Here is a 72,089-nt window from a genome sequence, read left to right as displayed (position 1 = left end):
TGCTTGGCCCTTTCCTAGTTTGTCTCCATAGCCTTGCCGCTGGTCTTGTCGCAGGCCACCCCCAAGATGTCTATCTTCAGCTTTTCCCTGAGCATATCCTTGGTCTTTTCCCTGGTCTTTTCCATGTCCATATCCCTCGTCTTTTCCCTGGTTGTATCTTTCACCTTTTCCTTGACCGGGTCCCTGTTCTACTCCATAGCATGTTTCTTCAACCCCTTGTTTCCCATGTTCCTGGGCATGACCTTGTCCTGCTCCATAATCTTTTTCCTTGCCAGGAGTGATTCCTTGCCCTTGTTGTTGGCCATGACCCTTCTCTTGTCCTTTGTCTTGTTCTTGGTCTTGATTTCGTCCGGAGAGGTCTGTTTGAACTCTGCAGGTTCCTTCACTTTCTTTTCTCTAGTGAGAAGAGATAGAAAATATTATGGAAAGATGGTCAGTTTATGGTTAACAAACTTCTGTTAAGTGTAAAGCACAGTCATTTAACAAATAGAAGCATCCACAATACACATGCACAATGCACACAGTCCTCATGTTTATTGGGTGATCAGTGAAGCAATGACATGCATGATAAAAAACCTTCAAAGAACAAGCATACATGTCTCTTTTAAACCACCACAATTTCTGTATATTTCAGCAGTTCCAGTGAAGGATTCTCAGAGCCTTATTCAAAATGATATTTTCCCACTGTGAGGCTCTGTCTCCTGTGGCAAAAATTCCATTTGTAAAGTCTCTTGGTATGATCCGGCATCCTCATATGGCATCTTGTGATGGCACAGTAATGCAACCACTCCTACTTATCGTAATGCAATATTGGCCCTTGATTTGGGAACGGTAACAGCATGTAAAAGAATGCAAGTTTCATACAAATACACGTAGCGTATGAGCACGTAAATGACATGAAAAATGTTTTCCATTTTTTAAAATTTTGGATTATCATGAACAGTTTAGACCATTTTTAGTACAGCAACTATTTTCAAAGATTTGTATCACCAAACATTTTGCCATTGATTACGCAATTGATGTCATCGTCAATGAGATCAGAAGTCACATATGGCAATATAGATCTCGGCAGATCATCAATTAATGCTGTGTCCTCAATTCTGCTCTGGTTTTACTCACAAGGGTGCAGGAGGGAGAAGCCATATTTTGTCATTCGTTCTAACAACACAATAAATAATAAAAATTAACTGGAAATGGTTACATCTACTTTATGTTATTTCCTAATTTTCATTCATTCAGAAGCTAAGCATAATAGAGTTTCCTGTTTATGCATTTTCATTGGAAGAATATTATGAATGTTACTTAAAAGTACTAAAAAGGCAAAGTGTGACAGATATTAAACCCCCCCCCCCTAAAAACATTGTTTAGGACTTTATTGTTAACATTGGCATAAACATGTAATATTTGATAATTCACTAAGATTTCCAGGAGTACATATGTGAGGCATGGCTGTCTGAGGTTGAACCCAGAACCACCAGAGTGACTACAAGGGCTAGTTGGCTGGCCTCCTGACCAGAGCGTTGGTTGTCCCAGGTGCAGGACTTCCATCGCAGCCCACAGCCTCATCAAAAGCACCACTGCATGACACTTCTTTAAGACAGTCCTTCAAATTGCAAGTTCTTTTTCAACAGCTCCTTCAGAACCAGCCAGTGCATAATGTATTACCAACGCAGGACTTTGCATCACAGGCCACAAGGGCCTCCAGCACACCATAATGTGTAAATGTACCACATTTCATGGAAAATGTGACTGGACGTTTGGCTGCTTTGCATGAGTTCAAAGTCTATGGAAAAATGCGTTGGTGTCCAAACACTTGTTGGGACCCCCTTTTACACCCTTTTATCTTTGCTTTTCCATGACCAGTCACCTCAAGACCTTCCATCGTCCTTCAATGTAGAAAACACAATAGTTTTTTGGAGTCAATTGGACACATATTTATGAATATTGAAAAATCTAAGGAAATCCCATTTCTGGTAACCTTAACCATAACGACAGAGTGGCTACTATTACACTGTATATATATATAATTAAAAAAAATCTTGGGACTGTACAGACACCTCACCAACATCTAGTTTAGGAGACAGAAAAGCAGCTTGCAGCCCTCCTGCTGTCTATGCCAAGGCAAAGGAGAGGTGTGGTGCAGCAGCCAGGGCAGCTGACTATGGAGCGCAGGGCTCACGGTTCGATCCCAGGTGGCAGCTCAGCACTATGTGACTCTGGGCAATAGCTCACTTTATCTCCCCGATGGCCTCCAGCACCTTGAGATCCTATGGGGTAAGTTGTTCATGCTTTACAAATACCGGATTTAAGGCAGGCTCTGCAGCACTTCACCATTTGATTGGGTGTGTCTGTGCTTCTTGGAACATCCTCATCCCCTCTGGGGCTAAGCTATATAATTCTTCTAAGCAGCAGAGTGAGAATTGCAAATATACAGGTGGCAACTAGTAAAGCAAAATGTGAGAGGCAATTTTGGATATACAATATTGCGTAGATGTTTATTGCTATTGTTTATATTGATCTGTTTGTACATATTTGTATGGTTGGCATCTCTTGTATGTAAGGTTGGCATCTCTGCCATCTACTCCTCCTCTCATATCCAGTGGACTTCCCTGGCATATTTTGCCCATTCATTGCACAAGATAGGCATCCCTGACATCTGGTGGCCGCCTTATCAACTGGTGGTCTAACTTTGCATCTGGTGAGTGTTTTGGCATGAAGAGGACATCCCTAATAACTAGTGGCCACCAGTGGCTTATATTGAGTACCAGTGGCATCTGGCTGATATTTCTTATATCAAGCGGGTACTCTTATTCTCTGATGGCATCCTTGACTTTAATTGGACATTCTTGACATTCTTAAGTCACCGTTTACATGTAATAGCTGCTTGTAGCCTCCAAATATCACATCTCTACTAATGGCATCTGGTGGGTATTTTTAGCATTGGGTGTGTGTTAGACCATGCGTCATTGGCATGGTTTTCCCTAATTGTTACCTTATGACTTTTTGTTTTAGTTGACTTCGTTTTTTCTGGCATTAGGATCCTGTGCACTTTACCACTGATGACCAGTGCTAAAGTGCTTGAACTCTTTCCCTAAACATGGTTACATCGGCTTATCAACAATTGGCATCTCAAAGTTACTGGGAAGTGCCTAGTAAAGTGCACTACATTTACCTAGGGCCTGTAAATTAAATGCTACTAGTGAGTCTGCAGCACTAGTTGTGCCACCCACTTAATTAGCCCTTTAAACATGTCTCAGGCCTACCACTGCAGAGCCTGTATGTCCAGTTTCAAAATGCCATGTGCACCTGGAAAGTTAAACCTCTTGCCAGGCCCAAACCTTCCATTTTAATACTTATACGTCACCACTACGGTTAGCTCTAGGCAGCCCAATGGCAGGGTGTAGTGTATTTAAAAAGTAGGACATGTACTTTTGAGTTTTACATGTCCTGGTAGTGAAACACCCTTAAAATCCTTTTTCACCGCTGCAAGGCCTATCTCTCACATAGGATAACATTGGGATTTGCTATTCCATTGTATAAGTCTAATCTCCAATTCAGGAAGAAATAATTCTCCTAAGTTTCACAATCACAATTTAAAATCACAACTTATGGTGAAGCAGGATTTTAATTAGCAATTCTGAAAATGACACTTTTAGAATGTTACCATGTTTTTTTGCTTTATCCATTTGATGCCTGCTGCCTGTCTATGATCACATGTATGGGGTGGGTGACAGCTGGGCTTTGTGTATTCCACATAGACAGCCACACACAATGGTAGCTTAAGTTTGACTTGATGGGCTATCCCAGCAGGGGGGAGTAAGGAGCTGGACCCAGACTCATTTATACCGGAAAAGGCTATGTCCTGTCCCCACAGAAAGGGCTGCACACCTCTCTGTAGTGAGTCTGGAGCCAGGGCAGAGAGGCAGGGCATATGTGCACTTCAAGGCATCTCTTTGAAGTTTACCAACTTCAGAGGCACCACTGGGTTTAGGAAACTGGACCTCAGACACTACCACTTCTGTATACATCTGGATATGTGGAAACTCTGCCATGAAGAAAGACTGCTGTGCTGCCGAAAGGAATTCCACACTGCTAGACTGCTACTCTGAAGGAGATGGGGACTTGCTGTGCTGGCCTGCTGCCCCTTACGTCGGAAGGAAGAACTGATACTGGAACCATCTTCAACCAAGGACCCCAGAGTAACTCAAAGGGCTAGTCTGCTGACCTCCAGATCTGAGAGTCAGGCACATCGCAGGCTCCCCACAGCCCCTGGACCTGTCTTCAATGAGCTCCTTACTCCCAAGAGGTGCCTCCAGGTCCTGAGCCCTTGGTGTGGCTCTCGATTCCTTTGAATCAAGCTTTTGAGATCCTCACAACAGTAAGCGGGCCTGTTCGCATTGGAACCATGCCTCTCGCACAAAAAATCAGTGCGAGCTGCTGCAAGTTAATGTCTTCGCACAGCAAGCATTGTCCGTGGCCCTGGATCACTACGGCGAGGCTCCAGCGGACCCTTCCGTGATACCTGGCTGGCTCTTGGATTTCCAATGACCATTGCCAGCAAAGCTCTCCTTGCTCCCAGCAAGCTTCTTTCCCACCAATGGCACTCTTGGCACAAAACTTGAGAAGGTAAACCTTCAGTGGGAGTGATCTGTGACTGTATCGTACCCGCGCTCCATCGCAGTTGGCCTGAGCTTTTGGATTTGACCCGATCCAGCCCAACCAGATATCCCCAGTTGGGTCTGTATGCTTTTTAACACTATTTTACAGTTAATTATTTAAAAATTCATAACTCCAGTTCCACCTGTTGTATTTTTTTTGTTTTTCTAACCTGGTATGGAATGCTTTTGTGTGATGTTTTAACAGTTTTACTGTTCGAAGTGTTGCACAAATACTTTACACATTGCTCTAAAGTTACGCCTGACTGATCTGTGCCGAGCTACCAGAGGGAGAGCACAGGTTCATTTAGGGACTGCTTGTCCCTTTCCCTCAGTGAGGTTGTGATTACTGTTTGACCAGGGATTGTACCCCAGCCAACTAGGAACCCAATTTCTAACAATTGACAGCCTTGACATCCATCCGGCAGTGACACCTAAAATACTCGAGTTATTCACATTTCATAAATATCCCTGGTACGTGGCACTGTTGCTGGCTCCTGGAGGATATGCTTGTCATTTTGTGGCTATCCCTTGCTGTGGAAACTATGCCTGGCTTCTGATGGACAACCATATGAGAAGGAAAATCCTGCCTTGTAGTGGGCATACCTGGCATAGAACAGAGATCTCTAATATATAGTAGGCCCTTCTGGTACCCACACCTTAAATCTATTGGACATCCCTGGTGACATCTTGTGGTAATACCTAACATCAAATGGGCATATGACGGGCATCCTTTGCTTCTTGAGGGGCATCCCTGGCATGTAGTGGCCCACCCGGCATGATCTGGTAACCCATGGGCAGAAGCGGCTGGATCTGTCTATTTGAAGCAGTGTTAAATGTGAATATTTGATGAGAAAAATAAGCTGATATGTTGACATTGCAGACCAAACTAATTAATGTACATACAATGAAGAGCTGGTGTTTGTTGACAATGGGGATATTATAAAAGAATGTCAAGCTTTTTATTGGGTAGAAAAAGCGATAGATGGGGTAACATATATGAGAAATTGTACTTGAAGGCCAGAGTATGCTCAGACAATAGTGGCTATTTGATGAATAATAAGGTACTTTACTAAAAATTACAAGTTGATTTTGGAATATGAAATGCATTATTTGGAGAAAATTGTTATCTGATGAAGGAGATTGTATTTATTTACTGAACAAATAAAACCTGGTATTTAAGGGCAAAATATCTGTATTGTAAGAAATAAACTGAAATGAGTGCATTTGTACAATTCTACAATACATGTAATGCTTATATTTGAGAGATTATTCAAGCTGAGCTAAGTGCACAGGCACAGCAACACAACTGAATTTGACTTTCCATGACATTGTGGAGAGCTCTGTGGGTGTTATCAAGAGGACTGAATGCTTGGAAGTCAACTGCTTTATATGCCGGCTGCCCGCAGGCCAAGTCTCACCAGTCTTCAATAGATGTGTAAGGGAGAACTTTGGTATCAGGGACACAGAGATTCAACAGAATTAACAACCTCCCAATTGAAAAGAGAGGTAACTTCACTTGTGTTTAGGTCAGATTGAAGCAATGCTTATCTGAATATATGAATGTTGTATTTGTTTTATGGACTTTTGATCAATATGACCAATGTAAATGGTAATTTACAGATTTAATAAAAATAGGTTGACATTTACATATGAAGACATAGCAAACAAATTATCAAGAAAGACTTGATGGATTTGGTTTGGATAGCTTTTACAGTATTGAACATTGCAAGCACTTTACATAATTATATTTACCAGAAACCACAGTGGCAAACACTTTTGTAAACATTTTATAGAATCTTTTCTGAAATTTACATACATTGACTACTAAAAGATGCTAAGAGATTAATGGATATTTTTCTGATACAAATTCAAAGGATGACTTTATAATTCCTCCCCCCCAAGGAAATTACCTAGGCAAGGCATGTTATGTAATGAATTTACTTTTTTAAAGTAAAGAGAGCTCCAACTGATATTATTTTATTTTATTTTATTATTTTAGGCGTTTTATATAGCGCTGGCACAACCCAGGGCTACCAGAGCGCTTTACATCAAAACATAGGCAAAAGAGTCCAATTTAGTATCAAGAGATGAGGGCTTTCATTAGGTCAGAGTGCAGGACTTTGGTTGAGAAGAAGAGGTCACATATCATCACTACGGATATATGAGGCGTAAACCTGCAATGGTGTGACCAAGGGGACATATCCGCATTCCCAAATTAAAAACAAACAAAAGCCTAGTAGATTAAAGATTCTCAGCTGCTTCTCCCAAATCTGTGTTAATATTCTTTAATCTAAATGAATAAGATTTCAGAAGGGAATTGTAAAATCCATGGTCACTGATCAGTGGAGAAAAAATTGAGTCTTTCTTCTGGGAGTGGTGATCTTCCAGTGTTCCATTAGGGTGACCACCCCACTTCAGGTCATTACAGACACTGAGGCCTAGTCACAAACTGCATTTTATAGTATGTGTGGTAGCAATACAGTGGTACTGCGCGTGTGCTACAAAAAGCTATTAACTTACATACGCTTCCTAGGATACTAGACTTGCGCTTCTACCTCTCTGATCTTTGCTCAGTGGCAGAGATATCTGAATACATAAGCATATGATTTAGAAATGAATGTGGGAGTGACAAGCAGGAGTGGCTGTAACATGGGGAATATTTGCTCCTCAATGGAGCGATTTAGGCAGATAGATGCTAATACAAACACACCCACAATAGTGTGAGACAATTACCGTTCACAAACTTCACTTCTAAACTTACTAAACCACAAAAGGCCACAAAACAGATTAAATGTATGGAAGCCCACCCTTGGAGTAAGTGTGGTACCCCAAATGACCAATCACTGCTACTGCAACACACCCCTATGAAACTAATGGGGGCTGTGACTTAAAATAACAATCCATGGAAAATGATGTAAAATAAATGATTTTGACATTTGAATTAAAAATATTTAGTGTTAAAAAATATACAAAATAGACAATTGAATATTTTTTTTTAAATATACCTTATTTAAAAAACGTTCAATATTATTTGTAAGCTTTTATTAAAATTAAAAAATAATTTACATTCGTTAAAAATATTTTTTAATGAATTTCTTAAATATTAATAAAAATATTAAAGCTACTTAAGGTAGGATTTATTATTTTGGTTATCTTTAGAAAGTAAATAATGTACTTACAATATTTAATAAAAGTTTCTTTTGATGAGCTATGTCTTGTAACTTTGTATTTTTTTTCGTTATAAATAATTGTTATAATTATTTTACATTTATAGTTTGCATTAACATTGTATTTGATCTTTTTTTAATTAATATACTCTAATTATTTTAGCTATCTTTCCTTAGGGATATCTTCGCACAGGTGGCAGAGAGCTCCATTTATGTAGGAGAATTTACTAATAGGCACTTTACTCTTGTAAAATCAGCATTAGATGGCTCCACTCCCTGATTTCAGACGGATGGAGACGCTCAAGTATACACTTAAGTGAAAGTCTGCAGTCGGAAGTTGTGTCAATAGCTACTCTTCTTTTGATTTATTTTGCACACTGTATGAGGAAGGTAAATGGCACCCTTTGAATCTGTAGGAGTTTTCATGATAGAAAACTAACATCTGCCAACAAATTTGCACCATCTTAAAAGTATAGAGTACAATGTCTTACCTGCTTCTGCTTTTGTACTGCAAATCAAAAAGACAATGATGGATTGAATTAATAATTGAATAGATGTATTTTAACAAAATGCCATTTGTGCAACATGTTTGCAAAATGCAGGGTTTCTTCTACTAATGGACAGTGTGACCTCTGCTCGGACATGATAGAAAAGTGTTTCTAAAGAAATATTCATTTTTGTTATTGAAGAAAGGATTTTTTTATCAAGGAAAAGAAATATACTTTGGGAGTATGGATTCATCAAAGTGTGGAAAGTAAAAAAAACATAGAGTGTACTTAATAGCTTTGTTTTTACTCCTGGCATAAATATATGACTTTGTGAAAGTTGGCTTCTTTACTTGTCCTTGTCCACTGGCGCTGCCTGTGGAACACACACACCTCCTCCCCTAGTTATCAACAACTGCAGAAGCATTTTCAGAAGTGGCAGAACATACTATTTTGTAAGTGACCTCTCCACATGCAAAACTGCTGCAACCTGGCCTTTGTTAATCGGGATTGAATTTTCCCTACAATTTTCCATTATTCTATGAATAAAAGTGACTTTCTATTGAAATTGTTTTTGTTATCAGGTCATATACATTGCTCACCATTGCTAATGAGGCGCATGAGTCTGGGAGAATCATTTGTTTTGACCAAGGACATCAAACATAAAGCTTGATCCATGTCAGATTTGTGAGCTGCTACCCACCGACTGCCTATATATGTTAATTATATTTTATGCGAATGTTTCTTATATGTTTAGCCTGTAATTCTGATTCTGGATGCCAAACACTGCTGGTTTACACCTTCATATGATTCGGCAACCTTTGGAAAACCAAAAAGAAGATTACAAGAGACTGTAGTAGAGGGAATGATGGTTGTGCTTTGTAAACACCCTTAAGTAAATACATCTGTGAGACACAGCTGGATTACGAAAATGATGTGCAATCGGAATGTATAATGTGTAAATATTTTATTTCACCCTATGCGCCAGAAGAAATATGCGTTAGAGCCAATTACCTAATTTTTTAGTTGCTGACTTGATACTGTCTCATATATGCAGTTTTATTTAATAATTTTAATTTTGTAGATTCAGTTTGAGTTTATGTTGTGAGCGACAAGGACAAACATCTTTCCCTCTGTCCACTATGGAAGTTAAAACACATTCTGGAGTTATTTCTAAATCAAGACGTTTAGAAATGCTCGATTCATGACAATATATGAACTGTTCACCGACACCTATATTGTAAAGCACTCTTCATTCTATGAAACTTATCAACAAGTGATTAATAGCAAATGTATATTTCAAGTAAATTGCTAGTTTTTGAGCTTTTTGAAAAAATAAAATGCCAATTGATTTTTTTTATTATCACTAACCCTACTGGCTAGAAAGAGTCTCACCAGTGGGGCCAACCCACTTCCCTGTCAATGTGTGGACTATTTCAACAACTTTGACACTTATGACATCAAAATGGGTCAAATTGATTGTATTGAACTCCTATTGGCCTTTTGCTCAGTTTGGCTCGAAGATCAATGATCGAATCTTTGATTGTGCTGCAATTTTGATTAATCTGCCTGTAAGCCTGCAACGATTCAAGAGTAAAATTAAAGTCCAGACAACTTGCTTCACATGAAGAACAGAAAATTGAGCTTGTGTATTCAAGCGCTCATATGATGAAGGGGCTCACCAGTATAAATGAACATTCATGTTGTTACTGCTTGAGCACAGTTCCACCTAACCCTTCATTACTACCCTGTTTCTATGATTGTATTGCAGAATAATAACATTTATTTACATTATTGCTGTATTACCATAGTACAATGGTTATTAATTCAGTTTGAGATTATTTTGAACACTTTGTTATATTTTTAATGTATCTATTTTGCATTGGTTTATTGTGGTGTGTCACTGATTTGGGCTGATGTGATTTATTTAAATTGCCAATAAACCTTTAACAACTTCAAAGAAAATAAAGGTTGAGATTGTCATGACAAGCAGAAATTAAGAGCAACAAGCACTTACAGTGGTCCATGACTTTCAAGGTTGTGGTTCGATGTCACCAAAGAAAAAACAAGGGTCTGTGAAGGAAAAAAAGTCCATCAGAGAAAACAAAACAATGAACAGGAAACCTACTCTTTGAACTGTAGCGATCTATTAATCAGCAATAACATAACCCTGATGCAGCACAAGGGCTGTGGGCTTATTTGTATCCTAATTCCTGACAGGAGCTGTGAACATACACTCATACTGCCGCAAATAATTATGCATCTGGTAAGAATTAAATGATGCCAACCTAGTTGCCTTTGTTTGTTTTTACAGCCGAAAACACAATAGTGGAATGTCTCTTTCCTGTTTAATGCTTAAGTAGCATGTATTTACTAAGTGTATTTATTGATATTTGCAAAAAAATGCAGAGACATTTCAGTTTAGGTGCCAAATTAGAGGCTCAGAAATCAGAAAACCTTAATTATATTCCAGCAAATCATCTTAATCGGATTGTGTGAACCTGGACGGTTGCTGTATCTCACATTTTGTCTACCTTTGTCTGGGTACAAGCGCCTTATACTTTTCCTAGGCGCCATACAACGGATGTGGGTTGGTGATGTCACTAGGACCCACACTCTTGAGCATGGAGATGTTAGCTAATGAGATTGAAAATAGGGAAAGACAATTTCGCAAAGTGTGGAGACCAGTACTTGGGTTTTGGACAGGCCGGCATTTGTGGAACATGCCAGAGGAGATGAAAAGCCCTTAGAATTAGATTGAGAGATGCCAAGGTGTAACAAGACGGGCCGCTAGGAGGGCAGGGGGAGCTTTGGACAGAAATTTAGGTTCTATTCCTGAGGTCTAACATTGGATAAAAGAAATTACAATATTGTTAAAGTTAATAACTGTGGCAGCAATCTGACTGCTCCAGTTTTGAAATCTCTTTACCAGACAAATGGCAAAAAAAAATGTGCGAGCAGTTCCAAGCGCTTGCTTCCTTCTGGGCCAACGAAATTTCTTTTATTGAAACAAATGGAGTTGTCTAGTTTCTCCAGCGACGTTCATTTTCTTTTAGTAAACACACAAAGTTCTAACTTAAAAAATCAACTTCAAAAATTCAGCTTACACAGATAAATATATCGAAAACATGCTAACAAGTACTACTGATGCCTAAATTATGCATGTACCTACATATGTGCAATTGCATCAAGACTTTGAAACATGCAACACCATCAGAGAGTTTCCACTGACAAAAACCACAGAGCTCATCTCTTACCTGAATGGACGGTCAGTCAAGAATCTGAAAGCTTTGCTGAGAGTTTGGTATTTATATACAGCGTTGGCGGTGGCTGTGCGCCCCTTGGGAAAGACCCCGCCCTATCAAAGGCAGTTTGAGTCATTAAATGCAGTCAGGTGGTGGCACAGCACATCAAGATGAGCCAGATATAAACAGTTAGATTAGTGCAATGGAGAATAATTGTGATTACTTTTAATTAAAATAATTATGTTAATTTTTCCGGATCTGGGGGTTGGACCATGCACAGAGAGCAGATCCTAGTGCAGGAGCTCCCTGCCACCCATGCAATAAACCAGAGGAAGGCATCACCAGCTGCAGACTTTCTAGGTCGTGACCTTCCCTCGTCTGCGTCAATGCTCTTTTCATGAAAAATGCTGTGTTAATCGTCAGTGCTCTCCACAGTATTATTAAGGCAGAAAATTAATGCCACTCCCTCAGGGTAAACATCCACCCACTGGTATTTTTAAAAAGATCTGAGCAATTGTTCAAAGAGGAGAATGCACCATCTAATCGCTGCCTCATTCCAACTTTCTGTATTTAGTCATCTACACATTCCTGCTCATTGACTCAAAATGTTGATTGTTTATTAACCCAACACCCATTATAAACAATAGCACATATATAGAATTATATAGAAGGGTAGTAGTGAATTACAGTAATCTTTTTCATTGAGGGATTTTTTCAGTGACATGAAATAGACAAGATCAGAGGTCAAATTGTCTATGATGTCACTCAGAACCCCAAAGTGAAATATATCCCCTTAATTTACTATTTACCCGTCAATAATCTAGGTTATGTGTGGCCTCCAAAATCATCAGCCTCTGATTTCAACAGCTACGTAGGAAGCAGAGGATTAGTAGGGCATCTGTATATAACATGCTCGCTCCTCCCTGTCCTTTAAAAATTAAAAATATACGATATCCAGGCGCACATCCACCTCCACCGCTCTCTGCCCCTTTCTTTCCCTCTTCTCCCGAAGGGGTGCTCCCTGCTTTCTACCACTGCTCTGACAGGTTCTTAAAGAGCCCAGCCAGAGCAGCCTGGACCTCCTTTATGACGCAGCAACAGTGGTTAACATGAGGTGGTACCCCAGGCTAGACAATGAACCGCTGTTATGCTTTCACACAATAACAAAGCACCCATACATCTTTGTCAGTTTATTTAGATTGTAATCCAACTTGATAAGACTTCTCCTGACAACAAATTGGTTTCACAAATGTGTCACATTCAATAGCATCTACCAGGTTTAGAAAATCAATCTGCTGTTTCTTTTCCTCAGATCCTTTCTTTTTTCCACCATATTGGAGAATGTTCCCTATTTCTTTTTGTATATCTTACAACTGCCTTGGTTGTGATACCCAGATAAATGCATGCTACATATGCAGTATCTTTTTACAGACCATGTTATTCATCTTTCCTAGATTTTATATACTCATTGGTCTCGGTAATCAAATCTCATTAAAAAGTCTATATTTATATTTTAACAATTTCTTCCATGTACTGTGACAGACATGTTTCTCAGAACAAAGAAAATAATGTACAATTTTACATAAAATCAGAATAACCCCCATATAACACTCCCCTTTCTCATACAAACATCCAAAGTCCCTCCCTATCATACACTTCATTCATACACTACATTCATACTATGACCTAGCATTCTACACATACACTGGACAAACAACAACCGAAAAGCATTTTTGATTTTTATCCATCGCATCGTTGTGGACTGGGGTCACTTTTCCAAAAACGGTCAACGCACTTTTCGGTGTGGGCATTGATTACGTCCAATCACCTTCTTCAGGAACACACAGCAATACAGATACTTCAAGAGGTAGTCAAAGGGGGAATTTATCTTTACGCTAGAAGCGGTAGCTGGTCACACCTATGTCTGGTAGTATGACACCTCCACACTGCTCCTTAGTAGATGATCTGATCATTACCAGCTCCTGACAATTGTCTCCAGCAGCAACAAAGGAGTTCACATGTGACGTGAGCGCATCTAGAAAAATAATTTTAAGGATGTCTCGTATTAAAATAAGGAGTCCTGAGAGGTGAACCTTGTCACTGTGATTGGCAGAGTCCTACTTTGTGTTTCAGTCCAGATGTACAATACTCAAGGATCTTGGTCAGAGGAATTCTGTCAGGAGTTGGCAATGATAAGATCATGTCCTAAGAAGTAGTGTGGCTGTGTCATACTTCATAGATGTATCAGCAAGTGGCTCTGCCGGTAGGAAATGGAAGCTGGATACAGCTGTATACTATCACAAGTACCCCTATTTAGTGCACTTGCGGAATCAGTATGCAAAACAGACAAAATGTGCTTGTGGTCAGTGATTCAAAAAAGGAGCAACCGGGGCGGAGTAAGTCAGTGTGTCTGTAGTCAGTGCATATAGATTAAAGGGCAAAAGTCCTTACCCACCCTGAGGCGGCAGGCTTCATTATAGGTATACATAATGAAGTGACATCAAAGGAAAGAGATTTGTAAAAAATTGTTCCTGGAGGACCTATACAATTTTATTTTTGTCCCAAACGGTAGTGGTTAAAAATTGGGGTTTAATTCATTCCAATATTAGCCCTCAAGATGTTTTTGCTTGTGGAAAACTCTTAGCACACATCTGAAGAGATTCATTAGGACCAGATATTCCTTTCTGTAAGATTGCAAATATAGTGAAAGAGAATAATATGGATACATACAACCAATGGTGCCTCATTTACTGGCAGCTGGACCTGTAACAATCAGGAAGTAATAGGCACACATTAAATTACATAAAATAAAATGTGCACACACACAAGTAGTGACTCTGAAGAGGGTAGTTGAATATACACAGTGCGATGTAGTGAAAGTAAACAGTGGGCCTGCATTCAAACATGACACCATCCTTGTAACTGGTAGCCAAAAGAGGAAATGGGGGATGCTTATCTACTTCACCTTGGGTCTGTGCCTCAACTCAGCTCTTAATAGACAGGGCATCAACACAACTGATATTCAAAAAGAATTTAAAGTGAAACTATCTTTACAGTTTAGTGGAATAAAACCGTTGCACATCCTGGGAATAGGGCCCAGGTCTGCAAGGCTTGGATTTTCAACCTCCGGGTGAAGAAATTTAGTTTAATGAACCATCTCTGAGTAAGGAATTCCAGGTTACTGTAGCTTCAAACAATTGTTTTTGGTTTACTACAGTCCCTGAAGTAGTTCAGGGTTACAGTCGTAATTCAGGCCAAATTTCAGTCTCAGAAAAGCACATTCAAGCATTGCACTAAGAAAAAAGTTCTTTATTTACAATTGTTTATTGCAACAGTTTCTTCCTGTTTCTTCCTGTTCCTTAGTAAGTAAATACCAACCACACAGAGTATAATTAAAACAGCACTCATGCATGTTGCTACCAGCATGAATGAAACAAACAGTTCTAACATGCTTAGAATGCACATACCAGCATACCACCCTAAAGTTTTGTCTATGAACTACATTACAGGAGTATGAAATAGCTAGGTTGCCTCTAGTGTTTCTTAGGGCCCAGTGAACTGCATTCCTATTTACAATGGATCCGCTGTGGCTATCAGACTTGAGCCGGGAGACCGTGTTCTCTCAGAAGGGAAACACATGATGGATCGACTCCTGGCATAAAATGGATTCTCTGACAGTCTGGCAGGATTTCGTATGACAACCTGGTGTGAAGGTCTCTCAATTTTAGTGGTTCATTTAATGAGTCTATATATGATTGACCACTGACTTTTGGTCTATATTGCAAAATCTAGTGGGGCTTTCCAAAGTCGTGATGCAACAGGCTTAAACCAGCAAGATGAAAATACTTCAACCCGGACTTCATGTTTACCTTACATGTCTACTGACAAACCTAGAAACGCAGATATTGGGTAGTTGTTCGCAGATTTGCATCACCTGATATTATGACTAATTATTGTTTAGCTATAATGACACTTTCACAAATTCTGCGAAAGAAAATAACATGCTCAATGTGGACCAAAGCAGACGGGCTAACTTACTGTTTGAAAAAGTCTGACTTTGAGAGCTCACGACAAAACCAAGTAAAAAGGTGTGAGGAAGATTCTGCACTCACCCGGAAAATGCAGGTTCGCCGGGGACTACAACGACGCCCATGTTCTTCCGTGTTTTTCCCATACTATCAATAAACCCATTTCTAAAGCCTTATTGCAGCCTCCACGCCTGTTTATCAAGCCCGCACTCCCACAAAAGGCAAACAGGTGATCAGTGTAATCCTGCTCCCTATACCCCAAACATTGACTATGTTTTATATAGATTAACTGGACATACATGTGAAAGGTCCCCATCGATGGGTGTGTAGTGATGTACCCAGAGATATAAGGATTATGGCTCATTTTACGCAATGGCCAATCAAACAGTCCAAAGGTGTAAGGAAGGGAAGGTGATTCCTCCACCCCAGTTAAACAAGTCATGCCTTAGTTGTGAGGCAGCAGGCTAGCAGGTTTGTGGTGGCTGTAAACAAAAAGGAGTGCTTTGAAAGGGGGATAGCATGCCCCCTTAGTGTAAGAGTTCTACCTCTGTTTGGGTTGTCGTTTGTTTCAAATGCTGCACCAAGCTGAGGAGATGCTTTGTGTCTGGCGAATGCAAACCCAACAGTTGATGGACAGAATGTGGAACAATGTCATACATTCACCCCAGTACAGAGATCTGGGCCTAAATCCATAGTTTTTTTGCACTCCACACCACCCCAGTTCAGACATGGCCATATGCAAATCAGCCTTGACCCTGTGCCTCATGGGAACAGTTCAGCCTGAACTGCCAAGTCATGTCTTCCCTGGACCGGAATCAAGCATCCTAGGACCGGTTTCTGGCTATCAGCCGTCTTCAGCCAGGATAGCTTGACTCCAGTGGTGTGGAGAGCACGGGACTCTGTGTGTCTGGCGAGGCTCAAAACAATATGGCAAGTGCAGTCCAGATGGCATCATTGCAGTATCGGAAAACAAAGAGTCTGGCTCAATATTGTGTAGGGGTGGAAGACAGCAAGTGTTGTTGCCTCTTAGAAGTACATATGACCATGTGAAACGTAGATCCTTAGCACAGTGAACACTTCTATAGGTAGTAAGTGAGTGAAAATTAGAATTTAGAGTGTAAGAGTGTATTTTGCCTGGCAATGCATCTAGGGTACTGAATTATCAATATTGTAACTGGGACAAGAGGTCAAAGAGTATATTATCTGAGTCTAGAATAGGCGGTGCTAATCCGTAGAAATACAGCTAAAGAGGTGTGAATGCACAGAAGTCGTTGATCATTATGATACATTCTGAGCGATATGGGAGCATGATCTCATATATTTGACAGAGACACCCACAGAATGTTATTGTTGGAGTCAGTATTGTGGGTCCCTAATCTGAAGACCCGTTGTTGTTTTTTTTCCAGTGAAAGCGACTGAGTACATGAGATTGCGGTTCGATGATTTTTTGGCTTTCCACGTTATGTCATGCTCTTGATGGTCTGACTGTAAAAAATGTGTTGACATCCTTGTCGTGGAGCGTTAACATCTTACATAACACCTATGTTCCATGATACAGGTTTACATTTTTTGTGTGATCATCCCAATTTACCATTGTATGCAAAGGCATGTGATAAGATAGATCACCCCTTTCTATTGCAATTTGTGTGTTGGTGTAGTTCTCGTTGTGTGGTCAGTCTAGGTTAAGATGAGCGTCATGTTCTTTGAATCCACAGATTACATAAGGACCGCATTGTGCATGTCCAGTGACTCAGGGGAGGGAGCAGAGAATTGATTGTGAGTGAGTAGTGGTCAATGTTTGTGCAGTGTGGATACATACATTCCAGAGGATGAGCCATGATGCATTGGAAATAGGGCATCAAGGCAACGAGGCACCTAAGGGCACCTAAGGGTCCTAAGGGTCCTAAGGGGCTTATTGAATAAAGCAATAAGGACAGCAAGGACAGCAAAATAATAAATAAATAAATAACAATAAAAACAATAAATAACAACAATCAAACAAATAAATAAATAACCAGATAACAAATACCAAATAACAAGGCAACAAGGCAACATGGCAACAAGGCAGCAAGGCGCCTAAGGGTCTTAAGGGGCACCATCAAAGACATAGAAATAGCGACTGGAAAACTGAGAGGTGGTCAATAGCTTCAGAGACCACCCCCATGACAAACCTGTCAAAAAATGTAATACAAATATGATTGGCAACATTTTTTCCTTCATCTGCTAAAACACATACAGCGCGCTCAGCGCTATAGTTGAAAACCACAACCTCTACAAGCCCTAGAAATATTGCAATAGTCTGTAGGACTGGAATAGCACCCGGCCTGAATCGACTTGAAGTAGCCATAGTAATAGCAATAACAAGTAATAACAGACAAGCAAGGATAAGAAAGAAAACAACAAGAGAAACAAGAGAGACAACAACTGCACCTCTAGCCAACAAACCAACTGAGGTTATTGTAGAATTTGTCAAAAAAAAGAAGAACGCTAGACGTTCGGTTGGACCAAGGAAAGTCTTTAACGCAATAAGATCAATTGTGTCTACAACAAGGGACGTAACACAGAGAAAGGGAGAAGGCGAGAGGACCAAGAGGTCCAGAACTGGAGATCAAATGATGGACCAAACCAGCTCTCAGAAAGACATAACCAAAACCCAGAAAGCATCAGAAATGACAGAGGCACAAATAAATCAAGGTGAAGTAACCCTAAAAAACAGAGGTATAGAGGACAGAGAAGACATCCCGAAACAAGAAACAGGGGTTGGTTCACAGAAACTAACATACAACAATAACACACATAGAAGAATTGAGACAAGAGGATCCAAAGTGCAAGAAGATAAAACAGACAAGATAGATAAAATCAGGAAAGAAAGTCACGAAAAACAAAAAAGTAAGGAAAGCAAGGAAAAAAATAAGATTAAAGGCACAAATCAAAACATAAATGAAAAAGAAAAAGAAAAAAAAAGGAAGCAATAAGCGAAATAAAGAAACGTAAAAAATTAAATAACTGCGAGTACAGTGATACTAAGGAAGACAGTGAAGATAATAATGACACTAACACTGACGAGCAGTTATAACTTATGGCTAAAAAAGCAAAACGCCTACAAACCATCAAAGATCTAAAAGCAGCAGCTAAAGCAACCGGACAACCAGGGGAGAATCAACCAAAGATCTCTACTATATTCAACTTACTTCCTCGGGAAAATTCAAATGTAGGAGGAAAAAATGGAAAACCCAAATGTACTTTGTCAGATACCCAAAGACTTGAACCAGATCCAAACCGGGAAGAGCCAGCAAACGACCTCCCTCATGGAAAAGGAATCAAAGCAAAACATGTCAGCAATGGCAACGACATCGTAAAAACATCAGAAAACGTGATCTTACAACATCAGTCTCATGATAACGAATCTACTAAGGCAACATCTATGAACAAAGACAATGTGGAATCAGAACAGTCTTGCACGATAATACAACCCTGCCGCTCTGGGACGTCAAATGAAGAATCTGCTGATGAGGGGGATTCTGATATATACGAAACCGGACTCTCAATTTCCGGTGATACAACAGAGAGCAATGGAACGAGCGATGATCAAGAACCGGATGCTACCACCATAGTGGCCCCAGACCACCCCGATGAAAAGGAAACAAATAAATCAAGGCAAGACAATACCCCCAAAAAAAGAGGTGACAAATGGAAGACAAAATATAGGAGAGCGCAACGACCAATCTATGATGAAACCACTGATCAGGGGAGCAATCCTGAGCAAGTCAAGGCTAAGAAAAGACATACAAAGAAAAACTCAACTCCTAAACTAGATGGGAGATCACATCATAAACAATTGACCAACGAAGAAGGAGGAACCGAAACCATGGATAAAGATAGTATAAGATTAGAAACCCATCCAGAAACATCCTTGAGCGATGTTCTCAAGTCTATAAAGCACTTTCATGCGGATTTGAAAACAGATAATCAACGCAATCATGTTGCAATTCAAAAACTACAGGGCTCCATCCAAAAAATTGACAATACTTGTTCAGAAATAGTGGACAGAATGAAATCAATTGAAACTCGTACAGAGAATCTCGAGTCAGATATACTCAATCTACAAACTAAAGAAAAGCAACAGTCAGGCATAATAGAAGATCTTATGACCAAAGTGGAAGATTTGGAAAACAGAGGAAGGAGAAACAACCTACGAATTCTGGGAATTCCTGAAGGAGCAGAAGGAAACGATCTAAAGGGGTTCATATTGGAACTCTTAAAGACAGCCCTCCCAGAAATACAATCGTGGGATCTAGAGAGAGAGATCCAACGGGCTCATCGCTTTCCCCTGACAGTCCCGAAATATTCACATAAGGCAAACAAATACCCAAGAGCTATGCTGGTCCACTTTGGGAATTTTCTTTTGAGAGAAACTATTTACGATATTGCCAGACCGACTAGTAAAAGAGAATTTAAAGGAATCAGCTTCTTTGCACGCCCTGACTTTGCTCATGCAACAGTAGAACGCGGGTGGAGGCTGCGACAACTTTTTGCCCCTTTTGAAAAAATAGGTGCCACCGTACATCTACAATACCCTGCACGTCTGAAAATCATTTATAAGGGATCTACTAAAAGCTTTACAAGTGAAATCCTGGCAGAGGCATATTTGAAAGAACTTACCGAGACTGGCCCTCACTGCTCCCCGAAAATCACAACTAATCCTAAATCGTAATTAAAGACAGAGACTGTAAATCTCCGATATGATGTCAAACCTAATGGACTTAATGATTCCTCAGGGATAATTGGAGGGGAGGTGGATGGAAATCAAATAATGTAATTCTCTATCCTTTGCTTTCCCATCTCTTTTTCATACTTTTGAACTGAATTCAAACAGTGTAGGACTAAATAGTCGTATATTTGTAAGAACACTTACCTACTAATATATTGGGCCATTTAAGGTTTAGTTGCTGGGTCTCGGAGAGGGCAGGGAAGACCGGACCGGCCAGACACCCACACTTGGGGGAACCATGACCCAAGACGAATAAAGTAAGGGGGGGGAGGGATTGCTCACCCTGAGCGGGGAGGGATGGAAAGGGAGGGGGGGAGGGGGCGGGGCACACCCAGCTTACATTATTAACAATTTACAAAATTAGACATACTAGTAACTTTTCGTCAAGGCCATAAATACAACTTAGACAGCCAGAATACTTGGAAAAAAAAAAAATTAGATGGCCGCATTAAAAATTGTTTCCGCTAATATCTGTGGATTAAATGATATACGTAAAAGACAAAATGTAGCTATAGCTCTCCGATCAATCGGAGCCAATATCATTTGCCTTCAAGAGACGCATATAGATGGACGGGAAAAAAAACTATTACAAACTTTGGGGTACACATTGATCACAGCCACAACACAAGCCACTAAAACCTGAGGTGTAGCTATCCTGGCATCAGATAAAGAAATTAAATTTCCCCGCACTACAGCAGATAAATTTGGGAGATGGGTGATCGCCGGATGTATATATGGGGCTGGGAAGCGTATAACTATCTGCTCCATTTATGGATATGTTACTGACGATCCAGATCTTCTGGAATTTATCACCAGCAAATTATCTGACTGGCCACTACCGATTGTTATGTGTGGGGACTTTAATCTAAACCTACCGTCAGATTGGACCTCTGATCAAAATGTCAAATATAATGGTAGGAAACCTAGGGTATTCAGGGAATTTGTAACACTATGTAAAACACAGGGATTAACAGATTTATGGCAATATAAGTTCCCCCAAAATACGGGATACACCTATTTTTCACATCCCCATCAAACATTCTCAAGATTGGATTATATGCTAGTCTCAAATACTATTATAACAAAGTGCCACTTGGAAAAACTCCCTATGGTGTTCTCGGATCATAACCCCTTACTTTTAAAAATAGATATTGATAGAATACAGCAAGATCAGGTTAATTGGTCATTTGAAAGGACACTATTAATGAATGAAAAATACTGCCAAATGATGGAAAAATGGATACCAGAATTCCTGGAGGATAATATAGGCAGTACATCCTTAGATGTGGTTTGGGACACACTCAAAGCTGCTATCAGGGGTGAAACAATCCGATTGTCCATAAGATATAATAAGGAGAAAAAACATACAATAACTGAATTAAATAAGAAACTAGCCGAAGCTGAAAATAACTGTTGTAGCGGGTCAAAATACTGACAGTGCACTACAAAAGGTGTCAATAGCCAAAAACAGAATAATTGAAATCTTTGCTACAAGAGCTATTGACAAAGCTACCTCAAATAAAGAAAAGGCATACGAACTAAATGAGCAAGTAGGGCACCACTTAGCTATCCGTACAAGAAACCAAAATATCATCAATACTATAAAAGAAATCAAAGATAAAAATAATCTATTAACGCAAGACCCAGAAGCAATTAAAACAGAATTCCAGGCATACTATCAAAATCTATATACAGAGACTAATAAAAATCAACATCTAATCAACACATATCTAGACCAAGAACCGAGACCAAAATTTTTGCAAAATGATTATGACAGCCTTGAAGCTATACCCCAATCAATCGAGATTTTACTCTCCATTAACAGCTTGCCTTCGGGGAACGCCGCAGGACTAGACGGTATACCGGTCGAATTTTATGTAAAATTTTACAAACCACTTAAAGCAATACTCACGTCTCTTATGATTCACGTATTTATAACGGGAAAACCACCAAAATCCTGGTCAATGGCAAAAATAGTAATCTTCCCCCAAAAAAATAAGGATCCAACTGAACTCGGATCATACCGCCCAATAACTTTGATTAACTGCGATTCAAAACTCTATTCTAAGATGTTAGCCACCCGATTAGCCCCGATCATCCATAAAATCGTATCAGTACGACAACATGGATTTGTCCCCGGTCGCTCAACTACAGATCACATACAAAGGGTGATTACACTATTCAATATAACAGAAGTCACAGGAGACCCTATGGCACTTATATTATTGTATGCAGAAAAAGCATTCGATAGGGTATCCTGGCAATATCTTTGGACAGCCATGATAAAGAGTGGAATCAGAGAGCAATTCATTAATGCTATTCAGAGTTTATATTATAAACCAGAAGCCGTTGTGATGATAAATGGCGGAATGACGGGTAAGATCAAAATAACTAGGGGAACCAGACAAGGATGTCATGTTTACCCTTATTATTTGCAATATTCATCGATCCCTTTATCAGTAAATTAGAATGTAATCAAAATATTTCACCAATAAAAACACCGAACGGAAATACTAAAATATTAGCTTACGCCGATGACATCGCGATCACCACAAGTAATCCATATGCTACAATAAAGCTGGTAGAAGAAGAGGCCTTACGTTTTGGAGAAATCTCTGGATATAAATTAAATGAAAATAAAACTCAGATAATAACCAACAAAAATATTAACTTAAGCGATGAAAGAATAGTTAGAAATGCTACATATCTCGGCGTTAATATTACCTCTAATTTGGATGAACTTGTCAAAATCAATATAGATCCCCTCTTAAAACAATCATCGAACAGCCTGAGCAGACTAAACAATTTACATTTAACTCTTATTGGGAGATGCAATGTAATTAAAATGATTTATTTACCGAAGTTTTTATATTTTTTTCGCACTATATGTTTAAATTTTGATACACTAATATTCAAACAAATCAACATGCTTTTTTCTCGATTCATATGGGGATATCAAAAAACACGCCGAGCATATAAGCACATCTCACTTCCAAGAATGAGAGGGGGTCTTGCAGCCCCAAATCTTAAAATATATTGGTGGGCTTCATTGATGAGCTACAGCAAAGGCTTACTCATGTCGGATGATTCTCCGATTATTGAAGGGGACGTTCCCTCTCTGTGCAGACTTATTCTGGGAGCAGAAACTGGTGATCATTTATGGCGACTAACATACGACAATCACTTCAAAAAAGTCTGATTTAAAACACTGTTAGGTATCTAAAACGCTTGGTCTAACATCCGTAAATTACTAGGAATAGGCAGATACTCTCATTACAGTAGTCTCATCCGAAATCATAACCTCCCAGGAATATTTCAGGATACGTGCATGATCAGATGGATCAATACTGGGATTACACATTTGGGGGTATTCTTTTCACCATTGGCCATTAAATCTTTTGAGGAATTAAAGATGGAATTCGGGCTTGAACATAGGGATTTTTTTAAATACCTCCAAATCAGAGATTTCATAATAAAAAAAGGAGGAGGCAGGGCCGAGTTTCATAAAGTCCCGATTATAGAAGCTATTATCGGCAAGACACCTATCAAAATAGGAGATATTTATAAAACTCTAATCTCATTGCTACCAGATGATCCGGATAGACATAGTCTCAAATGGCAAAATAAACTAAATATCACTATAGACGGCGTACAATCAGCATTTCAATTCTCTCAAACATCACTAATATCTATGAAATTACAGGCTCAATATTATAAGACTTTCTTTCAACTATATTACACACCATCTCAGATTGCCAAATGGAGTATGGGTAAAGGTACGAATTGTCCAAAATGTGCTACACATGCCGCCGATATAGTACACATATTTGCCACATGCCCTTCATTAACTATTATCAGATCAGAAATTTCTAAATGTCTTTCTGAAATTTTTCAAAGTCCAGTCGTTATCACGACAACAGAAATAATGTTGGGATTAGAACAAGGTCTAAGATCCAGGGAAACACTGGGCTTGATATCCATATCTATGGCCATCTTTAGGATCTGTCTGGCAACTTGATGGCTGGATCCAACTCCTCCTCTATTTCAACAGTGGCGATCAAGATTACTAGCTAGCTATAGCCTAGAAATAGCTATATACAGGAGGAAGGTGATACACAAGAAAAACAGGGGTCTCGAGATATGGGGCCCCCTAATTAATTGGCTGCAAAATAACGAATAATGATAGGCCGCAAGTAACTTATAAGTCGTGTGAAACTAACATGACTTAATAATATGCAAACGAATGGACGAAAGAGTATGGAAATAGAAAATAAATATCCCTAACTTTTATAATTTATTCATCTAATAATCTAGCTACTTTTCTTTTCTTCTCCTCTCCCTTTTGTCTATAATAATGTACTAGTATGTCCTTCATTACTTGTTATCATATTTAGTAAGAACCAGTGAAATAAGTGTATATATTTATGTTTTCGTAATGAAATTCTTGACCAAAAAAAGTTTATAAGCTGGCTGGGCATGGGTGGGGAGGGACAAAGGGTGGAGGGACTAATGTCAAAATGTACTGAATAAAGAACTGTTATAAAAAAAAGGAAATAGTGGGAGTAACATACGTAACATAGCATCCCTACTATTTTATTTTTTTTGAAAATCTTTTTTATTAGCAGATTAAGCAAGAACAAATACAGTAGTTCCGTTGTAAGTATAAATTTCGTATTTTGCAGTTCCCACTCGTCAGTAATAGTGAGTCATTTGCCAGACATTTTCATTTTTACGTAGTCCCAACTATTCCCTTGTAAACACCCCTCACCCATTCATTCCCTCCCTCGGCACTTGCATTTAGACATTTTAATCATTCACGGTACGGGATTCAACTTATCATATCTAGTTCGCAATCATTTATCTGCCACAGCCCTATAGAGGACTATATATAATACGATACATAAATGTTCTACGTACTCTGTACCTGGGACTACTCTCACCCACCGGAGCATGGGGTGCCACCGATTATAGGGGAAGCTCCACATATTCCAAGCAACCATCCCTCATCTCAACCATCAGTAGTTGATAAATAAGATGCATTGTCACCACCCGCATCAAAGGCCCCCACCATTGCATTCCAATCTAAGGATGTTAGGGTCTTCCTGAGGCCCCTACGCTCTTCGCGCTGTAGTGTCATGCCCTCTGCTTTCCCCCAGCGCACTACTTCTGCCCTCCACACCTCTGGGTCTGGCGGTCTAGCCGACTTCCATCTCATTGTTATAGTACGCTTAGCAAGTAGTGGGGCCAGATCAGTAAAACGTGTGGCTACCCTTTTTTTCCGTTCAGTAGGTCCCAGCCCCAGTAAGTTATACTCCAAAGAAGCGTACGGTTTGGAAGGAGCCAGTCTAAGCAAAGCATCATGGAGCGTCTTCCAATAGTACCCCAGCTTTGGGAAATTTCATAACATATGTAGTAGTCGCGCGTCATCTGCGCTGCATCTGGGGCAGGTGTCAGCCGTGTTAGGGAACATTGCGTGTAATCGATGGGGTGTTAGGTACGCCCTGTGTAGGACCATAAGTTGAATGAATTTAAATTTTGGGTTCCTCAACACTTTCTTTGGGAATTTGAGGATTCGTTCCCACTCCTTGTCTCTGACTGTTCTCCCTATATCACCTTCCCACTTGTCACGCAAAGGTTGTAACGAGGTTGCCCTCCCCGTTCTTATACCACTCGTTATCCATTTCGTCAGGTGACTGCCCGATCCCATGAGGTACTGCATTGTGAGCAGCAGGTTCGTGGGTGGTTCGTCTCCGTTCGGCGCCCATGTCATCGCAATATAACGTCGCACCCCGGCGTGCAAGAGGAACAGTCCTCCCGGGGTATGGTGCGTGCCGCGAAAGTCCTCAAAAGACATAACGCGGCCATCAGCGAACAGGTCCCCCACCTACAGCACTCCCGCGTCGTGCCACGCAGTGAGTATCTGATTCGACAGCAGGCCCGTCCCTATCGGAAGTCCCAAGAGTGGTATCGTGGGAGCATAAGAGGACGTAGGGGTTGTGTATCTCACCGCCCTCCTCCAGCAGGTAATTGCGAGCTGAAGCAGGGGAGGCGTCAACCTAGGGATCTCCGCCTTTGGCAGTAACAGGGTGTGGATGACCCCCTTCGCCCAGTCCGCCTCTGTCATGCCAATTTCATGCAAGTTGCGTTCCGCCTGCCAGTAGGCCAGCCACTGCAGTTGACAGGCATAGCTATATGCCTGCAAATCTGGGACCCCCATACCGCCCGCCGCAGTGGGAATCTGCAGTTTAGTCAGACCAATGCGACGCCTTCCCGACCCCCACACCAGTTTCGTGATCATAGTATTCAACATCCTAAACATAGAAGCAGGGGCCATGAAAGGCAGGCTCGTGAACTAATAAATAAGACGGGGTAGTACTACCATCTTAGAGATGGCCACCCGACTCACCACCGATAATGGCAACACGGTCCAGAAGTGCACCTGTGATTTCAGCATTGTGATCGCTAGGCATGGGCGGATTTTGCGGATCCACGATCCGCGGATTTTGCAAGTTTGCGGATCGTGGATCCGCAAAATCCGCGGATTTTGCGGATTTGCAGATCCGCGGATTTGGGGCGGGGCTTCCATGCGAGTGCACATGCCTCTTGTGTGCATAAAAGGTCGGAAGATCAGTTCAGCAGATGAAGAGAAAGAAGCCCCTGCCGGTCAGAAGAACAGCACGGGTATTGTGCTCGTGAAAGTCAAGGATGCAAAGGCCTCTATACAGCATCACAGCTAATTTTCCACAGTAGAGTTGGGAAGAAGTCACACCTGTCCAGCCTCGACGACGCTCACGATTGTTTTTGGGCTAATGAATGAGTCACTGAATTTGAGCATCAACTAGTTCGAGCGACCATGTGTGTGTTGCTATGCAATCGCCCCGAAGGGCGCAGGGGTCCCTTGAGTGAGCTGTCCATCATAGTGGGTGAATGGCGGGAAGACGGTGCAAACCGCAAGTGTGTGGGCGGGGCCAAACGTGCGGGGCTTCCATGCGAGTTCACATGTCTCTTGTGTGCATAAAAGGTCAGAGAAAGATCAGTTCAGCAGATGAAGAGAAAGAAGCCCCTGGTCACAAGAACAGCACGGGTATTGCGCCCGTGAAAGTCAAGGATGCAAAAGCCTCTATCCAGCATCACAGCTGATTTTCCACGGTACATTTGGGAAAAGATTAAAGAAAGCACACCAGCCTGGCCTGTTGTAACTATTTTACGATGGCGCCGGCAAGCTGCCAGCGCCATCCTAAAATAGTTACTAAATTAGCTTCAACAGGAAGCTCTAATAGATAAAATCGAGCACCTGCTTTATTTTATCTATTAGAGCTTCCTGTTGAAGCTAACTTAGTAACTATTTTAGGATGGCGCTGGCAGCTTGCCGGCGCCATCGTAAAATAGTTACAACAGGCCAGGCTTCAACTTTTGCCCCCGGATCCGCCGCTCGCGGATTTGCGAATTCTCGGTAAATTCGCGGGAGTTCGCAGATCGCAAATTTACCGAAAATTCGCAAAATCCGCGAGCGGAACGGATTTTAAGCTCATACTTAGTGATCGCCCTTCCCAGGTTGCCATCGATCATATTCTTCGCCCCTCTGTGTACTTGTATCCCCAGGTACCGGAAGGTCATCTCCGCCACCTGAAAAGTGTGTGGTGGGAAGGGCAACCGGGTAGTCGCTCCGGAAGCGTTGAAGCAGAACCCGTAGGACTTAGACTCACTAATTGTGAGGCCCGACAATGCCCGTCAAAGATTCCGGGGATAGGGTCAAGCCCGCCCCTCAGGTCTCGTAGATATAGGATAATGTCGTTCGTGTATGCCGACACCACGTGAACTGTCTCGGCTCTCCTTATGCCCCTGTGGTATGCCGAAACTGGAAGCGTACATAGCAATGGCTCTAGTGCTTATATAAACAAAAGCGGAGATAGTGGGCATCCCTGTCTGGTTCCCTTCGCTATGTCTAGTTGTGTCGAGATGCATCTATTCGTGCGAACCCGGGCTGTTGGGCGGGTGTATAACAGCCGGACCCAGGCGGCGTACTCGGCGGTATCCCAAACTTCGCGAACGTTGCAAACATAAAATCCCACCTGAGGGAATCAAATGCCTGCTTCAGGTCCAGAGAATCACAGCCCTCCGTCCCTTCAGGTGCTTGCTCGTGTAGCATGAGTTGGCTGAGCCTCCGCAGGTTCATGGCCGTACTCCTGCCAGGTACAAAACCGCATTGGTCGTGGTGTATTAGTTGCGGGATGTACTGGGCCAGCCTCTTCGCAAGGACCTTACTCAGTATTTTATAGTCTGTGTTTAGTAAGGACAGAGGCCTGTAGTTAGCCAGTTGTAAGCCGTCCCTGCCCGGCTTTGGAAGTGATACTATCAACGCCTGTACGGACGACTGCGGCAGTCCCTGTGATTTCAGCGCTTCCTGGTACACTACATGTAAGCATGGGGCAAGTAGGTCGATGTAGGCCCCATAGAACTCGGCCTGGAGGTCGTCCGTCCCAGGGGTTTTATTCCGCAGAAGCGCATGTATGGCCTGGCGTATCTCCGCGACCGTGATAGGGTGTGCCAGGGCCTCCCCCTGATGGTCCCCCAGCCGTGGCAAGTCGAGCTCCGCCATAAACTCCTCAAGCGCCGCTTCTGACAGCTGTCGGTGTGGGCCAAACAGCGTCCCATAGTAGCCACTGAAGGCAGTATTGATGTCTATTTGTGTTGTGGCTGGTGTCCCTACCTGGTCAATGACCTCTAGTATGGGCAAGTGTACTGGATCATCTCCTACTATACGGGCCAGCAAAGGCCCCGATCTCTCTGCTTGCGCGTGCTGCCTGCATGTGTACTCCCAATAATCCAGCACACGCAGTTCCTCTAGCAGCTCTGTGTGTTGTATGTGCGCCTCCTGCAGTGGCGTGAAGGGTAAGTTCGTACCTGCAGCCTCACTTTCCAGCATAGCCAGGTGGCCCTCCACCTCCCGGAGTCTCTCCAGAACAGTATATCTCATGCCCACCCGTGTGCTCATCGCCTCCCCCTTATGGACACCTTAAAGGCGTCCCATTCCACCTGCCGGGAACTAGCCGTACCAGTGTTTATGTTAAAGTAACGTGTTATTGCGTCTGCAATCGACGCTGGGAAAACAGTGTCCTCCAGCAATTCCGTGGTGAGGCGCCACGTTGGTATAGGCATTGGAACCCTACCCCACTGTAATGTGACTTCCACTGGGTATGGTCAGAGAAAGTCTTACCCATATGCTTCTCTGTGGTCACCGTCCCCAATAATGATTTAGCACAGAAGACACGATCTATCCTGGTGTGCAGTCTATGGGGCCGGGAGTAGAAGGTATATTCTCTGTTCAGCACCTCCATGCGTCAGCAAAATCCCATCCCTCCGCCCATTGGGCGAGCACATCAGCCTGTCTCCTACTGTCAGTGGCCTGTAGTGGTGGGTGCAACCTGTCTAGTGATATATCCAAGACTGCATTGAAATCCCCACCTATGAGCCAATGATGGTCTGCCCAGTCTGCCAACACTCTAGTAAGGGTAGTTAAAAAGTCCGACTGGCCTGAGTTCGGTGCATGAACACTGCCAATCACAACAGGGGAGCCATCCAACATCCCACGGATGAACACGTATCTACCCTCTGTGTCCAGTCTCTTTTCCACCAGCTTAAAGGAATCAGAGTTTCTTAGCCATATAGCTGCCCCTCTCGAAAACACAGAATAAGTGGTAGCGAAACAACTGTCCCTTCCACTTTTTAAGCAGCTATACGCTCTCTGCATTGTTCGGATGAGTTTCCTGAAGGCATGCTACCATGACGTGCCTCCGATTAAGTTGTGCCAAAAGTCTATGTCTCTTATGGATGGACCCCATTCCTCGCACGTTCCAGGTGCATATTTTGTAGGTGTTAAGAGTCCCCATTGCGGTCCGTGTCAGGTGATGTCAACAGGCCCCGTACCATTAAGGTTGCATACAGCCTATGTAGTATCCCAAGTGCCATCAAAACATGTAATCCCCAAACTTCGAGGTCCCCAAGTGAAAAAACCTGAGGTCCAAACATTATCGGCCAACATGGGCAACAGTTAAACCAGAACATGTCTATGCTTTGGGGGGGTGGTACCCACGTACACTCGCTCAGGACCTGTTGGTGTTACTGCAGCGTGCCCTAAACCAGTGTGTCCCCAGTCCCTGTCTGCCCACTCTCGTCCCTATGCAAATCTCATACATTACCAGCCGGTGTCTTCTATGGTTACAATCAGAAGTCATTCGCCACTTGTGCAGTAATTTTGGGAAAGAGCTGCCGGCTGTTAGCAGAGCCCGACACCTCTGTGTGTGAGTCCGAGTTGCTGTCCATGTCCGATTTGCTCCTCGCGTCGTGATCAGCCAGCGCAGCCTCGGTCAGCCAGGCTATCTCCGGCGTCTTCCGAGCTCGATCCGACATTGTTCCTCCGCTTGCCGCGGACCTCTCCGCATGGTCTTCACTCGTGTCAGTCCGCTGCTCCTCCTGGCGCGAAGGTCCTCCACCCTGGTCCTCCTCAAACAGGTCCTGCGTATTTAACGGTGTCAGAGCCACCTCCATCCACTCCGCCGCCTCCTCAGGTGTGTCAAGGAAATATGATTTGTTTCCATGTACTATTTTGAGGCGGGCCGGGAATAGCAGTGCATATTTCAGGTTTCTATCCCGCAGTTTGTGCTTCACCCCCAGAAATGTCGACCTGGCCTTCTGTACCGCCGGGGTGAAATCAGGGTGGACTGAGATGGTCTTATCCTCGTATCTCAATGGTGCCTTTTCTCTCGCCACTCTCAGTATTGAGTCTCTGTCTTTGTAGTGCAGAAGGCGGGCTATCAATGGTCGCGGCGGTGCACCCGGCCTAGGTGGCTTCGCTGGCATTCTGTGCGCCCTCTCCACGCTGTACAACGGGGTAAGATCTTGCGGTCCAGTGACCTTTTTTAGCCAATCCTCGACAAACTGCGTGGGATTCCTCCCTTCACTGCGCTCCGGAATTCCTAGAATTCGCACATTATTGCGGCGGGCCCGCCCTTCCGCATCGTCCATCTTTTCTCCATATGCTCTATTTTCGTGGAGTGATCCGTCTGCTGCGGTATCAGGTCGTCAAGCGCGATCTTATGCTCCGAGACCTTCTTGGCTAGCTTGTTGTGGTCTGCCCTCAGGAGCGACAAGCCGGTCGCCATGTTGTCCATACGCGTCTCTAGTGCCTCCCTAGATGCCTTTATTTCCACCAGTATGAGGTCCAGCTTGGCGTCCTGTGTGCACTTGCCCGTCGGCGGTATCATTTCAATATTGAGGAGGACAGTGGGTCATCCGAGCCAGTGGACTGGATGTCCACATTTGTGCCCTGGTCCGGCATCTTGGCCCTGTTCCTCCCCATGGCTCTCGTCGTCAGGATGGCGGTGGTGAGGTCCCGCTTGCGCTCCCAATGTTAATGCACTATTGCGTGTCCTCGGGCGCCACTCACCCACCAACCGCAGCCACTCCCACTGGTACTAGTACTTGTGATGGGGCAGGTGTACCGCAGCTCTAGAATCGCGTCCGGTCCAACCTCCGGACCCTATTAGTGCCACTGTCCCGTGCCTGCTGGGTGTTCCGCGGGTCCCCCAAGCGTGTGTCGCTGAGCGTGCAGTGTGTAATGGTGGCTCTCCCCACTGAGCTCCAGCGTATCACGATAGCCGGGGAATCTGGTGACCGCGTCTCTCAGCACTCTAGGGACCGGTGGTACATGCAAACAGTAGGCTGATGATCACAGCCAAGGCGCCGCAGGGAGAGGCTCAAAGTGGAACCCACCTGTTCCTGTTACGTTCCGTATGGCACTATGGCAGCGCTCTTCACCGTGTCGGCGTTCCGGTGCGCTCACTATTGTCCCAGTATCAGTCTCGACTGGCCGCAGGGAGGCCGCTCTGGCCACAATAGAGCAATGGCGGTCGCTTCGCTATGCCTAAGATGGCGCCCCCGGCACAGTCCCGGTCGCAGTGGCGCACACCCCTTCCGGCCCGGTTTTTCAGCTCCCTTTTGGGGCCTGCACATACCAGGCAGTGTCTTGTGGGGTTCCCGGGACCGCTCACAGTGTTTCTGCAGCTCTCCCGCTAGTTCCGTGGGGCCTCCGTCTCTCCAGGTGCCGGTGCGCCAAATATCTCGTTCACGCGCCTCTGTGTTGTCTTCAGAGCCGGCTCAATGTACAGCATCTGCGCTGTGCTTCACTCTCACAGACCAGGCAGCGAGTTGTGGTATCAGGTGCAGTTTTCATCAGTTATACCGCCGGAGCAGGACACTGCCCGGCTCCACCGGCCTCCACTTGCTTCGTCACAGGCAGGTCTCGCTGAGCTCGGCTCACTCTTCAACTTTAGGCCGCGGCTCGCTTCTCGGGACTAGGCCTCTCCGGCGCCGTCCGTCTCGCTCACTCCCGGGGGAGTTCCGGGACACACAGCTTGTATCTTTTCGCTCGCCTCACCCACGGCGTTCACGGGGCTTGAGTGGGTGTCCCGTGGGATACGGGGAAGTTAGGATAAACAGCTAATGTTCCGGGCAGAGGACGGAGCTACCTCAGAACTCGTCCGCCATGCTCGGCTCATGGCCACGCCCCCAGATAGCATCCCTACTAAACAATACACAAGAGAGTATGCAAAAGCTGTGGGAGGAGCTTGACTTTCCTTCAGTCTAGCCGATGGCATCTGTTAATCAATATACGCAATCCCATTCTTTCATTTGAGATGGTGTTGCTCCAGTGACAACTGCTTAGAGAGTAACATATACTTCGGTTATGAATCAATATCTGAACAGAAGGTGATGTTTTGAGTGATATGGCAGTTGCTGGCAGTTACTGTCAGGATAGAATTCATGGTGTATGCTCTACAAGGAATAAATAAAGGAAACAAACCTTTGGCTCCTTGTTTCAGCTGGTGATCAAGAGGTTGTGAAACAACATGTAGCCCATCATCACAACAGAACACAGCTTTGTATTTTGGATAGGATTTTTTTTGCCATTGTCCATCTACACAGGAAGTGACATCGCTGCATTTCCCAGCATCCATCTGCACAGGAAGTGGCATCACTGTATTTTCCATCATCCCTTTGCACAGGAAATGACATCACTGGTTTCCAGATAAAGCATTTTTAAAGGGAAACAACCATTACAATAACATCTGAACCATGCATGCTGTAAAACTCAGGCTTTACAGCGCATGAGTCTTTACCATGCATACTATTACAATGAATCTGCCTTTACCATGCATGCCTTTTATATCAAAAATGTAACAATTTTGTAGGCACATCGCTAAGCATGTGCTGCTCTATGGACTGGGTTTGGCTCTGTTAGGAACGCCCAGGGCTGGTGGGCCGATGTCAATAGCCGAACTAACCATATGGTACGCTGCAGGTCTACACATGTTGGGAGATTTGTTTAGGGTTGGTACCATCCTTGGTGACATTTAAGATGCTGATTGAGGAACATAGCCTACCCCTGGGTACATTTTTACTTCACAATTTATTGCTTGTCAAACCAGGGAACCACTGGGGGGGATCTGACTACTGAACGGCCAATTCACCTTACTATTCAATAGTTACATGAAATGAATAGGGGTAGGCACCTCCTGCATTGGTTTGCTGACTCCATCCACTCGCATACTATTCCACAGCTCCTTCCAATATGGCAACGCTGGGTAGTGGACTTAACACGACCCTGGACCAATAAGGAATGGGCCTCTTTACTAGAGGGCTCAAAACGAGTGCTTCACAATGACCAGTTTAAGCTTATACAGCTCTACTTATTACACAGGGCTTACCTTACTCCTGCTAAAGTGAACCGATTATATCCCAGAGTGGATGCAGCCTGTCCACATTGTGCTCTTTCTGATTGACTTACTGCATATGCTGTGGGTCTGCCATAGGCTGCATAACTACTGGACAAGCCTCACCTCCAGTTTTTCTGTTTGTACAGAGCAACCGAATCACCACAAGTAGGAAATATGTCTGCTGGGTTTGTACCATAGTCATACAACACAGGGTGACCTCTCGTTTTTTAGACTTGGGCTTTATAGTGGTCAAGCGTCTTATTACACGTTGATGGAAATCTTCTGAGCCCCCACTGTTCACGGCCTAGGAACACTCAGTGCTTATCTGAAAGCGTAGCCTTGTATAGAGAAGACACACTAGGGCTGGGAAAATATCCCATCGCCACCTACTGGGATACTATTCTGTCTGACATGCAGTCTACTCCAATACAGTACTCTGATACTAGCTTTGCCAATGTGGTAGGGACCCTGAACATGTTAATGGGACTGTTGGTTGCTCCTAACTGCCTTATCCATTGTGATGTACCTCGCACATACACCTCCTAAACACTGGGTAAGTCACATGCTAACCTTCAGCGATTGCAACTGTCAGGAGGAGTGATGGGTAGTCAAGCTGGATGGTCCATTAAGCTGTTTTGTTAGAAAGAATTTCGTTTCATTACTATCAAAATTTACTAATCTGTCTGCATGATTTGCCAGACGGTCTGCCATTTTCATCTTGCTACAATATTTTTCCCATGAGGCCTTGTTTAGACATTGTCATTGCATGTTACAAGATCATTTGCACTGATCTTCAAAAGCATTGTTGTTGTTCTGTAAAATGTAAAACTTCCAAACTTCGATAAACTGATGCAAACAAAAAAATTAAGGGTAAGAGTGCTAAGCAAGAAAGACACAGCTCCTGAATTAGTATATTTGACAAACATTACGCCAGAAGAAAGAAACCTTGACCTGGAGGATTTAACATATTTCCTTGAAGAACCTCAATGAAATGGCACATGAACTGATAAGTGAAACACCTTATGAAATTGTGAACTCTAATTTTTTATTTTTTTATTTAGACATTTGAAAAAACGGAGTTGATTTTGATAATAAAGTTTACGCCAGCATTGCTTCTGAGAATTTGGATTTCAATTTCAGTCTCTCTTTTTAATGGCTCACATTTATTGTCTAATATCTGCCCACATTTAACATTTTCAGAAGTCTATTTTTGAAGTTTTCCTCTATATGCCCACTTAAACTGTCTGTTAGATGCCTGAAGAATTATACATTTTGTACCTGGCTTCTGATATTGAAGATTTACTGAGAAACTGGACACTGAACAGCAAAGATGGCTTCAAGTCAAGTCAAGTCAAGTCATAGAATTTATATAGCGCGCTACATACCCAGAGGGTCTCAAGGCGCTTGAAGAGGGGTGGGGAGTTACTGGTCAAATAACCACGTTTTAAGTTGCTTTCTGAATGCTGGGTGGTTCTGGGTAAGGCGAAGGTGAGTGGGAAGTGAGTTCCAGGTTTTAGCTGCCAGGTAGGAAAAGGATCTACCTCCCATGGTGGTTTTGTTGATGCGAGGTACAGTGGCCAGGGCTTGGTTGGATGATCGTAGCTGGCGTGAGGGGGTGTAGAAGGACAGTCTTGTGTTGAGGCATTCTGGTCCAATTTCGTAGAGTGCTTTGTGTGCGTGGGTTAGGAGCCGAAAAGTGATCCTCTTGTTGACGGGGAGCCAGTGGAGTTTTTTCAGGTGACTAGAGATATGTTCTTTGCGTGGGATGTCTAATATGAGCCTGGCTGAGGCGTTCTGGATTCGTTGGAGTTTTTTCTGGAGTTTAGCGGTAGTGCCGGCGTAGAGGGTGTTTCCCTAGTCCAGTCGGCTCGTGACCAGAGCGTGGGTGACCGTTTTCCTAGTTTCGATGGGGATCCAACGAAATGTTTTTTTGAGCATGCGAAGAATGTTGAAGCAGGATGAAGAGACGGCGTTGACTTGTCTATTCATTGAAAGTGAGGAATCCAGGATGACGCCCAGGTTCCGTGCGTGGTCCGTCGGTATGGGTGCTTTTCCAAGGGCTTCTGGCCACCAAGAGTCGTCCCAGGCGGAGGGGGAGGTGCCTAAGATAAGGACTTCTGTTTTATCTGAGTTCAGTTTCAGACGGCTGTGTTTCATCCATTCGGCTACTTCTTTCATTCCTTCGTGTAGGTTAGTTTTGGCGGTGCTAGGGTCATTGGTGAGTGAAAGGATCAGTTGAGTGTCATCCGCGTAGGAGATGATGTTGAGGTTGTGTTGGCGTGCGATGGCAGCGAGGGGGCTCATGTATACGTTGAAGAGGGTGGGACTGAGTGAGGATCCTTGGGGTATGCCGCAGATGACTTCAGTGGCCTCTGAGATGAATGGTGGGAGGCAGACTCTCTGGGTTCTTCCGGTGAGGAACGAGGTGATCCATTCCAGTGCTTTTCCTTGAATTCCGATGTTTTTGAGGCGCTGTAGAAGGGTGCTATGGCAGACTGTGTCGAAGGCTGCGGAGAGGTCGAGGAGGATGAGGGCGACTGTGTCTCCATTGTCCAGGAGAGTTCGAATGTCGTCTGTTGCTGCGATGAGGGCGGTTTCAGTGCTGTGTTTGGCTCGGAAGCCGGATTGTGATGAGTCGAGGGATTTGTTTGTTTCGAGGAAGGCGGCGAGCTGGTTGTTGACTGCTTTCTCGATGACTTTGGCCGGGAATGGAAGGAGCGAGATGGGGCGGTAGTTTTTGAGTTCGGTGGGGTCAGCTGTGGGTTTCTTCAGGAGGGCGCTGAGTTCGGCATGTTTCCAGCTTTCCGGGAAGGTGGCGGAGTTGAAGGAGCAGTTGATGACATCTCGGAGATGTGGTGCTATGATGGAGTCTGCTTTGTTGAAGATGTGGTGGGGGCATGGGTCAGTTGGGGATCCTGAGTGGATGGAGTTCATCAGGTGGATGGTGTCCTCAGTGGAGATTGGGTTCCAGTCGTTGAGGGTGTTCAAGGGAGGTGGGGGTCCTGCAGGGGGTTGGGTGGGTTGGTCTTCGGGTTGGTTGTCGAAGCTGTTGTGGATGTCTGCAATTTTGTTGTGGAAGAAAGAGGCTAGGGAGTCGCAGAGGGCTTGGGAGGGGGTGATGTCGTTGGAGTTGGCCGTGGGATTGGTAAATTCCTTGACGATATTGAATAGTTCTTTGCTGTTGTGGGCGTTGTTATCTAGTCGGTCCTTGAAAGCGTCTTTCTTGGCTTTTCGGATCAGTTGGTGGTGTGAGCGGGTGGCGTTTTTGAAGGTTGCCTTGGTGCTGGCGGTTGGATCTTTTTTCCAGGCCTTCTCAAGGGAGCGGCAGAGTTTCTTGGATTTCTTAAGATCATCGTTAAACCAGGAGGCCTTCTTGCTGCCGAGTTTGTTTTGTCTTTTTTTCAATGGTGCAAGGATGTTGGCGCTGTTGGATAACCATAGGGTGAGGTTGGAGGCGGCTTGATCGGGATTTGAGGAGTGGGCTGGGGGGTTAAGAAGAAGCAATGAGGAGATCTGGTCGATGGTGATTTTGTTCCAGTTTCTTTGCAGAGTTGGTTGGGGGTGGTTGTTGGGTTTGGGCTTGTTGAAGGTAAAGTGAACGCAGCTGTGGTCAGTCCAGAGGAGATTCGTGGTGTGACTGAAGGAGACATGATTGCTGGATGTGAAGATGGGGTCGAGTGTATGACCTGCGATGTGGGTGGGGGAAGTGACAAGTTGTTTAAGTTCGAGGTTGGCGAGGTTGTCCAAAAGGGTGGTGGAGTTGCGGTCGTTGTGCTTTTCAAGGTGAAAGTTGAGGTCTCCCAGAAGGATGTAATCTTTGGAGGGGAGCGCATGTGGAGTGATGAAATCCGTGATGTCCTCACTAAATTGAGCGCGGGGTCCTGGAGGTCTGTAAAGGAGGGTGCCTCTGAGTGTGGTCTTGGGGTCGGTGTGGATTTGGAAGTGGAGGTGTTCGGAGTTGGCGAGATTGACGTCTGAGCTGGTTGAGATGCGGATTGATTTCTTATGGACGATAGCGATTCCTCCTCCTGTGTGGCCGGTACGGTCCTTGCGTATGATCTTATAGTCTTCAGGGATGGCAATGGTGATGTCTGGGGCGGAAGATGCGTTCATCCATGTTTCTGTTAGGAAGGCGACGTCCGGTGAGATGGTGTCTAGTAGATTCCATAGGTCAATGGCGTGCCTGTGGACCGAGCGTGTGTTGAGCAGGATGCATTGTAGGTTGTTGGGGTCGAATATCTGTGGTGTGATCGTAGCGGAGTTGCAGACGGAGCCGTAGTATTTGCAGGAGTTGCATGCGAAAGGTCCATGGATGTGTCCAGGAACAGCTTGGAAGCAGTTGGGGGAGCGGCCGGGGTTAAGGGCTAGGAGGCTGGTGGCATCGTAAGAGATGCGGGAGGGGTGGAGGGTGCAAGGGGCAGGGGGTCTGGCGCTGGGCGCGGTCCAGGCGCGGACGGGCGTAGACGGGCTTACCTTTGGCGCACCTTCGGCGCGAATGGGGCGCGATCGCTGCGCGTAAACGCTGCACGCGGGAACAACTGTCATATATGGATAGTGGAGGGGGAGGGGCGAGGGCGGCTCAGCTGGGAGGCGGGGCGGGCTCACGAGGGCGACAACAACAAACAAAATGGAGGCGGAGGGGGGAGCACAGCGGAGCGTTAGGGGCAGACGCGCAAACCGAGTAAAAACAACAGTAATGAATAATAAATGTGCAAATGAAGCAAAGCGGCAGTAACTCTATATGTTAATAGTTCAATGTCACATAATACTACCTTTATTTGAAAAATTGTTCTATAAAATTACTGATAGCGCGTGCTAATGAATTGATCTGACTGTTATATATGTAGTCAGCTAACCACTTCTGTTTCTGAAGGTGTGAGTTATGTTCAGTTAGTTCTTAGACACGGTGTGTCTTGTTCCATTATATATTCTGTCATTATTCATCAAGATTATTTAGAAAAAAACAATATAGATTATGATTGTAATACCAAAAGAATTACCTGTGCTTGGAAATTCTGAATCAACTGATTATTTTACAGGCACTATATCATTTTATAGTACTAATACTAACACTATGAATTCAAAGGATGAATGTAAATTTTGTGAAGTTCAGCATGTATATATTAGAAAATACAATAGAAAGAGATCAAAGGAAAGATTGGGAAGAGCAGAGGAAATGAAATCTAATTTGAAAGAAGAAATAGTGATAGAAAATTCACAGATACATCCAAGTTTTAAAATTTGGATGGAGAAAGAATAACATTTGTGAGTAACATGAATAAAACAAAATGAGTATAAACATAGAAAGTAGTAATCAATATATTGATACCATTACTAAATTATGAAGGAGATTTATCCTATGGAAGAATGTGTGTGGGAAAAAATTAATGCATGATTTGGTGATTTTGAAAAAGGGTTGATAATACAAATACTAATAATTGTAACAATAACATTAATAATATTAATCACAAAGGAGTGTCATACTGATTTTTAATGTTTTAAAAAACATTTGCATTGGAATCTTAGGTATTAACTACAGGAAGAAGAAAAGATCAACTGTACAAATGAAGAAGGAAATTGTGCTTGTTGAGATAAAATCAAGAGCTTATGATGACCTAACAGACATACAAAAGAAGTTGACAAAATCAAGAATAATGGAGGAAATTCTATAGTAGTGTAGTGTGATAATCGTTTTGTAAATTTATCACAGGCAGTATTTTAGGAGAGTTTTATTAATTGGAAACTCATGCTTAAATTTAAATTTGTCTCTAATAGCATTGCTAGGCCGCAGTCAGATGAACTCATAGCTATTCATTTTGCAGAATAATAGTGGAACTCAGTTTTATGTGAGCAAGCCTTTGCCTTTCTCTGTATGCTTTTGTATTTTTGCATTTTAGGGAAACCATTTGAGATGAGGCATCAAGGGTGGTGTCTCTAATGTAATATTTGAGTTCCTTCGAAAATGCAACGAGCAAGTTGTTCCTCTCTTTTTTAACTGTTCAAGGTTGCCTGGCAGTTTTATGTGTATGTCATTCCTTAGCTGAATGAGCCATTGTACTACTGTCTTATATACAATTTCTATATGTTTCCTTGTTTGATTGACCTGACCAATGAAATGCATTAGGAAGTAGGAGTCTCTAAAAGTATCTTGCTTACCAGAATATTGATTGGTTTACATGTTTGCAACATAGGTACTACAGCAGCCGATGTCTTATCACACAATGTGAGTGGCTTCTGTACCCTGACACCTCATTAAAGCTGCTTTCTTTTAAAGAGATCAAAGTTCTTTCTGGGTTTCCTTAGAAGGCAGACTCTGTGCTAGTGTGTTTATTGATTTCCTGCCTTCCCCAACTTCAATGAACCCTTAAGGTATCCCAGGCGTCCATAGCAAACAGAAGACTTTGACAAGGGCATTGCTAGTTTTTGCCGATCAGGGCCTGGAAGGGCTTTAGACCAGGACCCCTGTTCCAGTGAAATCTATGAGATAAGATTATAATCATATGCCTCACCTAGCACCTCATGTTGCCATTCCTTATGATAACACCTAGATGTGCACAAGGCAGACACTCAAATAACATTCACACAACACATAGACCCAACCTAATACATTTTCCACTAACTATGACACACTCCTAAACTACAGAACATAAATTTCAACTTATACTCATTAAAGCTTGCTCTAGAGTACTCCACAAACCAGACATTGAAAACTTTATCACCTATCACAAGCTTGACACCCTCTTCATCACATACACATTGTCACCCTCGCATCTTTAAAAAAAACAATTGGCGGGGGAAACTATGTGAATATCCTTGCCCATTTACAACACACAAGAGCAAGCCATAGCCTTCAGCACCATGGTATTCTAACGACCTTGCTAACAATAAATTATCCATCCTCAGACAGGAAATAAAATGTAAGAAAAATTAGCTCCCAAGAAACTCATGATAGCAAATGTCCACTGTGCAACATGCAGATAGCTCATCACACCAGCTAAAGCACAGTACTATGCCATCACCATCAATGAAGTCACCAACTGAAGCAGAACACTGTTCAACACTATCAAACTCTGCATAAACCTACTGCTAGAACCTGGACGGCTGTGAGCTGCAATGCTCACTGAATGCCAAATCACTTAGAGTCTATTCTTCATTCCACAGAAAAGTGCAATGCACTCAAACTCTTCTTCAGTGAAAAAAAAAATACAGACGATCCAACAGCGAACTGGCAATACCAAGCATGCTTCATTTCTTACACCCACCCCCTTCCATAGCATCCTGCAATGGACAGCCTTCATAGCGCAATCCCTCCCAGATCTGACTGACATGCTCAACTTCTTTAACCCCTTCCATGCTCATGACGGAACGGTTCCGTCATGAGCGTAAGGTTGCCTGTGCTTATGACGGAACCGTTCAGTCATGGTTCCATAGGCCCAATGGAACGTTCAGCACCGGAGCAAAGTCCGCGCAGCACAGAAGGGGTTAAAGCCAATTCTTATGAAGAAGAGGCCTTACCATTGTCCTTAATCAATGCTCTTTCTGGGAATACTCTCTTAACCGTATTTATCATAGCCAATGCCTCTCAAACTCAAGGCATCTTCCCAGAAGATCTCAAAACTGGTCAGATCCTCCCACTCCTAAAAAACCCTACACCAGACCTTAACAACCTCATCAACTACCCCTCATCACTCACCTACCATTCATCTGCAGTATTACTGATGAAGCAGTCTGTGTTCAAATCTAAGATCACATCAATGCTAACCATGTCCTGCATGGCCAGCAGTCGGGCTTCAGATCATGCTGTAGCATGACGGCCATTAACTTGCACATTGTAGAAAATGTCCTATGATCCTCTTGATCATAGATGAAGATAAACCCTGCCTCCTGACATTAATGGGCCTCACAGCTGCTTCTGACATAGTCGGCCATCCCACCCTCATATGTTGCAAATGGAATTTACTGGGAATATCCTTCACTGGTTCTCCTCCCACCTTTCCAACTGACATCTTTTTGTTCCAATGGGTACCACAAATGTCACAAAAGATCGCTATCACATGTGGCAAACCCAAGGGTTCCATACAGTCTCCTATAAAATTCAACACTTACTTGGAGCTGCTTGCTGATCTACTCATAGATAACGGCATCAGGATTCACCAAAATGCTGATGATACACACCTCTGCTTGAAAGTCTCCTACGCTTCAGGCATCCAACTCAACAAACACTGTTTGCACCTCATCCAGACATGGACACCCAGTGCTTTCCTGAAGCTCAACCCAACCAAGACAGAATTCCTAATATTTGTATAAGACAAAAAACAAGATTCAGTACAGCCCTAGCTCAATGAAATTGTTGCTTGAACATGAAATACCTTGAAAACACAAGAGGCATTTGGCAAAACAGGAACAGTTTGTTTAATTAAACAATGCGGCCAGGAGCACAGTCACAGGCATCGGGTCTGAGGACTGTCTGAATTTACAATCTGTCTAACATAGACTTTTATACAGTTCGATGAATGCATTATAATGTTTCAGGCAATCCTCTTTTGGTAAGGAATGTGTACCTCTGTCTTTGGAGCCCTAAATTAAGATATTAGATGAGAAATCCAGGTGGCCTCTACCTTGTGGGTACACAATATGGTCAGTAGGTAATATGTCCAGATGTCTGGAATAGGGAGTGTGTGATCGCTGTATGTGCCATGTCTGGATTGGTTAAGTGTTCCTAACTTCATTTGGCATCTGACTTAATGGAAACACAAGCACCCCTCTGGCCTTTTTTAATTTATTGGGGCCAATCTCCCTGGACCATTGTGGTGTTGCAGCACCTATCTGTGGGATCAAACTGGGTTTTACTGTTTGTATGTTTGTCTCCTGGCTACGTGCTACCCCACCTGTGATCTGTCAATCAGTGACCTCGCCATGAGTCTCAGGGCCTGCCTAACTATGCATTTGTGAGTCGGGGTTGATGTGGAGTTCACAACGGGCGAATTAGTTCATAAAGTTGCGATTTCATTTTTATACTTGAGTGTATCATTATTCACATTGACATCAACTTTTTCAATATTAACAAAACAACCTTGACTGCTTTGGGCTGCAATGCTCAATGAATGCCAAAATCACTTGGCGTCACTCTGGACAACAAACTCTCCCTCAAGAAGCACATTGCCAAAAAACAAAGAGGGTCTGATAGCATTTCACCCTCTTCTAAAGAAAATCAAACTGTTTCTTCCAGACTTCAGAACTACTGTTCAATGCCTTGTACTCTTACACTCTTTCATTTGGAAGATGGTAATGCTGTATTCCAGGGACTTACAGACTCCACACTAGCACCCATTAGGGGAATCCTACAAGCTGCATCATGTTTCACCCAGGGCCTGAAGAAATACAATCACATCACCCCCATCATGATGGAACCCTCCTATGGCTCCCCTTGGCAGCCTCCACCATCTTCAAAACCAGCTGCAACATTTACGAAGCCAATATTACCGGCACCCCCATTCATCTTGCAGACAAGCTCACCATCTCTGGTAATTCTTGGTATATCTCCAGCCAGGACACCATCAGACTAAAAAGTGTACAAAAATGAAAACAGGACAGCAAGCTTTTTCCATCTATGCACTCATAATCTGAAATAACAGCACCATACCCTTCAGGTCTGCATAAACACTGTACCAATTTAGGAATGACTCACCTCTATAAAGAGCACTACATAGCAATGTATTAACTGTCCACAATGCAACCTCCTCTCCTATTGCTCACTGAATTTAAGCTTACCTGTGATAATGTACAGCACTAAACTGCTTTTTGGCTAGATTAGGACTATGGAAATACTATATATATACATACATATTGTTGTAGAGTTGGAGCAATAGTGACACCTGTTCTCAGCTACTGCATACTGCTCTCATTTTGTAGACATTTTGGTTCTTTCACAGATGCCCTTAAAGGCTCGCCTGGGGTAGCAACCAAGATCCCTGGCATGTTATTAGCTATCTCCCTGTCTTCGTGGTTAGGAATGCTGCATAAGGAAGAAGTTAGACAGATCCTGTGGAGCGCAGCTTACATTTTTTCCACACCATGCTGTTCCCAATTCCTCAGATGCAAATAGAAGGTTGTTGAGTGGCTAAGGTGGGGCAAGGTGTCAACCCTGTCATATCAAAGGGTGTGTGATTTCACTTACACTATCCCTTTCAGTTTAGTGAATTAATGTCCATAGCTTGATCATCCTGTACATGTGTACAAGGTCACATATGCATGCAAGACCTGTTTCTTTCGATACTCTTACCTCCCTCCGGCACCTTCTTAAGGGCAGTGATATAAACCTGAGCTCATTCAATCTCAGGGCCTGTTGTTGATCTACCTGGAAACTGTGTGATATTGGTGGAAGAGTACAGTCAATGTGATCCTGTTTCCACCAAGATTTATTGCATGGATATGAGGAGGCAACATCACCGCGCTGGCACTATTGCCTGTGGTGTGCAGAGGCAGTCTGTTAAGAAAGAATAAATAGAACATATTCAAGACCACCACTCCAAAGATTTAACATATGTGATGTTAAAGGAAGGTGCACAAGCACATACTCAAGCAGAGTGCCCGATGAAAGAACTGATATGCATGCCAATTAAGAGCATCAGCAGGGACAGCACGAGAAAATGCCTTGTGCGCATGTACAAAGTATGTGGTATGCCAATGCAGACCTCTAACCTCTCTCTGCAAATTCTCATTTCAGGCTGTTGTGCCTGGTGAAATGGGTAGAACACAAAATGAGCAAGCCTGTCATGGGACCCACTGATTAATGTAATAGGCATGTGTTGTATCTTGTAAATCTCTCCACTCTTATACATGCTTAGGCACAGCAACCCAAGGCAAGATAAGAACACCATTCTGGCAGCACACCAAAATGCTCCCCACATATGCCACACTGCAATCTAATATTCAAGCAACCAAGCACTCGCTTCTACTGAGGCAATTCAGCACCCTGTCCTGTGGATCAAAAATGCTATATAATTGCAACCACAACATGAAGGGACACCATGTTTGAATTGAAACCCAAGGCACCTTTCTGTTAATTTCCAGTCTGTGCCTGATCTAATTCTTTATTTCTTTATGTTTTAAGTTTATAGAGGGCGTTATTACCAAATGAGGCATTACAGTGAAAAGCCAAGTCTTTAAGGCCATTCGGAATTGGAGATGGCTGGGTTACTCAATGAGTGAATGTACATAAGAAAAGAATTCCTGGTCTTGGAAGTCTGATTGGAGAAAGATTGGCCACCCTTCTGGCCTCCGTGATCCTATGGACTGTAAGAGTGAAATAATTGGTAGAGCGAAGCAATTTAGAAGGTTGATGGAATTGAAGAAGGCCGGCTAGGGATTCTGGGCCAGAACTATGAGGTGTTTTATGATCAATGCATAAACATTTGAATACAGATTTCTTTCACTAGACAGCCAATGCAGAGTATGTGATGTGGCAAATTAGGCAGAAGTCTCGATGCACCGTTTTTGATGAGCTGCAGTCGGTGGTTGAGGCATTTTCACAAACCAAGATATAAACGGTTACAATAAACAAGTCTGGATCTGACTGTGGCTTGAATAGCACTAAAATATGTATCATTTGATAGCAATGGCAAATCCTTGCTCAATGTTTTTACTCCTTTAAATAGTGGACATTGTCGTTGAGCTATAAGCTGCACAAAAAGTGAATAATTGAAAATTACATCTAGAGCGTAAGGAAAGCTAGCTGGTGTGTGTGTGTGTGTGTGGGGGGGGGGTTGGGGGGGTCAGTTGTCCATCTCACAAGGCCACCAGTTATTTGACCAGTATGAGAGAGCCAGTCTAAAAAACAGAATATCTGTCTTATTGGAATTACTCTCAGGGTGGTTGTTGCTATTCTACTTAGCGAGAATAAGTATGCAATTCTGAAAGTTAAACCATAAATAATTCTGATTTGCATCAAATAAATTAGGTGCTACGTATATGTTCAATAGGGTAGGACTGAACAAGGAGCACTGAGGAACCTCACAGGTAACAACTCAGTATGGTGAATGGAGGAAAGTAAAACTGCCTTCATAATATCTGGCAAAAATCTATGCTCTGGTTTCTTCCTCGGGGTTTGCACCTACCCCCTACATTGCAGGTTATAAATGCTTGCCTACCACTTTCTTCAAAATACAGGGGAACCACTTCCCTTAGGAAACAGGAGTTGGAGAAGGAAAGCCTAGTTTAAAGGCTTTGGCATCAGAAAGAAAAGCTGTGTTGATGCATTGTCAGGGATCTGACAGGCAACCATTATTTGGCATCTCAGTCGGTGTAGGCCTAGCTGACTGAGACCTGAATGGAAGACAATTCCATGTGAAAGGCTGTCCAGAAACCACAGGGTCCTGCAGCCCATTGGACGATGACCAAATCTGCATCTTGATAAATTTCAGTTTGTGCCCGAGAATACTGAACAATTGCACCTGATGGCGAGCCCACATCACCAACTCAACCTATTGTTTGGACACCTGACCCACTGGCTATTAGTGAGCACAATTGACCTAATGATGCACAGGATGACAGGATGGTAGCCGGAGGAAGACCCTATCTTGATTTTGTAGCAGCCAGTATCACCCATTCCTGTTTCCAAAAGGAGCTGTAAGAGTTTCCCCCTTTCACCTTACATATCTGGGTGTTTATTGTTGGATTAGACTGGTCAGGTTGAGTCCTGTAACATCGGGATCATAGACCTGTGATGTATGATATCCTAACTATTATTATTGGAATCACCATTTGTACCCCAATCCTAAAAATGGGAGTTTGACTTCGTCCTGCGTCTGCCATTGAGCCCAATGGGATTGACTGGCCCCATGGTTTCCCCTTCAACAGAGAACAAAATAAATTAACTTTTATGTGCAAATAATGCAAATATTGTTTTCCATCTACTTTTGGCTTTTGGTACTATAATTTTTCCAAACACTAAAATAATATTTGGGACCATAATGTCCCCAAAACGTGCATTTTCTTATTTAGGCAACGTTTCCAATATTTAATACAGACCTCTTCAGTTGATTTCATTTTGTGAATAACTGCATGGTATTGTTTGTGAATTCCAAATCTATTGTCACTAACTTGAGTCTCTCATGACAACTCCCCTATAATGTACAACACTTGAATTACTACTATGTTAAAGGGAGGGAGTAAGGACTAGCCCACTCAGTGCACTAGCACAATTTGACACAGCTTGTGTCCATCCCTTCCCCCTATAATGGCAGTGCATACCCTAGTGAACTTAAAAGTCAACACATAGTTTAAGTAACAATAGCAAATGGAGTGGAGATCCAAATCCTGTTTCAATAAGTTGAAAGAGGCTCCCCAAAACTGATGTACAAATGTCTGTGTGCACTCTAGGTAACAGTGATTATCTGAACTGGCAGGCACCTCTTCTGATCCTGGACTTTCTGGACTTTGGCCACTCGGAGGCCAAGTACGTCTGGCAATGAGGCATCTGCCCTAAACAGGGTTGGTTCCAATCACTCTTAGCACAACCTTAGAACACCTATTCTCTACAATTTGGAAATCAATTCTGGGTAAGAGCAATTCAGGAAGAGGTAGGACTAGGTCTTCCAGTGTTCCTCAAACAAGCAGGGTTGCTTCTAGTTATCTGGAGTCAAAGGCTTCCTCTGGCTTCTTACTGGCTACTTCTGAAGTGCCATTAGCCTTCATGGCAAGATTTTGTAAAAGAAGGGCATTATATATATGTTAGGTTATCTAAGTACAATCCATAAAATGTTCCCTTGGTCTAAAAACCTACTTTTTTTCTACAGGCTGACGCAGTTCCTGTTTTAAGGGTATGTCCAGTGCTACTTTATATATACTTTACTTATATATAAAAGTCCAGTTTCACTTACCACAAACCAGTTCAGCTGAGCCTACTTTAAAGGCATTTAATCTTCTGCTGGCCCTTCCACGTGATGCTACACAGAGTAGAGTAGGTAGAGTCTGGAATTAAGTCTGGAATTAAACCCTTCCTGAAACAATGATGGCACGGGTATTCACTAGTACATTAGAAGACAGCAAGCGTTGTCACCCCAGCCTTTCTTACTGGGCATTGTGAGTATTTCCTATCAAATACAAGGATTCTAACAGTGTATGTGAAGTTTTGCTAAGTGGCCTGAACAGATGGGCAGTCATTAGGTCAAACGTGTGAATGCGTAAACATTATTTTAAACTGGTCCAGTTATACAACATTCAATTTCTCATAAGCACTACAAGAACAAGTTGACTAATGACTTACAGAAAATATTTCATCCTTTCACGCCAATATGATATTCTATTTTATTGTATTTTATCCTTATGAAACAGGAGTACTGCAGCACAACTGTTAGGGATTGAGAAAGCGCTCTGAAATGCATGACATATATTATGAAGTGTGGAAAAATGATCATGCTTAATTTCTAACTGACCCAAATGGAACAGGCAGGGTGGTGTTGCCTTACAATACGGTACTGATATCTTACTATGTTCCAGTGGAAGTGTGAGGGTCTGAGAAGCAGTCAAATCAATGTTACAATAGTAGAGACTGCATTTAATAAAAGGTGTCCAGTTTTACCACCAAATATGTGTTTGGGAGTGTTTCAACAGGTCTCTTTCAACACAAGATGTCAAGAACCCAGAAGTTCGAAACAAAGAATTAAAGTGAAATGTACACTAAGCAGATCAATTTCTTACACCTCTCGCTCGATTTCTCTTCTGTCTGTTCAACTTTCCCCCATTTTGAGCTTTTCTTATTATTTTTGCATCTCTTTCCTTATATCTTCTATTTGAATACTGCTACATTCTTATCATCTCATCCTAAAAAGCATCACACGAGGGAGAGTTTATTGTAGAATTTAAGGGAGTTACTAAGGCCACAGAAGCTCACCATGTTATGTTATATTGATCTATGTAGTGCTCTAATCACCCGAAGGGCTATCCAGGCGTTTGGATCGGTATGTAGGTTTGTGGTCCTCAATGTGTTTATATGAAGAATCAGGTCTTCAGCATCTTGAGGAATTCAGGAAGTCAGGAGGAGGCTCTGATGTGTTGAGGAAGGTTGTTTCATGTCTTGGATGCTATGTGAGAGAATAAGGGACCTCCAGTTTTGCTTTTGCGGATGCAGGAATGTGGATTAGTGAGAGTGAGGCAGAGCATAGTTGTCTGCTGGGTTGGTGAAAGTGTAAGTGGATGTTCAGGTATTCTGGTTGTGTGTTGTGTAGGGCTTTTTAGTTGTGGATGAGAAGTTTGAATGGGCTCGACTTGTACCATGACCTGTGGATTTAAAAGAATATGTGATGTGAGAGATAAAGTTGCGCAACTACATTTCTCTCAAATTCAAAGCATTGCTTTTACAACTGCTTTAACAGAACACCTGTGTGGATAGAAATCAACAACGTAGATGTGCTTCTGATGAGTTTTAGCTTTTGAGCTATTGAAAGGGAGTTAAACCCAACTTAAAAATACGCAGTATGCTCCAGGAGCTCACAATGCAAATACTTTTCTCTAATGTTCTACATAATTCAAGATAGAATGGTTTTATAAATCAATGAAAATGTATGTTCAGCAAAAAATACACTGAGGAGGTGATAATTGATTCATGCATTTATTTTAAAGTATACATTGCAACTCTATCCATTTTCACAATGTCACAAACCTAATATCGAGATGGAACTTGATTGTACAGTTTTAAGGATGTTTAATTGAAGAGATGCATGTGGAATGCCTACGTGGTACAACATGCAATAATGGATTACGGCTTTTATTTTCTGGATTCCTCGTCACGTTCTCTTCCTAGAAACTGGCTGAGTTACTTTCTCTGCTTTTGTCCCATGTCTTTCCCTTGGCACCTTCCTTCATGTCCCTGTCCTCGGCCCTCTTCAAGACTCTTTCCTTCTTTTCCATGTTCTTGACCCTCTCCCTTGTCCTCTGCTTGGCCCTTTCCTAGTTTGTCTCCATAGCCTTGCCGCTGGTCTTGTCCCATTCCACCTCCAAGGTGTTTATCTTCAGCTTTTCCCTGAGGATAACCTTGGTCTTTTCCCTGGTCTTTTTCATGTCCATATCCCTCGTCTTTTCCCTGGTTATATCTTTCACCTTTTCCTTGACCGGGTCCCTGTGCTACTCCATAGCATGTTTCTTCAACTCTTTGTTTCCCATGTTCCTGACCATGACCTTGTCCTGCTCCATAATCTTTTTCCTTGCCAGGAGTGATTCCTTGCCCTTGTTGTTGGCCATGACCCCTCTCTTGTCCTTTGTCTTGTCCTTGGTCTTGCTTTCGTCCGGAGAGGTCTGTTTGAACTCCGCAGGTTCCTTCACTTTCTTTTCCCTAGTGAGAAGAGATAGAAAATAATATGGAGAGATGGTCAGTTTATGGTTAACAAAATTAATCAAATTCTGTTAAGTGTAAAGCACAGTCATTTAACAAATAGAAGCATCCACAATACACATGCACAATGCACACAGTCCTCATGTTTATTGGGTGATCAGTGAAGCAATGAGATGCATAATACAAAACCTTCAAAGAACAAGCATACATGTCTCATTTGAACCACCACAATTTCTGTATATTTCAGCAGTTCTAGTGAAGGATTCTCAGAGCCTTATTCAAAATTATATTTTCCCACTGTGAGGCTCTGTCTCCTGTGGAAAAAAATCCATTTGTAAAGTCTCTTGGTCTAATCCGGCATCCTCATATTGCATCTTGTGATGGCACAGTAATGCAACCACTCCTACTTATCTTAATGTAATATTGGCCCTTGATTTGGGAACGGTAACAGCATGTAAAAGAATGCAATTTTCATACAAATACACGCAGCGTATGAGCACGTAAATAACATGAAAAATGTTTTCCATTTCTTTAAATTTTGGATTATCATGAACAGTTTAGACCATTTTTAGTACAGCAACTATTTTCAAAGATTTGTATCACCAAACATTTTGCCATTGATTACGCAATTGATGACATCGTCAATGAGATCAGAAGTCACATATGGCAATATAGATCTCGGCAGATCATCAATTAATGCTGTGTCCTCAATTCTGCTCTGGTTTTACTCACAAGGGTGCAGGAGGGAGAAGCCATATCTTGTTATTCATTCTAACAACACAATAAATAATAAAAATGAACTGGAAATGGTTACATCTACTTTATGTTATTTCCTAATTTTCATTTATTTAGAAGCTAAGCATAATAGAGTTTCCTGTTTATACATTTCCATTGGAAGAATATTATGAATGTTACTTAAAAGTACTAAAAAGGCAAAGTGTGATAGATATTAAAAACCCCCCTAAAAACTTTGTTTAGGACCTTATTGTTAACATTGGCATAAACATGTAATATTTGATAATTCACTAAGGTTTCCAGGAGTACATATGTGAGGCTTGGCTGTCTGAGGTTGAACCCAGAACCACCAGAGTGACTACAAGGGCTAGTTGGCTGGCCTCCTGACCAGAGCGTTGGTTGTCCCAGGTGCAGGACTTCCATCGCAGCCCACAGCCTCATCAGAAGCACCACTGCATGACACTTCTTTAAGACAGTCCTTCAAATTGCAAGTTTTTTTTCAACAGCTCCTTCAGAACCAGCCAGTGCATAATGTATCATCAACGCAGGACTTCGCATCACAGGCCACAAGGGCCTCCAGCACACCATAATGTGTAAATGTAGCACATTTCATGAAAAATGTGACTGGACGTTTGGCTGCTTTGCATGAGTTCAAAGTCTATGGAAAAATGCGTTGGTGTCCTAACCCTTGTTGGGACCCCCTTTTACACCCTTTTATCTTTGCTTTTCCATGACCAGTCACCTCAAGACCTTCCATCGTCCTCCAATGTAGAAAACATAATAGTTTTGTGGAGTCAATTGGACACATATTTATGAATATTGAAAAATCGGAGGAAATCCCATTTCTGGTAACCTTAACCATAACGACAGAGTGGCTACTGTTACACTGTATATATATCATTTAAAAAATCCTGGGACTGTACAGACACCTCACCAACATCTAGTTTAAGAGATAGAAAAGCAGCTTGCAGCCCTCCTGCTGTCTATGCCAAGGCAAAGGAGAGGTGTGGTGCAGCAGCCAGGGCAGCTGACTATGGAGCGCAGGGCTCACAGTTCGATCCCAGGTGGCAGCTCAGAACTATGTGACTCTGGGCAATAGCTCACTTAATCTCCCTGATGGCCTCCAGCACCTTGAGATCCTATGGGGTAAGTTGTTCAAGCTTTTCAAATACCGGATTTAAGGCAGGCTCTGTAGCACTTCACCATTTGATTGGGTGTGTCTGTGCTTCTTGGAACATCCTCATCCCCTCTGGGGCTAAGCTATATAATTCCTCTAAGCAGCAGAGTGAGAATTGCAAATATACAGGTGGCAACTAGTAAAGCAAAATGTGAGAGGCAATTTTGGATATACAATATTGCGTAGATGTTTATTGCTATTGTTTATATTGATCTGTTTGTGCATATTTGTATGGTTGGCATCTCTTGTATGTAAGGTTGGCATCTCTGCCATCTACTCCTCCTCTCATATCCAGTGGACATCCCTGGCATAGTTTGCCCATTCATTGCACAGGATAGGCATCCCTGACATCTGGTGGCCGCCTTATCAACTGGTGCTCTAACTTTGCATCTTCTGAGTGTTTTGAAGAGGACATCCCTAATAACTAGTGGCCACCAGTGGCTTATATTGAGTACCAGTGGCATCTGGCTGATATTTATGATATCAAGCGGGTACTCTTATTCTCTGATGGTATCCTTGACTGTAATTGGACATTCTTGACATCCTTAAGTCACCGTTTACATGTAATAGCTGCTTGTAGCCTCCGAATGTCACATCTCTACTAATGGCATCTGGTGGGTATTTTTAGCATTGGGTGTGTGTTAGACCATGCATCATTGGCATGGTTTTCCCTAATTCTTACCTTATGACTTATTGTTTTAGTTGACTTCGTTTTTTCTGGCATTAGGATCCTGTGCACTTTACAATTGATGACTAGTGCTAAAGTGCTTGAACTCTTTCCCTAAACATGGTTACATTGGCTTATCAACAATTGGCATCTCTAATTTACTGGGAAGTGCCTAGTAAAGTGCACTACATTTACCTAGGGCCTGTAAATTAAATGCTACTAGTGAGTCTGCAGCATTAGTTGTGCCACCCACCTAATTAGCCCTTTAAACATGTCTCAGGCCTACCACTGCAGAGCCTGTGTGTGCAGTTTCAAAATGCCATGTACACCTGGAAAGTTAAACCTCTTGCCAGGCCCAAACCTTCCATTTTAATACTTATACGTCACCACTACGGTTGGCCCTAGGCAGCCCAATGGCAGGGTGCAGTGTATTTAAAAAGTAGGACATGTACTTTTGAGTTTTACATGTCCTGGTAGTGAAACACCGTTAAAATCCTTTTTCACTGCTGCAAGGCCTATCTCTCACATAGGATAACATTGCGAATTGCTTATTCCATTGTATAAGTCTAATCTCCAATTCAGGAAGAAATAAGTCTCCTAAGTTTCACAATCACAATTTAAAATCACAACTTATGGTGAAGTAGGATTTTAATTCGCAATTCTGAAAATGACACTTTTAGAATGTTACCATGTTTTTTTGCTTTATCCATTTGATGCTTGCTGTCTGTCTATGATCACATGTATGGGGTGGATGACAGCTGGGCTTTGTGTATTCCACATAGACAGCCACACATAATGGTAGCTTAATTTTGACTTGATGGGCTATCCTAGCAGGGGGGAGTAAGGAGCTGGACCCAGACTCATTTATACCTGAATAGGCTATGTACTGTCCCCACATAAAGGGCTGCACACCTCTCTGTAGTGAGTATGTAGCCAGGGCAGAGAGGCAGGGCATATGTGCACTTCAAGGCATCTCTTTGAAGTTTACCAACTTGGGTTTAGGAAACTGGACCTCAGACACTACCACTTCTGTATACATCTGGATCTGTGGAAACTCTGCCATGAAGAAAGACTGCTGTGCTGCCGAAAAGACTTCCACATCGATAGACTGCTACTCTGAAGAAGATGGGGACTTGCTGTGCTGGCCTCCTGCCCCTTACATCGGAAGGAAGAACTGATACTGGAACCCATCTTCAACCAAGGACCCCAGAGTAACTCAAAGGGCTAGTCTGCTGGCCTCCTGATCTGAGCTTCAGGCACATCGCAGGCTCCCCACAGCCCCTGGACCTGTCTTCAATGAGCTCCTTACTCCCAAGAGGTGCCTCCAGGTCCTGAGCCCTTGGTGTGGCTCTCGATTCCTTTGAATCAAGCTTTTGAGCTCCTCACAACAGTGAGCGGGCCTGTTCGCATTGGAACCGTGCCTCTCGCACAATGAATCAGTGCGAGCTGCTGCAAGTTTATCTCTTCGCACAGCAAGCATTGTCCGTGGCCCTGGATCACTACGGCGAGGGTCCAGCGGACCCTTCTGTGACACCTGGCTGGCTCTTGGCTTCCCAATGACCATTGCCAGCAAAGCTCTCCTTGCTCCCAGGAAGGTTCTTCCCCACCAATGGCACTCTTGGCACAAAACTTGAGAAGGTAAACCTTCAGTGGGAGTGATCTGTGACTGTATTGTACCCGCGCTCCATCGCAATTGGCCTGAGCTTTTGGATTTGACCCGATCCAGCCCAACCAGATATCCCCGTTGGGTCTGTATGCTTTTTAACACTATTTTACAGTTAATTATTTAAAAATTCATAACTCCAGTTCCACCTATTGTATTTTTTTTGTTTTTCTAACCTGGTGTGGAATGCTTTTGTGTGATGTTTTAACAGTTTTACTGTTTGAAGTGTTGCACAAATACTTTACACATTGCTCTAAGGTTACGTCTGACTGATCTGTGCCAAGCTACCAGAGGGAGAGCACAGGTTCATTTAGGGACTGCTTGTCCCTTTCCCTCAGTGAGGTTGTGATTACTGTTTGACCAGGGATTATACCCCAGCCAACTAGGAACCCAATTTCTAACAATTGACAGCCTTGACATCCATCCGGCAGTGACACCTAAAATACTCGGGTTAATCACATTTCATAAACATCCCTGGTACGTGGCACTGTTGCTGGCTCCTGGAGGATATTCTTGGCATTTTGTGGCTATCCCTTGCTGTGGAAACTTTGCCTGGCTTCTGATGGACAACCATATGAGATGGAAAATCCTGCCTTGTAGTGGGCATACCTGGCATAGAACAGAGATCTCTAATATATAGTAGGCCCTTCTGGTACCCACACCTTAAATCTAGTGGACATCCCTGGTGACATCTTGTGGTAATACCTAACATCAAATGGGCATATGACGGGCATCCTTTTCTTCTTGAGGGGCATCCCTGGCATGTAGTGGCCCACCCGGCATGATCTGGTAACCCATGGGCAGGAGCGGCTGGATCTGTCTATTTGAAGCAGTGTTAAATGTGAATATTTGATGACAATACATGTAATGCTTATATGTGAGAGATTATTCAAGCTGAGGTGAGTGCACAGGCACAGCAACACAACTGAATTTGACTTTCCATGACATTGTGGAGAGCTCTGTGGGTGTTATCAAGAGGACTGAATGCTTGGAAGTCAACTGCTTTATATGCCGGCTGCCCGCAGGCCAAGTCTCACCAGTCTTCAATAGATGTGTGAGGGAGATCTTTGGTATCAGGGACACAGAGATTCAACAGAATTTACAACCTCCCAATTGAAAAGAGAGGTAACTTCACTTGTGGTTAGGTCAGATTGAAGCAATGCTTATCTGAATATATGAATGTTGTATTTGTTTTATGGACTTTTGATCAATAAGACCAATGTAAATGGTAATTTGCAGATTTAATAAAAATAGGTTGACATATACATATGAAGACATAGCAAACAAATTATCAAGAAAGACTTGATGGATTTGGTTTGGATAGCTTTTACAGTATTGAACATTGCAAGCACTTTACATAATTATATTTACCAGCAACCACTGTGGCAAACACTTTTGTAAACATTTTATAGAATCTTTTCTGAAACCTACATACATTGACTACTAAAAGATGCTAAGAGATCAATGGATATTTTTCTGATACAAATTCAAAGGATGACTTTATAATTCTGCCCCCCAAGGAAATTACCTAGGCAAGGCATGTTATGTAATGAATTTACTTTTTTAAAGTAAAGAGAGCTCCAACTGATATTATTTTATTTTATTTTATTATTTTAGGAGTTTTATATAGCGCTGGCACAACCCAGGGCTACCAGAGCGCTTTACAGCAAAACATATGCAAAAGAGTCCAATTTAGTATGATGAGATGAGGGCTTTCGTTAGGTCAGAGTGCAGGACTTTGGTTGAGAAGAAGAGGTCACATATCATCACTACGGATGTATGAGGCGTAAACCTGCTACAATGGTGTGACCAAGGGGACATATCCGCACTCCCAAATCAAAAACAAACAAAAGCCTAGTTGATTAAAGATTTTCAGCTGCTTCTCCCAAATCTGTGTTAATATTCTTTAATCTAAATGAATAAGATTTCAGAAGGGAATTGTAAAATCCATGGTCACTGATCAGTGGAGAAAAAATTGAGTCTTTCTTCTGGGTGTGGTGATCTTCCAGTGTTCCATTAGGGTGACCACCCCACTTCAGGTCATTACAGACACTGAGGCCTAGTCACAAACTGCATTTTATAGTATGTGTGGTAGCAATACAGTGGTACTACGCGTGTGCTACAAAAAGCTATTAACTTACATACGCTTCCTACGATACTAGACTTGCGCTTCTACCTCTCTGATCTTTGCTCAGTGGCAGAGATATCTGAACACATTAGCAAATGATTTAGAAATGATTGTGGGAGTGACAAGCAGGAATGGCTGTAACATGGGGAATATTTGCTCCTCAATGGAGCGATTTAGGCAGATAGATGCTAATACAAACACACCCACAATAGTGTGAGACAATTACCGTTCACAAACTTCACTTCTAGACTTACTAAACCACAAAAGGCCACAAAACAGATTAAATGTATTGAAGCCCACCCTTGGAGTAAGTGTGGTACCCCAAATGACCAATCACTGCTACTGCAACACACCCCTATGAAACTAATGGGGGCTGTGACTTAAAATAACAATCCATGGAAAATAATGTAAAAATAAATGATTTTGACATTTCAATAAAAAATATTTAGTGTTAAAAAATATACAAAATGGACAATTGAATATTTTATTATTTTAAAATATACCTTATTTAAAAAAACGTTCAATCTTATTTTGAAGCTTTTATTAAAATTAAAAAATAATTTACATTCGTTAAACATATTTTTTAATTAATTTCTTAAATATTATTAAAAATATTAAAGCTACTTAAGGTAGGATTTATTATTTTGGTTATCTTTAGAAAGTAAATAATGTACTTACAATATTTAATAAAAGTTTCTTTTGATGAGCTATGTCTTGTAACTTTGTATTTTATTTCGTTATAAATAATTGTTATAATTATTTTACATTTATAGTTTGCATATACTGAATTATTTTTGCTATCTTTCCTTAGGGATATCTTCTTACAGGTGGCAGAGAGCTCCATTTATGTAGGAGAATTTACTAATTGGCACTTTACTCTTGTAAAATCAGCATTAGATGGCTCCACTCCCTGATTTCAGAGGAAAGGAGACGCTCGAGTATACACTTAAGTGAAAGTCTGCAGCCGGAAGTTGTGTCAATAGCTACTCTCCTTTTGATTTATTTTGCACACTGTATGAGGAAGGTAAATGGCACCCTTTGCATCTGTAGGAGTGTTAATGATAGTAAACTAACTTCTGCCACCAAGTTTGCACCATCTAAAAAGTATAGAGTACAATGTCTTACCTGCTTCTGCTTTTGTGCTGCAAATCAAAAAGACAATGATGGATTGAATTAATAATTGAATAGATGTATTTGAACAAAATGCCATTTGTGCAACATGTTTGCATAATGCAGGGTTTCTTCTACTAATGGACAGTGTGACCTCTGCTCGGACATGATAGTAAAGTATTTCTAAAGAAATATTCATTTTTGTTATTGAAGAAAGGATCTTTTTATCAAAGAAAAGAAATATACTTTGGGAGTATGGATTCATCAAAGTGTGGAAAATAAAAAAAAATAGAGTGGGCTTAATAGCTTTCTTTTTACTCCTGGCATAAATATATGACTTTGTGAAAGTTGGCTTCTTTACTTGTCCTTGTCTACTGACGCTGCCTGTGGAACACACACACCTCCTCCCCTAGTTAGCATTTTCAGAAGTGGCAGAACATACTATTTTGTAAGTGACCTCTCCACATGCAAAACTGCTGCAACCTGGCCTTTGTTAATCGGGATTGAATTTTCCCTACAATTTTCCATTATTCTATGAATAAAAGTGACTTTCTAGTGAAATTGTTTTTGTTATCAGGTCATTTACATTGCTCACCATTGCTATTGGGGCGCATGAGTCTGGGAGAAACATTTGTTTTGACGAAGGACATCCAACATACTTGATCCATGTCAGATTTGTGAGCTGCTACCCACTGACTGCCTATATCTGTTAATTATATTTTATGCGAATGTTTCTTATATGTTTAGCCTGTAATTCTGATTCTGGATGCCAAACACTGCTGGTTTACACCTTCATATGATTCGGCAACCTTTGGAAAACCAAAAAGAAGATTACAAGAGACTGTAGCAGAGTGATTGGTGGTTGTGCTTTGTAAACACCCTTAAGTAAATACATCTGTGAGACACAGCTGGATTACGCAATGATGTGCAATCGGAATGTATAATGTGTAAATATTTTATTTCACCCTATGCGCCAGAAGAAATATGCTTTAGAGCCAATTACCTAATTTTTTAGTTGCTGACTTGATACTGTCTCATATATGTAGTTTTATTTAATAATTTTTATTTTGTAAATTAAGTTTGAGTTTATGTTGTGAGCGACAAGGACAAACATCTTTCCCTCTGTCCACTATGGAAGTTAAAACACATTCTGGAGTTATTTCTAAATCAAGACGTTTAGAAATGCTCAATTCATGACAATATATGAACTGTTCACCGACACCTATATTGTAAAGCACTCTTCATTCTATGAAACTTATCAACAAGTGATTAATAGCAAATTTATATTTCAAGTAAATTCCTAGTTTTTGAGCTTTTTGAAAAAATAAAATGCCAATTGATTTTTTTTATTATCACTAACCCTACTGGCTAGAAAGAGTCTCACCAGTGGGGCCAATCCACTTCCCTGTCAATGTGTGGACTATTTCAACAACTTTGACACTTATGACATCAAAATGGGTCAAATTGATTGTATTGAACACCTATTGGCCTTTTGCTCAGTTTGGCTCGAAGATCAATGATCGAATCTTTGATTGTGCTGCAATTTTGATTAATCTGCCTGTAAGCCTGCAACGATTCAAGAGTAAAATTAAAGTCCAGACAACTTGCTTCACATGAAGAACAGAAAATCTAGCTTGTGTATTCAAGCGCTCATATGATGAAGGGGCTCACCAGTATAAATGAACATTCATGTTGTTACTGCGTGAGCACAGTTCCACCTAACCCTTCATTACTACCCTGTTTCTAGGATTGTATTGCAGAATAATCACATTTAATTACATTATTGCTGTATTACCATAGTATAATGGTTATGAATTTATTTTGAGATTATTTTGAACACTTTGTTATATTTTTAATGTATCTATTTTGCATTGGTTTATTGTGGTGTGTCACTGATTTGGGCTGATGTGATTTATTTAAATTGCCAATAAACCTTTAACAACTTCAAAGAAAATAAAGGTTGAGATTGTCATGACAAGCAGAAATTAAGAGCAACAAGCACTTACAGTGGTCCATGACTTTCAAGGTTGTGGTTTGATGTCACCAAAGAAAAAACAAGGGTCTGTGAAGGAAAAAAAGTCCATCAGAGAAAGCAAAACAATGAACAGGAAACTTAATCTTTGAACTGTAGTGATCTATTAATCAGCAATAACATAACCCTGATGCAGCACAAGGGCTGTGGGCTTCTTTGTATCCTAATTCCTGACAGGAGCTGTGAACATACACTCATACTGCCGCAAAGAATTATGCATCTGGTAAGATTTAAATGGTGCCAACCTAGTTGCATTTGTTTGTTTTTACAGCCGAAAACACAATAGTGGAATGTCTCTTTCCTGTTTAATGCTTAGGTAGCATGTATTTACTAAGTGTATTTATTGATATTTGCAAAAATATGCAGAGACGTTTCAGTTTAGGTGCCAAATTAGAGGCTCAGAAATCAGAAAACCTTAATTATATTCCAGCAAATCATCCTAATCGGATTGTGTGAACCTGGACGGTCGCTGTATCTCACATTTTGTCTTCCTTTGTCTGGGTACAAGTGCCTTATACTTTTCCTAGGCGCCATACAACGGATGTGGGTTGGTGATGTCACTAGGACCCACACTCTTGAGCATGGAGATGTTAGCTAATGAGATGGAAAATAGGGAAAGACAATTTTGGAAAGTGTGGAGACCAGTACTTGGGTTTTGGACAGGGCGGCATTTGTGGAACATGTCAGAGGAGATGAAAAGCCCTTAGAATTAGATTGAGAGATGCCAAGGTGTAACAAGATAGGCCGCTAGGAGGCAGGGGGTGCTTTGGACGGTAATTTAGGTTCTATTCCTGAGGTCTAACATTGGATAAAAGAAATTACAATATTGTTAAAGTTAATAACTGTGGCAGCAATCTGACTGCTCCAGTTTTGAAATCTCTTTACCAGACAAATGGCAAAAAAAATTGCGCGAGCAGTTCCAAGCGCTTTTTTCCTTCTGGGCCAACGAAATTTCTTTTAATGAAACAAATGGAGTTGTCTAGTTTCTCCAGCGACGTTCATTTTCGTTTAGTATACACACAAAGTTCTAACTTAAAAAATCAACTTCAAAAATTCAGCTTGCACAGATAAATATATCGAAAACATGCTAACAAGTACTACTGATGCCTAAATTATGCATGTACCTACATATGTGCAATTGCATCAAGCCTTTGAAACATGCACCACCATCAGAGAGTTTCCACCGACAAAAACCACAGAGCTCATCTCTTACCTGAATGGACGGTCAGTCAAGAATCTGAAAGCTTTGCTGAGAGTTTGGTATTTATATACAGCGTTGGCTGTGGCTGTGCGCCCCTTGCGCAAGACCCCGCCCTATCAAAGGCAGTTTGAGTCATTAAATGCAGTCAGGTGGTGGCACAGCACATCAAGATAAGCCAGATATAAACGGTTAAATTAGTGCAATGGAGAATAATTGTGATTATTTTTAATTAAAATAATTATGTTAATTTTTCCGGATCTGGAGTTGGACCATGCACAAAGAGCAGATCCTAGTGCGGGAGCTCCCTGCCGCCCATGCAATAAACCAGAGGAAGGCATCACCAGCTGCAGACTTTCTAGGTCGTGACCCTCCCTCGTCTACGTCAATGCTCTTTTCATGAAAAATGCTGTGTTAATCGTCAGTGCTCTCCACAGTATTATTAAGGCAGAAAATTAATGCCACTCCCTCAGGGTAAACATCCATTCACTGGTATTTTTAAAAAGATCTGAGCAATTGTTCAAAGAGGAGAATGCACCATCTAATCGCTGCCTCATTCCAACTTTCTGTATTTAGTCATCTACACATTCCTGCTCATTGACTCAAAATGTTGATCGTTTATGAATCCAACACCCATTGTAAACAATAGCACATATATAGATTTATATAGAAGGGTAGTAGTGAATTACAGTAATCTTTTTCATTGAAGGATTTTTTCAGTGACATGAAATAGACAACATCAGAGGTCAAATTGTCTAAGATGTCACCCAGAACCCCAAGGTGAAATATATCCCCTTAATTTACTATTTACCCGTCTATAATTGTAGGTTATGTTTGGCCTCCAAAATCATCAGCCCCTGATTTCAACAGCTACGTAGGGAGCACAGGATTAGTAGTGCAGCTGTACATAACATACCCGCTCCTCCCTGTCCATTAAAATATATATATATATATATACGGTATCCAGGAGCACATCCACCTCCACCGCTCTCTGCCCCTTTCTTTCCCTCTTCTCCCGAAGGGGTGCTCCTTGCTTTCTACCACTGCTCTGACAGGTTCTTAAAGAGCCCAGCCAGAGCAGCCTGGACTTCTTTTATGACGCAGCAATAGTGTTAACATGAGGTGGTACCCCAGGCTAGACGATGAACAGCCGTTATGCTTTCACACAATAACAAAACACCCATTCATCTTTGTCAGTTTTATTTAGATTGTAATCGAACTTGATAAAATCTCTTCTGACAACAAACTGGTTCCGCAAATATGTCACCTTCAATAGCATCCACCTGGTTTAGAAAATCAATCTGGTGTTTTTTTTCCTCAGATCCTTTCTTTTTTCCACTATATTGGAGAAAGTTCCCACGTGATCTGTATTTCTTTTCATATATCTTACAAATGCCTTGGTTGTGATACCCAGATACATTTATGCTACATATGCAGTATCTTTTTACAGACCATGTTATTCATCTTTCTTAAATTTTATCATATTCATTGGTCTCGGTAAACAAATCTCATAAAAAAGTCTATATTTACATTTTAACAGACATGTTTCACAATAATGAAAATAATGTTAAATTTTACATAAAATTAGAATAACCCCCCATATAATACTCCGCTTTCTCATACAAACATCCAAAGTCCCTCCCTATCATACACTACATTCATACTATGACCTAGCATTCTACACATACACTGGACAAACAACAACTGAAAAGCATTTTTGATTTTTATCCATCGCAGCCTTGTGGACTGGGGTCACTTTTCCAAAAACGGTCAACTCACTTTTCGGTGTGGGCATTGATTACGTCCAATCACCTTCTTCAGGAACACACAGCAATACAGATACTTCAAGAGGTAGTCAAAGGGGGAATGTATCTTTACGCTAGAAGCGGTAGCTGGTCACACCTATGTCTGGTAGTATGACATCTCCACACTGCACCTTAGTAGATGATGTAATCATTACCAGCTCCTGACAATTGTTTACATCATTGAATGCCAGTGTGGCAAATTCTATGTGGGGAGTACTATTAGACCCCTGAAAGATAGAATCATGGAACACGTTAGGGCCATACATAAACGTGACCCTAAATATCCCGTGGCATTGCATGTTGCCACTTGCCAAAACAGCAACAGTGATATATATGTAAAATTCTTTGGCATTGACATGGTTTCGCAAGGTGTCAGAGGGGGGAACAGAGAACTTAATTTATGAAGAACAGAAGCCATGTGGATCATGCGCTTGCGTTCGGTCCAACATGGGCTCAGTTATGATCAGGAGATGCAATATTTCTTTGGGGAACTAGACTTGGGTAGTGTATTTTACTCCAAGTCTACTAACCAATTGATCGTTTGATGTTATTTGCCTCCACCTGTAAGCGTCCTTCGTACCTGTTTGGATAGTTTCTCGATTGTATATCTTTACTGTCTTTCATATCAATAGGACACTAGGATACTTACAATACAAGCAAGAACATATAAGTGGTTACAAGTCTTTTACACTGTGATGAGAATTTCGAAGCATTGTTCGCTTTAGCACACATGTATCTTAGACACTTATAACCCTGTACATACGTCTGCTTGTTTACAACAGTGACACTGGTCGAATCATTTGACTGCAATGATCTAATTATTTGTAAGTTCCTTTCAGATTTATAGATTAGCCGGAATTCGAATTTTCACTGCAAAATGTATTCACAAATGTATGATTTACTAATGTTTTTCGGCTAACTTTAAGTTTGACACATGTGCAAAATGTTATGGATCCGCACATTTATCATTTCTGCATTGTAACCTTGACTTACAGTTTATATTTATCTTCCCATTAATGCGACGAGTTACTATATTATGTAAGTCACGTATGAGTGGGGTAATCACTACGTCAATTTCACTCGCGTGTGGTCACTTGTAACCACTTAACACCGTTACGGACTAAGATATCCATATTGGATAGACCGCTATAATGCACGTTACGTATATATTTTTTCTATTTTGTCATGGCGCGTACAACATACAGCGGTTTTCGGAATAGTTACGCTCTAGTCTTTACTGCGAGATGACGCGGCAGTATTACGTGCACTTAACGCCGCACGTCCGGGTCACGTGCACACCGAGATCACCATACTGAAGGAATACTTGGCGGCACAGACTATACACACCGGGTAAGCTCTGTTTCACTAGGACTACCGCATTATTAGTGCTCTTACACTAGAGATTTTCTTTTGAGATCTAGGGTGGACTAACTTACCCTCACCTAACTTTGATTTCCATATTTGGGTGTGATAGATAGAAGTGGGTCGTACCTGACCCGGAGCGCGTTTTACTAGCGCTTTTTTCCCCGAGAGGTAATATTGCCTTACGTTTTGCCCAGAAAGTGCTACCAGCCAATTTACACATATTTATTTTATTACACTTTCTAATGGATCCGTGACTTCTGATCCCTACAGATACTGATATCTCTCACGCCCGAGTATACTTTTAAGCAATATATCGTTTGGATAACTAACTCTAGGAAGACGAGACTAAGGAACATTTACAGAAATAGGGTGAGCCTCTCTGCATTTCTCTTATAGATCACTATTAATCTATCGTGAACCCTGCACCTAAGCGGAGTTTAGTAACAATAATTGTGGTACTCTTTTCTTAGCAAGATGGGTTGTTTTTTCCAATTATTAACGGCTACCTTAGAATTCTCTCGTGGCAGTCTAAGCAATTTTGCGTCATATGTACTTTGGACAGTCCTCACAGCACTATAATTGTGAAAGAGATATTCAGTATATATGGAACCTGTCCATTTCTTCTGGGATGTTCCCGAATATCTGGAAGCACGCTACTCTCCTCCCCTTAAAGAAAAAGCCTAACGGGGACCCCAAGGACCTCAAAAATCTCCGCCCGATTTCTCTCCTGGCAGCACCAGGAAAAATGCTTGAGAAAGTTATCCAGCGCCAATTAAATCAATTTGTCGAGCATAACAAAATATTACACGAGACGCAATCAGGCTTTAGACCCGGCTTTAGCACTGCAACAGCACTAATTGAGGTGGCCGAGTCAGTGAGGTGGTTGATGAATTCGGGAGATTCAGCTATGCTGGTGCTCCTGGATCTGTCGGCCGCCTTTGATACGGTCGACCACGACATACTGCTGCTATGATTGATGGAGTTGGCCATCCAGGGCCAGGCTTTGGAGTGGCTACAATCGTACCTGACCCAAAGGACTTAGAAGGTGGCGCTAAGGGATGTCTATTCTTCTCCTAAAGCCCTCAGCTGTGGTGTCCCCCAGGGCTCGGCCTTGAGCCCACTCTTATTTAATGTTTACCTTGCTCCACTCTTCACGCTGATTGCCAACTGGGGGATCAAGGCAATTTCATACGCTGATGACACCCAGTTGGTGTTCCCCTATTCAGAAGTGTCAGATGAAAATGTATTGTGACTTATATAGCGCACGTATCACCCGAAGGCATCAAGGCGCTTGCCTTGGGAACCAGTCCTGGCTTTTTTCCCTGTGAGATAACCCCTACTGGGCATCCCCAAGGTGAAAGCCAGGCATCCCGCAGCTGGTCGGCCGCCGTAGTGGAGATTAAGCAAGCTATTGCCCAGAGTTGCAGCGTGGGACCCCATGATTAGAATAGGCACCGAGGCGAGAATTATCGAGTCCATGGACTTTTTTGGGCTCAGGACCCTGCCGCATCGGGAATTGAACCCTGGTCCCGGGCCAGACCTCTGCATCAGGTTCTGCCGCTCTAATCAGTGAGCCACACTTTCTGAGCTTAAAGGGGTGCCTACAAGATGTGGCCTGCTGTATGAACACCAATAAACTTAAACTTAACGCCAGCAAGACAGAGGTGATCTTTTTCGGCAAAGGCCCACCTCCACCATCTGATCTGTGGTGGCAGGTAGAGATGGGACAAGCCCCCTCGCCCAGCCATTCAGCAAGAAACCTTGGGGTACAGTGGGACGATAAGTTGTCCTTTGTATCACACATCCAGCAAGTGGCTGGTTGATGCATGAGTAAACTGAGGAACCTTCGTAAGATTCTTCGGCTTTTACCAGCTAGCTGCCGTAAAACTGTAATCCATGCCACAGTCACATCTAGGCTGGATTACGCTAACGGTCTGTATTTGGGCTTACCGAAGTATCTTATACAGCAACTGCAACTGGTCCAAAATGCGGCTGCGAGACTCTTAATGAAGATTCCCTTCAAACACTTAGTCTCTCCGCATCTCCTTTCTCTTCACTGGTTACCAGTTGCAAGCAGAATAAAATTTAAAGCACTCACCTTGGCCTTTAGATCTCTATTTGGCAACTGCCCAAATTACCTGAAAGCCCGACTACCAAGGTACACTCAAGCCCGATCCCTTAGATCGAACAACTGCGTTCGTATCGCAGCCCCTAGAGCGAAAAGAGCTAGGTTAGGTGGACATACTTTCTCAGCCAATGTGGCGACATTATGGAACTCGCTGCCCCCTGCTCTCCAACAGGCCCCATCCAAAGCCTGCTTCAAGTGTTTGCTGAAAACCTGGCTGTTTGCCCAACCACGCTAGATATCCCCCTCTCCAGCTTTCTCCCCACGGTCACAACTTTGTTCCTTTTAGCGCCGGGACACCTCCCCGTTGAGGTAGCTGATCGCGCTCTATAAAACGCTGTATTATTATTATTATTATGAGGTTTTTAGAGCGTAGAATTGATGTATTCCTTCGTGTTATTTATACTGGTCTATAACTATATTCTACAGAAGGTATATACCTTTTGACATACGTTTGACCCTTCACAGGTCGTCATCGACTCCATTGATACTTTTTATCAACGGTCAAGGGCCCGGCTGGGTCGGAAGTATCACCAGCAGAGTGGTGAGCTTCTTAAAATTATTTGATTGATATGACTTCGTTTTCCTCTTCTTCCACAATTTTTTACCCACAATACTTTTATTGACAGTCCTTCCTCCCATTTTTCATTTTTCGTTTATAAATAGACCTACTGATACAACACAGCCACATATAGGTATGTGCAGTTCGTCCGATAAGGTCACAATGACTTACGTCCTCACAATTTGCACGCGGTTTGAATGAGTCGGACAAAGTAAACATGCACCGCAATCTTGGTTATTATATGAGTTGACGCCATAGCGATTATGATCAATATTCTTAATCACTGATCAAGTAATTTATATAGACCCTCACCTGCACTCACTGAATCACTTGGTCACCTACACCCTCTAATCAGAAGCTATAGGAGCACACTCGACACGAACGTGTTTGGTTGCACTTGACCACCAGAGTTTTATTATACTTGTGTTTCACATGGTGGAAGCTGAGATAACCAGTATCCTACAATATGATAGCATCTCTGTGTTGACCTTCGCACATTAGATGCTCCATTGTTATTTAATTGTGTTTTTCAGCCCTGAGGATTCGCAATAGCGACGAAAAACGTGTCGGCTGTCTGTTTTACTCAATAAAGGACCCCACCGGACTACTCACCCTTTGGAGATTCCACATCCTTTTGTCGCTTTATGTATTATTTGCGTGTTTGAATGTCATTGAACATTGTTTTATCTTTGAGTGCATTGGATACGCCTTGTAATTTTTGTTAAGGGGTATTTTACTACCATTCTTTGAGTGGTTATAGGGCTCCCCACTCACCCAGTTGCACCGCCCCATTGGTTTAGTTACTATCAGTGTGTTTATATCAGGTTGTGCACCCATTGTTCTTTACTGACTAAAAGCCTTCCACTTTCGTCAATTGTCTCCAGCAGCAACACAGGAGTTCACACGTGACATGAGCAAATCTAGAAAAATAATTGTAAGGCTGTCTTGTTTTAAAATAAGGAGTCCTGAGAAGTGAACCTTGTCACTGTGATTCCTAATTTGTGTTTCAGTCCAGATGTACAATACTCAAGGATCTTGGCCTGAGGAATTCTGTCAGGAGTTGGCAATGATAAGATCATCTCCTAGTGTGGCTGTGTTTCATACTTCATAGTTGTATCAGCAAGTGGATCTGCAGGTAGGGAATGGAAGCTGGATACAGTTGTATACTATCACAATTCATAGGAACCCCAATTTAGTGCATATGCTGCATCAGTATGCAAAACAGACAAAAAGTGCTTGTGGTCAGTGTTTCAAAAAAGGAGCAACCAGGGCGGAGAAAGTCAGTGTGTCTGTTGTCAGTCCATATAAATTAAAGGGCAAAAGCCCTTACCCACCCTGAGGTGACATGCTTCATTATAGGTATACATAATGAAGTGACATCAGAGGAAAGAGATTGGTAAAACAAATAGTTCCTTGTGGACCTACACAATTTTTTTTTGTCCCAAACAGTAGTGGTTAAAAAGTGGGGTATAATTCAATCCAATATAAGCCCTCAAGAGGTTTCTCCCTGATGAAAACTCTTAGCACACATGTGTAGAGATTCATTAGGACCAGATATTCCTTTCTGCAAGATAGCAAATATAGTGAAAGAGAATAATATGGATACATACAACCAATGGTGCCTCATTCACTGGCAGCTGGACCTGTAGCAATCAGGAAGTAATAGGCACACATAAAATGAAATACAATAAAATGTTCACACACAAAAGTAGTGACTCTGAAGAGGGTAGTTGCATATACACATTGCCTTTCAGTAAAAGTGAACAGTGGACCTGCATTCAAACATGACACCATCTTGTAACTGGTAGTCAAAAGAGAAAATGGGGAATGTTTATCTACTTCACGTTGGGACTGGGCCTCATCTCAGCTTAATAGACAGGGCATCAACACAACTGATAGCCAAGAAGAATTTAAAGTGGAAAAAGCTTTACACTTTAGTGGAATAAAACTGTTGCACATCCTGGGAATAGGGCCCAGGTCTTCTACGATTGGATTTTCAACCCCCGAGTGCAGGAACTTAGTTTGATGAACCATCACTGAGTAAGGAATTCCAGGTTACTGTAGCCACAAACAACTGTTTTTGGGTTACTACATTCGCTCAAGTACTTCAGGGTTACAGTGGCAATTCAGACCAAATTTCAGTTTTAGAATAGCACAGTCAAGCATTGCACTAAGAAATAAACTATATATTTAAAATTCTTTATTTCAACAGTTTCTTCCTGTTCCTTAGTACGTAAATACCAACCCCACAGAGTATAATTAAAACAGAACTTATGAATGTTGCTAGCAGCAGGAATGAAACGAACAGTTCTAACATGCTGAGAATGCTCATATCTATTAATTATAATGGGGTATCCCAGTGACCCTCAGAACCCGGGTCCTACAGATAAACAAAAATAGTGGTTCTGTCAAGTAAAAATAAATTTCTTTGCTTTGCTAAGTGTATGGACAAACTTTACATGTATCACAAAGCGATATTGAATCTACAAATTATAAAGATACAACACATTTTGTAAGTATAAACAATTTTTCTTATTGTCAATCTTTTGCATGTATTACTTAATTGTACAGGGCGGCTGTACAAGACAGACGTGATATGAAATCACATACAAAGTGGAGTACTTCAGTGACTGGTAGTGACAAGTGATTGCTGTGCTAGACATAGACAGTGGAGAACAACATAATGACATACAATCATAGACAACACAGATATTATGATCAGTCCATTTTGGATTCAATAGTTACAACAAATTTGTAATTGTTTTCTTTTCTTGTGTGTAACTTTTTGTGGACGGATTGATGTAAATAACGTTGACGTTTTGACCCTATGTGGTGGTGAGAGTTATTTGCATCCAGGGCGGGTCTTCATCAGGACAGATAGAGGAAGGACAGCCTGCAATTGTAAGGGAGGAATATTTAAGGGGGTGTGAATCTAAAAGCATAAGTTAAAAGGCGAACCAAACCAGTGGTATGCTCACCTGGGGGTTCCTTAGGAAGCTAAAGAGTTCTTCTGAAGCTTTAGGGGAGGTGTCAGCCGACACCCTTCACATGATTCTGTATTCGGTGATATCTGGGAAAATAGTTATGCACATGTCAGTACATAGACTATTGGGATGAGTGACATGGAGGGCAAAGTCAGGCAGAGAACGTACCTCATACAGTAGATGTAGAAATTCTTCACCAGCCGGTGGAGAATTGGAGAAAATGCTGCATAAGCGATCACCTGTGAGGTAACAAATCAGGGGAGACCATCAATGTCTAAGTGTCCTTTTGGAGTCTAATTGGCGCATTAGCATATAGATGTTAAATGTGGTTGGAAGTACACATGCAAGAATAACTCATGTGGAGTCTGTGTATTCCTATATGAACCGCACAGAAAAAAAAAAAATCGGCATGGGACCGTTAATTAGTAGGTGCACGTACGTAATATCATTGAGCGTAATGTTGGTATTACAAGCCTGAGTAATCGTAACGATGTGAATATGTCTGCTGGAATCCCCCCATAGTAATATATGCGAGCACGTTATGGCGCGAGAGATGGTGCCATTTATCTATATTAGTTACGGAGTGGAAACGGTAGCGTGCGAACCCAATTAATGTGCTCCAGGCAATACATGATGGCATTCTCTTCATGGGTGATTCAAAAGCCTGCAAATGGACGACCAACAATTGGAAAGGGATCGATTGTAGTGAGGATGCGATAAGGATCCTGGCTGAACCCGCTAGTGAAACAGAACCTTAGTATGTAACCCGATTCGTGCGTGAATAGAAGAAAAAGGGGTTAAGTATTTAGCTTACTTGGGAGAATGGCTTCCATCGGCTTGAATGACTGAGTCCATCTTCAGGCGGCGGTGAATGGCAGTCGGGCCGCGAACGGCGTCCCTATTTAACATATGTGATTACGTGGCCTACGTGTGTTCGTGAATGTATCTCTCCCTGGAAGGGTAACTGTTAAGACCTGGGGGACAATCCACTTGGACTTGTGCTGACCTACATACTAGGCAGTGCGTTTTCCACATTGTCATAGTTAAACCATTGCAAGGAAAAACTAGGGGGCCGATTAGGATGGCGGTGAATCCGCATCCACCGGGCTGGCGGAAGCCACCGCTGGCCTGAAGGATGCGGATTCACCGACGCGGCCACAGAAAACACCCACCGCCAGATTAGGATGGCGGTGGAATTGCTGTGGGACCATTGGCGGACCGGAGGTCCTTCCGCCGCTGATCCGCGGGGTGTGGAGGGCTATTTGGTGGCGGTGTCTGCAAGACACCGTCAGCCAAATTACGATGTGCATTGCAACATGCTTTTCCAATGCGGCTTTTCCGCCTTGGAAAAGCATGTGGTCTTTGGTGTTTGGGGGCCCGTTGCGGGCCCCCAGAGTGTCGGGGGTGCACATGGGGGTACCTATGGTATCCCCCAACATTTACATGCACAAAGCGGCAGGCACCGCGCGGTGCCTGCCGCTTTGTGCATGTAAATGTAAAACATGCATTTTTAACCTTGCGGCCGGTGCTGCTTCAAGCGGCACCCGCCGCAAGGTTAAAGATACAGGATGTGACCACCAGGGTGGCGGTCACATCCTAATTGCACCGGAGGGACCGCCGCTGCCCCTGCGGACGGTCCCTACGCCTCGGGGTGGCGGACGGACACAGGTCCGTCCGCCATCCTAATAAGCCCCTAAGTACGGATTTTGTTTGGCATACTTTCAAGATCAGATATGTCGAAAGCGTGAAAGCTATACACATTTATACATTACATCTTATTTGTACTCAACAAAGAAGGTATCGTTCAATAAAGTGGTGTTTAAATGTTCTGAAAAAATCCCTTGATGATACAGGGCTCAACTAAATACATTGTTTCAGCGTGTTTTACACAGTCTCATGGTTGTAGTGGAAAAACAACTCTGTTCAAGTATCGTAAAGTATTATTTTGAAAATACATATCTCACATATGTGACATCTACCCACAAATGACATTATGTTTCACGAAGAAAGCGCACATGTCAATAAAAATTAAAAGGTCTCTAAGTGATTCAGGGCTTGTGTGGCCCAGTTCATTGCAGA

General features: G+C 42.3%; 2 protein-coding genes across 3 annotated transcripts in view; both read right to left on the bottom strand.

Annotated features, from left to right (window-relative positions):
• Positions 1–10,386, bottom strand: part of LOC147689893 (uncharacterized) — a 10,720-nt gene extending 334 nt beyond the window's left edge. The window contains exons 1-3 of one of the 2 annotated variants that reach the window (XM_086937394.1): positions 10,328–10,378; positions 8,317–8,333; positions 1–396 (exon numbers count right to left, since the gene is read on the bottom strand). The exon at positions 1–396 is cut by the window's left edge and continues 334 nt beyond it. In XM_086937394.1, coding sequence (XP_086793520.1) covers positions 1–396; positions 8,317–8,333; positions 10,328–10,337 — 423 coding nt within the window. In that variant the 5' untranslated portion in view covers positions 10,338–10,378. Of the gene's footprint in view, positions 397–8,316; positions 8,334–10,327 lie in introns of both variants that reach the window. The other variant, XR_015299904.1, reaches the window with a different exon arrangement.
• A 39,339-nt stretch (positions 10,387–49,725) lies between these two features.
• LOC147689892 (uncharacterized) lies at positions 49,726–59,996 on the bottom strand. The gene is made up of 3 exons (XM_086937393.1): positions 59,946–59,996; positions 57,955–57,971; positions 49,726–50,459 (listed from the first exon to the last, which is right to left on the bottom strand). The coding sequence occupies exons 1-3, from the start codon at positions 59,953–59,955 to the stop codon at positions 49,944–49,946; spliced, it is 543 nt and encodes a 180-aa protein (XP_086793519.1). The 5' UTR covers positions 59,956–59,996; the 3' UTR covers positions 49,726–49,943.
• Between the last annotated feature and the right edge of the window lie 12,093 nt (positions 59,997–72,089).

This window comes from Lissotriton vulgaris, chromosome 9, assembly GCF_964263255.1.
Source record: "Lissotriton vulgaris chromosome 9, aLisVul1.2, whole genome shotgun sequence".
In the NCBI taxonomy this organism is placed as follows: domain Eukaryota; kingdom Metazoa; phylum Chordata; class Amphibia; order Caudata; family Salamandridae; genus Lissotriton; species Lissotriton vulgaris.
The sequence above is the reverse complement of the archived record's forward strand: the minus strand, read 5'-3'. Positions and strand labels throughout refer to the sequence as shown.